This window comes from Sorex araneus, chromosome 4 (assembly GCF_027595985.1).
Source record: "Sorex araneus isolate mSorAra2 chromosome 4, mSorAra2.pri, whole genome shotgun sequence".
NCBI classification, from domain to species: Eukaryota; Metazoa; Chordata; class Mammalia; order Eulipotyphla; family Soricidae; genus Sorex; species Sorex araneus.
Window position 1 is genome coordinate 196842170 of NC_073305.1, and position 69709 is coordinate 196911878.

A 69709-nucleotide genomic window follows, 5' to 3' on the forward strand; every position below is an offset into this window, starting at 1 on the left:
GCCGCAGGAGAGCTGCCCAGAGTCTGGGTGGCTGCTTCCATCACCCAGCACAGAGGAGGAGGTGAGACTGGGGCGTGGGCCCCTCTGTGCAGGTCAGCGCCGGGGTCGGAGGCCCACGACGACGCCCCTCCATGTCTCCTGTTCCTTTTGTGGGGCTATCCGGCCAGTGGGCACTGCTCTGCCCTCCTGTGAGTGAGGGCAGACGGGGCCAGTGAGGGCTGCAGCTGGACGTCCCCCTAGAGGGGCCATGGTGCAAACAGTAAGTGTGACACTGGGAGCAACCATCACAGAGCGCTCAGGAGGACAGCCTGGAGGGGGCGTCGCTGAGAGCCAGGTGCCGTGCTGAGCATCACACAAGCAGGATCCTCCGGAGGGACAGGGCGGGACATCCCTTATTATTATTATTATTACTATTATTATTATTATTGCTGGTGGCAGGTCTCCTCTCAGAGGGCCTGTTTGTTTGATTTTGGGTTTCACCCAAGGTGCTTAGGGCTCCTGACTCTGTGCTCAGGGGTCACTCCTGACTAGGCTCAGGGAGCCATATTGGGTGCTGGGGATTGAAGTTGGGTCGGCCACGTCCAAGGTAAGCTCTCTACCCATTTTAATATTGCTCTGGTCCTGAAACTTTTTATTTTGAGGGGGGAGGGAAATGGCATACTCAGCTGTGCTCAGGATTTGCTTCTGACCCTGTTCTTAGGAATCACTCCTGGTGGGGAGTGGGGGATTGAGCCCAATCAGCTGTGCGCAGGGCAAGCACTCTACCAGCTATGTTATCTCTCCCTCCCCCTCCCTCCTCCCTTCCTTCCTCCCTCCCTCTCACAGGGCTTGGATATTACTCCTGCGGGTCTGGGCCAGCCTAGACAGATGGTTCAGGGCTAGGGTGGTGATGACCGAGTCCTTCAGTGCCAGGGACTGCCAGCACCCCCACAGCCAAACCTGGCAGCCTTTGGCAGTCTCCAGGGCCGTACCTGGCCATGCTCAAGGGGTCACGTGCTGCTGAGGCTCAAACCAGGGTCTGGACCGAGCAAAGCAGGCACCTATCCCTGTGCTCGCTTCAGCCCTTGAACCCATCTTCTCCACCAAGAAACAGGGTCAAAGAGATTGAGCGGCTTACCCAGGACTACATAGCAGTAACATGGAATCTGGCGTGACCAGGTACGGGCAGGACCCCGAAGGATAGAGGTATCTCTGCACGCTTCCTCCAGGGCAGGCCCTGGATCAGTGTGCCTTGGCCTGTGTCCCTTCTCAAACCAGACCCTGGCCTCGCTGGGTGACAGGAGAGGCCCTGAACCCCACTTGGGATCACCGTATCCCGGCCCCAGTGGAGCTGCAATGACCGTGGCTGGGACATAATTTCCAGCGAGACAGGGTCGTTGGGAGAGCCATAAATACACATTCAGATGCACTGATGGATAATAAACTTGGCTCCAACGAGTCACTTGAGCCCCCATAAATCTTGGCTGCGTTTTCTTCCCTGGAGCCTGTAAATCAGGCACTCTCTCTGCCTTCCCGCCGCCGTCCAGGGGGCCCACGTGCCATCCATTCTGCTGCAGGTGGAACCGGCCAACAGCCAGCGCCCCGCTGCCCCGCTGCCCGGTGCCCTGCACGCACCCACCACCCGTGCTGGAGGGCTCCGCGGCGCCTGCGGAACCGCGGGGCTAAGGCGGGGGGGGGGTGTGGGCAGACAGCTGCAGCTTCTCAGAAACGGGTCGGGGTGGGTCTGAGAGCTGGGTCGCCCCCGGGTGCCCCTCCCTGAGACTGCGCCGCACCGGCACAAAGCAAGGCGGAAATGGCTCTGACCCTGGAGATTTCCACCAAGTCCCTTCTCTGGCTTCGGGTTAACACAAGCTAGATGGAGGGGCGCCGACAGGCTGGCTCAGAGGGGGAGAGCGGTGGGTCACTGAGCAAGAAGCCCCGCCCCTCCCGCACACAGCCCCGCCCCATCCTTCTCACATCCCTGCCCCTAAACCCCGCCCCTCCCGCACACAGCCCCGCCCCATCCTTCTCACAGCCCTGCCCCTAAATCCCGCCCCACCGCGCAAGCCACGCCCCTTCATCACACAGCCCCGCCCCTCTCTTACACAGCCCCGCCCCATTCTTCTCACAGCCCTACCCTTCAAGCCCCGCCCTGCCCACAAGCCCCTCCCCTCCCACAGCCCCGCCCCTCGAGCCTCGCCCCGCCCCTCAGAAGCCCCACCCTTCCCCGCCCACAGCCTCGCCCCGCCCCTCACAAGTCTCCCATCACCTCCACAGCCCTGCCCCTCACAGCCGTGCCCCACCCTCCCAAAGCCCCCCTCCTCTCCCACCGCGCCCTGCCCCCTCACATAGCCCCGTCTTTTCTCCCCCCCACCTCTCCCCGCTGCTCCTTACAAATAGCCCCTGTTTGTAAATAGCCCCTCACCTGTTACCCCGTCCTTTCACACGGGGCCCCGCCCCCCCTCCCCCTCACCCCTCACCCCTGCAGATCTGACCTGTCCTCCTTTCTTATCTGCTAGCTTTGTTATCTGGTAAGTGGTGACCCCTCTGCCACTCACCAAGATTGCTGCAGCCCAGAGAAGGGAGCCAGAGGGAGCACGCGGCTAGTAGCTGCTTCCTGGGGGCGTGAGGAAGACCCCCACTCTGCCGTCACCTAACCCTGGATGCAGGCCAAGAAGGCCCAGTGGCGATTCTGTTCCTGCCAATGGGGCATGTGGCTTCTGGTCCGCGACATTTTGTGAGCGAGGACAAGGAAGGTTCTATCAGCAGAGCATCTATCTAGTCAGCACTGGGTGACTAGTGCTTGGACCCAGGTCATAACCGCAGGGGGTGGGCGTGTTCATGGACCCTGGCATGGCGGGGCAGCGCCAGACCACATGCCTGAGAAGTCTCCTTGGGCAGGCCCAGTCCCGGCCCCTGCGGAGGCCCTGGGTGCCCCAAGATCCTGCCCGTGGGTCAGGGTGCAGGCTGAGGTCATGCTGGCGGGCGACAGGCCCATGTCTGCTCGTGACTCACTCTGCACCCTGGGGGAACATGGCCTGCTCAGTTTTCTTCTACGTAAAACAAGGAGAAATGAGGTCACTATGAAAATTTCATGAGGGCTATAAAGGGACCAGAGCTGACATATATACATAGATACATTGCTCAGGAAGTGGGGTTCATCCCGGGGTGCACACCGGCCGGCTCCCGCTGAGTTCTCTCTCCTTCCGTTCTCCCACTCGCCACTCCCTGGCACCAGGCCGCACCCAGGGCCTTTGCCAGCCCTGATATGGCTTCAGCCTCCCTTAGCTCAAGAGATGCACTTTCGGGCTTGTCCCCAAATGGGCCCTTCCTGCAGGAAGCCCTCGGTGATTTGCCTGTTGGGGGAGAGGGCCGCTGCTGGCAGAGCTCTAGACTGAGGCAACGGGGAACTACACTTTTGGGGGCCCTTTGCTCTCACCCCAGGAGGCCAGAGACCCCAGGCCTCTCTCCCTTGCTCAGAGACAGCTGTGCTAGGAACATCCAGCCTAAACCAGGGGGTTTTCATCCTTGCTTGAGGTCAGTTCAGCATGCAGCCTGAAGGATGAATCGTCCATCCTGGCCTCAGTTTGTTCATCTGTCAAATGGGGCCATACAGGTTAGCTACCAAGTACATGAGGGGCCTCGTGGGGGTGTGGCATGGAGGGGCGGGAGCCAGACAGACCCCTTTTTAGGATGTCAGATCCTGCTTGCAGCCAACTCCTGCTTTCCCCCCACCAAGAGGGGTGTCGTTCCCCCACCCCACAAGGGGGAAATCTGCCTGTCCATGGTCATGCTCTCTTTTTCCATCTCCCATCCTCAAAAGCACCCCATAAAGTACCAAAAATAAACACCATGCATGGCTTTCATTTGGGGACAATTTGTCTCTCCCCTTTTATTACTTCTTACCACGCCACCCGGGCCTTTCATCTTCCCTCGCTTGGTGACCTGGAAGGCAGGTCACAGGCTATGTCCGGGCCTCTTGGGTCAAACGAAGGCTTGTTTCTGGAATGTGGGGGTGGAAGGAAGCTGAGAGGGCTGCCTGGGGGAGGTGGCATATGCTGAACAGACGAAGAACACTAAGTCTGAGTTTTGAAGGATGAATAGAAGTTCATCAGATGGGGGAAAAGTGGGGGAAACCATTCCCCGCAGAGGAGCTAGGGTGGGGGGAAGGATGGGAAGTGCGGCCAGGTAGGCTGGCATGGTGCCTGCAGGGGCGGCGGCCGAGTAGGGGGCCCTCTCCTGAGGACTGTGGCAGCCAAGGGCAGGACCCAAGAGGGTGGGGTGATCCTTCTCCTCTCCCCACTCAATTTCCCCAGAGAAGGCCGTCTTGAAAGAATCTAAAAGAAGCTTCCACATAAAATCCCTCTTGAAAAAACGTCCCCATTTCCGTGATGGGGAAGAAATTAACGAGGAACACATGCGTTCCATTTTTCATAAACTGCAGGGATCAAAAGGGAAGGAAAAAGCTCTTAGGCTAAAAGACAATGTGAGTTCCATCCTCCAGCGCGGCAGTCCACTCGCGCCTGGGAGCAGGGGCTGCGGGCGCCACCCCCTTCTCCCACCCTCTCCTCTGCACCCGACTGCTGTGTCCCCAGGCTGGGTGAGGGATGAAGAGGGGAACTGGGGAATCCCAAATCCCAGGTGTGGCAGGTGGGTGGGGGAGCACAGAATCTCTGGCAGTTCCTGGGGAGTGTCTGGGACAGGGGAGAGGAGAGGCAGACAGTTCAAGTCCACAGAGGTGAGAAGAGATGGATGGTGCAGGCCTGCAGGGGTGAGGAGAGACGAGCAGTATGGGCATGCAGGGGTGAGGAGACAGGAGGTGTAAGTAGGTCTGCAAGGGTGAGGAGATACGGGAAGATGGGAGGTGCGGGCCAGCAGGGGTAAGGAGAGACAAGAGATGCAGGCCTGCAGGAGTGAGGAGATGGGAGGTGCAAATAGGACTGCAAGGGCGAGGAGAGATGAGAGGTGCAAATCTGTGGGAAGTGCAGGTCTGCAAGGGTGAGGAGAGACAAGAAGACGTGGGCTTGCAGGGATGAGGAGAGACAAGAGATGTGGGTCTGCAGGGGTGTGAAGAGACAAAAGGTGCAAATAGGACTGCAGGGGTGAGGAGGGATGGGAGGTGTGGGCCTGTCAGGGTGCAAGGTAGAGAGGCTGTGCCCCACTGCAGTTCCCCACAGCCCTGAGAAATCAGGGGGTGAGACCCGAAGCACATAATCAGGGAAATGGGTCTAAGAAGGAAGCTCGCCCCCATGCCCTGGGAACCGAGAGGAGCTGGGGCTGGCAGCCTCCCCACAAGCCAGGGGGTACCCAGACGCCACACTCTGGTCCCGGGGCCACCGTCGGGGGCAGGAGAGGCGAGAAACCAGTCTCCTGGGCCCCGGCCTCACCAGGTCCGGAGGGTGCAAAGCCATGGCTCCCACACAGGAGAGAACCTGGTGTCGGGGGGCTGGGGGTGCCTCTGACACACCCCCGTGCTCCAGGTCCAGGCCGCTGGGGACGCAGATCCTGAGTCCCCGATCCCGGGCTCCCTCCCCCAGCGGCGGAGCAGCACCCAGCCCGCCCGCCCCCGCGTGGGTGCCGTGCCAGCCCCGCCGGCGGGCGGTGAGATAATCCGGCCAGACGGCTGCCATCCTGGCACATCCCGAGGCGCCCGGGGCCGCGGGGAGCTTCAAAAGGAAAATTAATGTCTCTTACCAGCAATTAGAGGAAATTATTTAGATAGAAATCTTGTTTTATATCTCCTCAGCCTTGTTTTTCAATCCCCAGCCTTTGATTTCGTCTTCTTCGGGGATCCTCAGAAAGACTCGGGCAGCCGTGCCCGCGCACCCCGGCCTAATGAGCGCGGCCCGCGCACCTGGCCTGCCGCCGCCAGCCCCGGCCCTCGCCCAGAGCCAGCCTGGGGGTCTTCCCTCCGCGGCGGGCAGTTGTGGGTGGGCCTCTGCGCTGGCTCGCTTTTCCGCCGCCCCAGGGGGGTGTCACTGGGGCCCAGACCTGGCTGAGGTCAGGGCGTCCGCAGTGGCACGCTGCCCGGGCAGGCCGGAAAGGGCTTGAGAGGTGGCTTTTGGAAGGTGCCGGCAGCCCTCCCGTCTCAGCCGGAGACCCCCGGGCCCCTCCCCCGCGCCAGCTCCCTGGCCTGCTCCCCTGGCCTTGCCCCTGCCCTCTGACGCCACCTGTCCTCCGCTGCAGCTGCCCCTGGCTGGCTGGGACCGGGCAGCTACCCAGCCTTGATCTGCGGTCAGTCTCACCGGCTGTGGCCTGGGACAGCTGGTGCCCGATCTTTGCGCCAAGCATCTGTCCCCACCCCGTGGGACTGTCCGTGGCCTGATCCCCCAGGACCAGCTGGGAGCTTTGTTTCAGGGTCCTCAACTCAGGGTGGGCCTCAGTCAGCGTCTGTTTGTGCTGGTCCCTCTGCCACCCAGGAGTTCCTAATGGTGGAGGGACAGGCGAGGGCGGGTGGGAATATACTGGAAAACATGCCAGCAGGGAAGCATCCAGCCCGGGTCTGTGTCCTTTCTTCCCGGAATGTTCTGGGCAAATCAGCTGCATCTTTATACCCCTGGCCCTGGCTTAGCTCTGTAGCTCCAGCCTGGCTTCAGAGCCACGCAGTGGGGAGAGAACTAAGACGCTGAAGATGTTTCACGGTTATTCTGGGAGCTCTGACTGTCTCCCCTCCTCTACCTCCCAGTGATTCATTCGCTCATCCATCCATTCATCCACCTCTAGTCCATTATCCAACCATCCACCCATATACCACTCATTTTCTTACACTCACTCTCATCTATTTACCAATCCAGTTTGTCCACCTGTCCAGCCATCGCCCACCCATACATATGTACATGCACCCATCACCCATCATCTATCCACGCATCAGTCATCCATCCATCCATCCACACATCCACCCATCAGTCATCCATCCATCCATCCATCCATCCATCCACCCATCAGTCATCCATCCACCCACCCATCATCCACCCACCCATCCATCCACCCATCCACCCACCCATCCATCCACCCATCCATCCACCCATCCACCCACCCATCCATCCACCATCCATCTACCATCCATCCACCCATCCATCCATCCATCCATCCACCCATCCATCCACCCATCCATCCACCCATCCACCCACCCATCCATCCACCATCCATCCATCCATCCATCCATCCATCCATCCATCCATCCATCTATCCACCCACCCACCCTCCCTCCCTCCTTCCATCCTGTCCATTTATTTTGCCACTCACTGAGCTCCTGTGTGAAAAGCCTGTTGGGACCCAGAGGACAGAGCTGGATCATGGTGACACCAGCCTCCAGGACCCCCACCCAGAGAGTCACCTTCAGTGGTGCCGGGTGGCACGGGGAGGAGGCAGCTAGGAGGGTGCTGAGCTCATCTTAGGCTAACGCACCCCAAGCCCGCCTCTCCTTCCCACCTCTCCTGCACCCGCCGTGAAGCACCTTCTGGCATGAATCTGGGGTGGTCACCTCACCGTGGCCTCCATTCCTTTCTAAGGCTGACTCCCATCAGCCCTGCATGTCCTCTCACCGCACTGGCTTCCTTGCTACAACGTGTGAGGGCTCTATTTGGGGGAGACAACAGAGATTTAAACAATAGGTAGGGCCAGGGTGACAGCACAGTAGTTAGGGTGCAGGTGGCTGACCCCAGTTCCATCCCCAGCACCACCATGTGCAGCCCAGGAAGCCCCCAGGCATCTCCGGAGTGTCCTGGGTGACCCCCAGTCCTGCACCTCTGTGCTTCCACACTGAACTGGGGTCTGCTGCCTGACTGGCCCAGATTCTCGGGGAGCAGTCCTGGGGCCCCTGATCGCGTGGGAGCTGCTAGGCCAGAGGCGGCTGTGGGGTGTCTGGTGAGAGCGGGGGACCACGAGTGAGGCTTTCTGCCCACGCTCCAGCACACACCTGAACCTGCCCATCTTCTCTCACGGGAGGCTCCCGGAAGTGGGACAGAGCAGAGCCTCCTGGGCAGACGGGCTGCCCAGGGGACTCCCTGGACTTTCACTGCCATCTCTGAGACGATGCAGGAAGTCATGAAGGGCGCCCAGGTCGGGCTACTTCCGGTCTCCTCCAGGGCTCGGACCTGTTAGTGGGAGGAGCTTCTGGCCCCGCCCACCGGGGCGGGGCTTCTCGGTGCCGTTTGCAGGCTCAGCTGGTCATGGTGCTCTGACATCCCTACCCGTACTTGGATTCTGCTGTGCACGTCCTGGACGCCTGCGAACAGTTCGGGCTGTGCCAGTCCCCGGACCCAACTTAATCTGGTGGGCTCCAAGGACCATATGGGGTGCTGGGGATCAAACCTCAGTTGGCCATGTGCAAGGCAAGTGCCCCATCCGCTGTCCCATGGCTCTATCCCCTGAACTCCGGGTTCTTGTCTCAGTTCTGCTCACGGAGCCGGGATGGGAGTGACTCGGGACGAGGACTTCTTGTCCTCCAAGTCATTCTGCTCCTCCCGTATCTCTCAGCTCCATCTGTCCCACCTCTGCCCTAGCACCCCCGGCCACTTCATCCTGGGGGGTTGGGTCCCATGCCTGTGCTTCCTTATCTGGGGGACTGCAGTGCCCTTTCTTCCAGGACCAGGGAGAGACCAGCGCGTCACCTGCCTCTTGAGTCCATCGCAGGTGAGCTGAAAGTTAATGCTACCAGGACCACGTGTCCGCTGCCCCCACAGTCCTTCCCCCACTCGCCGGTCATTTGAAGCTCACTTCAAGCCACCTTGTCCATCCCCCTGTTGCCAGTTTGTGTGTGATGGGCCATCGCGTGCACAGCGTGCCACGGCATGCCGCCCCGTCAAGAGGCATGGCCTTTGCCTGAGAGTCTAGACTGGCCTCCCCTGGGCACTGTCCTCTGGGAAGGACATCCCCACTCCCGTGGAGAGGCCACATTCAGGCTGGCTTTTCAACCCCCAGGCCACGTGCCATGTTAGCTGTCAGTCACAGGAGGTGCCGTGGGGTGGGGCCCTCCGGCTGCAGCCCAGTGGCCACCCACAGGCAGAGACCCCTCCTGCTGGGCACAGCAGCCGCTGCTCTGAGCGGGGGCAGGGTGACCCAAACATGGTGTGTGTTTCTATGAACATTTTCACAGATGATTTTTTTGGGGGGGTTGGGTAACTCGACTATGCTCAGGGCTTACTCTTGGCTCTGTGCTCAGGGATCACTCCTAGTGGGCTCAGGAGCCCCCGTGGGGTGCTGGGGATTGAACCCAGGTCAGCCACATGCAAGGCAAGTGCCTGACCCGCTGTGCTATCTCTCTGGCCCACATTTTATTTATTTTTTGTTTTATCATTAATTTTTTTTATTAGTGAATCACCTTGGGTTACAGTTACAAACTTATGAACTTTAATGTTTGCATTTTGTTTATATCCCTCCACCAGTGCCCAGTCCCCTCCCCCAGTTCTCCCAGTATCCCTCCCACCCTCCCACCCCACCACATTTTTTTTTTAGGGTTACCCATTCAAAATAAGAACAGGAGTCAGAAAGCTATGGGAACAACGGCCAGTGCCTGTTTTCTTGTCAATCTGCAAGAGTATTCTCCCAATGGAAATGGCTGGGAAATGCTGCTTGTGGCGGGAATGTGACAATGAAGAGATTCCTGTTCCGTGTGATTGGCACACGCCTCTGTGTACTGGCCACTGGCCACAGTGCCCTTTCACGAGCAAGGACTTGCAGACCCACGGCAGATGCAGCCCATCTGCAGAGTCTGAAATGCTGCCCCCCCACATCCCCGCCCCCTTCCCCAGCCAGCTGCCCATGCTGTACCGTCCTGTTTGGAACTTAACTCTGCGAACAAGGATCTGAAGTGGTTCCGAGCATGTGTTTTTTTGTAGTTGACTAATTAAAAACAAAAACACTGAGGGGGGGGGAAACACCTGGATTTTAAATTTTTGTTACTGTTGCTTATTTGTTTGTATAGAAGTTTGAAAAGTTGAAGCCTAAAGCACAGGCATTTGTCTAATGAAGGGAAGCAAGCCAAGAGAGCACTCGAGGGCGAGTCATTGAAACTGAGGCTGTGGGAGAGGAGGGCAGGAAGGGGTCCCTCGCACTGTACAGCAGCCTCCTGGCCTTCAGTCCTCTCCCTAAGTCCTGCTGGGGCCTGGGGACCCCCTCCCCCTTTGTCCAGTTTTCACCCCCCACTCCTTTCCTGTCCGCTTCCACCCCTGTCCCCCAGGGCCTGGACGGCCTCCACCCTGCCTTTACCCCCCCTTTCTGCTACACGTCTGGGCTGGCCTAGTACTACCCCCTCCCCTAGCTGCCAGGGCGTCCCTCTCTGACGCCCTCCGCACTGTCCCTGCTCATCTCTGAGCCTCAAAGGCCATGGTGGGACTGGACACCTCTGGGTCCCCGAGTGGTAGGGGGGCAGCGACCTGGGCTGCCCGGTGAAGGGGCCATAGCCCCTGTGGACGGCGTGGCATGGGCAACCAAAACTTGGGGTGCCGAGTGGGCACAGGGTGTTCCCCCTCACCGGGCCGTGTCCTCTGGGACCAAAGCTGCTGGGACCCCCTGGTGCTAAGCGGCCCCCACCCTCGTTCTTGGGCCTCCCCTGCCCAGCCGCGGTCTGGAGAACAAGAGGCGCTTTCAGGGCGCAGGCGGCCGGCCCACTCCAGGTGGATGATGTCACTTGGCCCACACCCAGCTGCCCGCCAGGGGCCCTCGTAAAGTCTTTGATGGCCGATGAGCGGGACATGGGCCCCCAGGGCTGCTCCGTGGACAAAGAGGATGGAGAGGGCTGGGTGGGGAGCTGGAGGGGACAGGGCAGCGAGGCCTGGTGGCTCCCTGGAGCCCCGAGTCCTGCAGACCTGCCCCCCAGGCTCCCCGGGGCACGGCCCCTGGTGGCCATGGCAGCGGGGACACAGAGCAGAGGTGACACTGGCACTCACTCCGCCCTGCCTTGCTGGCCCCTGATGGGTGCTACCGAGACAGACTTTCTTTTTTTTTTTTTTATTAGCTTATTTTTAATTAGAGAGTCATCGTGAGGGTACAGTTACAGATCCATACATCTTTGTGCTCATGTTTGCCCCATAGAAAGTTCGATAACCCATCCCTTCACCAGTGCCCATTCTCCACCACCAGTAAACCCAACATCCCTCCCCCCCTCCCCAGTCCCGTCTCCCCCCACCCCACCCTGCCACTATGGCAGGGAATTCCCTTTTGTTCTCTCTCTCTGACTAGGTGTTGTGGTTTGCAATAAAGGTGTTGAGTGGCCATTGTGTTCAGTCTCTAGTCTGTATTCGCCCGCATCACCCTTCTCCCACATGACCTCCAACCACATTTTACTTGGTGGTCCCTTCCCTGAGTTACCCAGAATGAGAGACCAGCCTCCAAGCCGTGGAAACAATCTCCTGATACTTATTTCTACTATTCTTGGGCGTTAGTCTTATAGTCTATTAATCTATATTCCACAGATGAGTGCAATCTTTCTATGTCGAGACAGACTTTCTTGTGTGACTTTTGGGGTCACTCCTGGAGCTGCTCAGGGGACCACGAAGACCTAAGAAGTGAATCCCGAAGTCTGGTGTTCGAAGCTTGTGTTCAGCCTTCCGCGTAGTTTAGGATTATTTAATAGTCCAGCTGGGCTAAGGGAGGGACCGAAGAGGTAGTACAATGGGGAGGGCGTTTGCCTTGCGTGTGACCGACCTGACTTCAACCCCCGGCAGCCCATATGGCCCCTGAGATCCACCAGGGGTGATCCCTGAGCACAGAACCAGGAGTAAGCCCTGAGCACCCCTGGATGTGGCCTCGAAACAAAGAACAATAACAACAAAGCAAGTCTACTTGAAGTGAGAGATCTCTGCCCGGGGCTGAGGTCGCGGTGAATTCCAAGAGACCGACCCCGGCTCAGGCCCGGCGCATGGCACCTGGGAAATATCCCTTCTCCAGCTCATGCCTCCCTGTCCCTCCGCCCCACGCCCCAGCTTGTCAAACTGTGGGTCATGATGCCAGCTGGGCTCCATCACCCACGCACGTGGCAAGCACGGGGCCACAGGAAGAGGTGTCTGAACACACGGCGACCGAAAACGAATCTTCAGACTCGATGGGAAGCGGGTGCTCCCGGGTGCGAGCTGAACTCCAACGGGCGCCAATCTAGACACGCCTCGCTGGGCCTTTGTCCTGATCCCAGGGCTCAGCCGATTCCCACCCTGAATGCTCTGGGGGGTCCCGAGGAACAGACCAGAGGAGGGCCCAGAGACCCCACCACGGGCAGCGCAAACTCTGGGGGTCTCCCGGCCTCCGGGAAAACCATGTGCAGACGTCGTGGCCTCACTCCGGAGGCTGCTCCCCCTCCCCGAGATGGCACAGGTCCATCGCCCTGAGCCTCGGCACGCAGCCCCTCACCGGATGGCTTGTGCAGAAGTCAGGGTGCCCCAGTGCCCAGAATCCCTCGGCACCCTGCTTGACCCGAGACCCCGCCTGAAGTTGCCTATGCTGAACTGGGGGCTTCTGGGGTACTGCTCCTTTGCACTGTGTTTTGACGTGCTCTTGTGGTCCATGCAGGTGGGGGGAGGGAGGGAGGTCACACAGGTGTGGGGGACAGCTCTCGGGGCTGGGGGCTGGTCCTTGGAGCAGGGGCCACACAGACAAGGACGGGGACCAGCTGCCTCTGCCGGCCCAGCCTTGTGACCCACACCAGGCAGCTGGGGAACTTGCCGAGCCCACTAGCGGGGGTGATGGGTTGAAGCAACACCCCACAGAGGCACCAGGTTCCTTGGTAACCCAACCCCAACACTTGTCTTGCAGAGTGGGGAAGGAAATGGGAGCGATGGCCCCGGCCCTGGTCCCAGGAGTGATGCGAACCAGAAACGGAGGAGGAGCCAGATCTCATGGCGTGGGGTCCCAGGGCAGGGGGTGGTGGCGTTGTCCCCTTTCAGGGCACCCCAGACACCTCAAGGAGAGAAAACTGAGAAGGACTTGGGGATCCCTGTTCCTTTAGCACCCGGCACCCTGTCACAGTCTAGATCGTATGGATGGTCCCGACCATCCCAGGCTCATGGGCCCAGTGGGGCCCAGCAGGACCAAGACGGGACCATGGAAGGCTCCCCGGGCAGATGCTGCGTGTACAGCTTCGTCTCTGTCCTGTCCTCGTGGGGGGGCGCAGGGGGGCAGCCCCGCAGGTAGCACTTCCCGCTGTGTCTCTGCAGGGAGGGCTTGGGCTGTGCAGCCTCACCCTCTCTGGTCGTTTCCCACGGCTTCCGGTCACAGAGAGTGCAGTACCCTGGGCGGGCAGTGCAGGAGGTGATGAGTAAATTTTGCTGCGGAAACCGGCCGCAAAGAGCTGGAAGAGCCTGCCCTGGGGGTCAGCCCTCAGTGGAGGAAGAGGGATTCGACCCCCTCAAAGGAGGAAGCAGGATTGGGACCCCCAAGGGAGGGAGCCCAGAAAAATCACAGCCGGCGGCTGGAGCCGCAGAGCCCTGAAGGCGACAGTAGGTGGCGCTGTGGGGTCAGGCAGCTCCCACTCAGGCAGGCACCAGTGGGGTCCCACCAGGTCTGCCCCGGGAGGGGTCATCGCCCTCTATTGCTGACATAGTCCCCTGCCGGGGGTCATGGAGTGGGGGGCGGGCCACCGCAGAGGCCCCCTGAGTCCAGCCCCACCCATTGCCACCCCACGGCCCCCAGCGGCCACAGCTCCTCTCTGGCGCTTGATGGGAACCAGGCGTCCCCCGTCCACCCCCACAGGGCTGGACATTCCAGCGTGGCGGAAGCCACTGCTTTGAAGTCAGAGCTAATCGAGGATTAGGGCGGCTCCAGGCTGGCCTCTCCCGCCCCGCCAGGCCGTGCCACGGCCCCCCAGAGCACTGTCGTCGTGGCCTGGGGAGAAGCGGGGCGGGAGACGGCCCTGCCGCTCCGGCTGATGCAGCGCCCTGGCACAGGCCGAGGGCCACTCGGAGCCCCTGCCCGCCAACACTCGCACCTCCACCCCCTACCGGGGCACGGGCAAGGACCCAGCTGGAGAAGGGGCCCGTGCGGGATGCTGAGGCTGGGGGCTGAGTTCGCTTGCTCGAACCCGGGGGTTTCACGGTCCTTCGGCTCTGGGGCCCCAACAGGTGCAGGATGGGGACGCCCTTGCGTGCGTCTGCCCCCCCCCGCCCCGCCCCCGGGAGAGGCTGCCTGCTCCGACCCGGCTCATGGGCGCCAGCTCGGCCCCTCCTGTCACCCCATGTCTCTCAGCGCCCATCCCTGGGGGTCCAGCGCCGTCCAAAGGAGCCACGGCTGGACGCTTCCCTGCTGGCGGCCTGCTCAGCCTGGGGGCCCTGCGGCCCCGCCCCCAGTCTCCCCCAATACTTCAGCCCCCTCCCAACACCCAGCCTCCCCAACACCCCAGCCTCCCCCAACACCCCAGCCTCCTAAACATCCCCAGCCTCCCCCAACACCCCAGCCTCCCCCAACACCCAGCCTCCCCCAACACCCAGTCTCCTCCAAATCCCCAGCCTCTCCCAACACCCCCAGCCTCCCTAACATCCCCAGCCTCCCCAACACCCCCAGCCTCCCCACTGCCCTCCCTCGCCTTTCTCTCAGGCTTGCCCTTGACTTAATTCCCAAATCAGGACCACCCCCCCTCACGGCCCCTCCCCGCACTTCTGGCCGAGGCCACACCCCCTCTAAGCCTCGTGATCTCTGCCCCTCCCCCGCGCGGCTCCAGAACATCTGGTGTCCCAGTGCCCAGGTCCAGCAGCCAGAGCAAGCCCAGTGGGGTCCCATCCCCAGAGAGAGAAGGGAGAGAGAGACAGGAGAGAGGGGCTCCCTGACCTGCAGCGTGGGGGCGGGGCGCAAACACATAGGTCCATCAGCCTGTCCGTCAGCCAGCGGCCCCGCCCCCTGAGCCCTAGACTTACTTGCCCAGGGTGCCCCCTCCAGAAAGAGGGAAGGAGCAAACCGGGCCTCCGGGCTCAGGAGCAGCCTCCGACCTTCGACCCTCTCCCTTGCCAGATTTTCCTCCGCTTTCGTCACATGTGAATTCTGTGCGTGAGAGACAGCCGGGAAGAGACCGACACTCACTTGGGGTGTCCCTGGAGAGGGGGACAGCGCTCTGACCGGAGCCGGGGCAGCAGGAACGCAGAGCCTCCCCCCAAAACTGGCCCGGGTCTGGGGTGACCTCGGAACCCACCCCAGGCAGAAATTCCTGGGGGGTGTCTCATTGCCCTGGCATCCGGGTCCCCGCAGCGGGGCCCCTTCCTGGCTGTGGAAAAGTCCAGGGGCCCTCATTTGATGTAGTGTGAGGGTGAAGCCCGGCCCGCGGGTCCCTGGGGCCCCCTCAGGGTCGGCAGAGGCTCCCCAGGGACAGTCCCTGTCCAGCTGGGTTGGGGGGGGGTTGCCCTTCACAGCGCTGGGCTCTGCGGCGGGCGCCAGGAGGCTCTGCCCTCGGGCCGGTTTAACCAGCCACAGGGCTGGAAGGAATTTGCCGTTTCTCTTAACAGCGACCCCCTCGTGATTTATATAGAGGCCACTGTCCGTCCAGTGGAAAAAGCGCTGCTCGAGCCAGCAGCCTGCTGGGTAATTGGCCTCAATGAGGCCCAGCTGGTTGCAGGAGCCGCCGTCCTGCCGTGGGGACACGAAGGCCACTGAGAACTGCAGGATGGCAGCATGTGCAGGAGGGGCCTGGTCTCTGCTCTCCCTAGCGGGGGGTTCTGGGCCTCATCCTGGGGTTCTAGTATCTATTGAGGGGCTTGGGGATCATACAGGGGTATTGGTCAGCAGGAGCCTGTGCAAAGTCCCTGGGGCCATAGGCACTGAGGTTTGTGGCTGCAGCTGTGCTGGGAGGCCTTGACCTTCCTGCATCCCCGAGGTGACCGCTGGCTCCTGAGAGGCCTGCACACTTCTTCCTTGTGCTCTCGGGGGTCTCTGCCTGCACCCAGGATGGGGGCCTCTGTGGATACTCCGGGTGTTCCTGGAGAGCTTGGGAGGTTGTGGGGGCTGGAGGCAGCTGCAGGAAGGGGAGTGAAGACCACCAGGACGTCAGTGGAGGAAGGGCCCATGTGAGGCCTACTGGGGGTTCCAGGGAGACACCGTCTTTCTTCATGAAGCCAGTAGACTATAGCTGCATGACCCCCCGGGGGTCCCCGCGGGGTTCCGGAGGGTCTGCCCGGTGCCACCCTCTGTCCTGACCTGGGTCTGTGCCACAAACAGCCTGGCAGGTTCCGGTGGTGTCTGGTGTCCAGGAAGAAGCTCTGAGCGACCCGAGAGCAAGAAGGAGCCAGGCGGGGTGGGGACCCCCAGCAGCCCGGCACCCACCCTCGTAGACCTTGCCCCTCGAGTCCTGAGCTGCCCCCCCCCGCCAGGGGCACTGAGCCTGGGGCCGCCTCCCGTGCCCATGGCTGTGGGCAGAGCCCAGGCTTCCCTGGGGCCTCCTGCTCCGTCCGTGACATGCCAACACCGGGGCCTTGCTCCTCCTCGTCCGGCCCCCGCCCAGCCCTCCACCCTCCGCCCACCTCTCCCCGGCCGGGCCCCCCAGCTCCGAGGGCTCCAGCTCCTGCTCTCCTCCCTGAGCCTGCTGCCCCGGGACTCCCCAGCATGGCCAGCAAAGCCCACGGTGAGCTCAGACTCCCCCAGCCGGGCACTTTCCAGAGTCCCCCAACCCTGAAGACCCCGCCCCCACCCTTCCCACCCCATCGACCTGCCCCCACCACTGACGAGGCTCTCCTGCCTCCACTGTGCGCCCTCCTCCCCGCCCTCCTCCCTCCTGTCACCCTCCTCATTCTGTCCTTCCTTGCCTCGCTCCTCTCCCCTTCCTTCCTCCTCCTTTCTCTCTCTCTTCCCTCCCTCCACCTTTCTTCCTTTCTTTTCCTTCCTCCTTTCCCTCTCTCCCTCCCTCCTCTCCCTCCACCCTCCTCTCCCCACCGAGATGAACGTCACTGCCTGAGCACCCACCGTCTAGACCAAGACCCGAAGCGCCTGTTTCTCTCTTGGCCCCCCTCTTCCCCAAGATAACCATTATTCAGCCTTCTAACTTCGTGTCTACCACTGGCTTTGAATGCCGTGTAAATGGATCCTGAAGTATGCAATCCAAGGCAGAGAGCTCGGGGGGCTAGAAATAAATGGACACCTGCCTGGTCAGTGATGTTAAGGACTCAGGGAGCAGTGACAGGAGGGAGAACTAGAACAGGAAAAAACAAAAGAAATTAGATCCCTACCTCACACCATATTTGACAGAGAAGCGCTCAGAAAGACTCGAGTCCTGATTTTGAAAATGGAACCCTCCCTCCCTTTAGACATGAGCCCAGGCATTAATCAACATGCTGTGACAGGCAGGCAGTCCGCAGGACAGGAGATGTTGGCGAATGCCAGCTCTAAAACAAGTGTGGGGGCCAGAGCGATAGTGTAGCGGGGAGGGTGTTTGCCTTGCACGTGGCGAACCTGGATTTGATTCCCGGCATCCCATAGCATCCCCTGAGCACTGCCAAGAGTAATTCTTGAGTGCAGAGTCAGGGGTAAGCCTTGAGCATTGCTGGGTGTGACCCAATAATAAGAAAGAAAAGAAGGAAAGAAAGTAGAAAGGAAGGAAGAAAGAAAAACTGCAAGCAAGCAGTTTCTGGGGCCAGCGTAGCAAGGAGGGTGTTCACCTTCCACAAGGGCTGCCCTGAGTTCACTTCCCGGAATCCCACATGGTCCCCTGAGCATTGCCAGGAGTCAGCCCTGAGCACAGTTTTAGAAGTGGGTCCTGAGCACTGTCAGGTGTGGCTCAATACTCCCCACCTCCTCCAGGGGAAAAAAAATAAAAGAAATTCAGGCACAAGATGCGATTGTGTCCCTTGGAAGCATTGTTGTGTCACTGTTGTCCTGCTGTTCATCGATTTGCTCGAGTGGGCACCAGTAACGTCTCCATTGTGAGATTTGTTACTGTTTTTGGCATATCGAATACGCCACAGGGAGCTTGCCAGTCTCTGGTGTGCGGGCAGGATACTCTCGGTAGCTTGCCAGGCTCTCCGAGAGGGACGGAGGAATTGAACCCGGGTCAGCTGTGTGCACAGCAAACGCTCAACCCGCTGTGCTATCAGCCGTCCCTTGGAAATGGAAGGCAAATTCCCAGACGGGAATGGGTGTGGGGACACGACGCAGGAGTGATGAGACACCAGTGAAATCCTTGGGGGCTGCAGAGAACATTCTAGACAGAGCTGACGGGGACACACAGAGCATGTGCCCCGAGGAGGCAGCTCCCTGGGGACAGTCTGGCCTGTGACCAATCCTGATGACATGGTGAAGCAGCTCGGCGGGCGCGCTCTGCGTCCGTCCGGCCCTTCGTGGACCCCCGGGGCCGCCCCTCCTATGAAGTCGCTCCTCCTCGAGTGCCCCCACGGCTCTTTGTCCTGCTGCCGGGCTGGGGACAGAGCTATCCCTGGACGCCAGCTGCCCCCTTCACCCTCCCGGTGCCCAGTAATCCACATGTCCCTGCGGACCGTGCCGTGTGGCCTTTTCCGTGTGAGTTAGGGCAGAGGGTGCCTGAAGGGATGTTCTTTTTCTGTTTCCAGGGGGAATGAGGATCCCAGAAGCTTCCAGAGCTTTCTTCACCACTTCCTCCCAGCTGGCAGCTCCCCAACTCTCAGTTGGGCCGTTTGCTTGTTTTTGTTGTCAGTGGAAAGGATTTTCCCTCCCTGGTTTTGGGGCCACATCCTACAGTGCTCAGGGGTAATTCCTGGCTCTCCGCTCAGGGATCACTCCTGGAGGTGCTCAGGGCGCTGTCTGGGGTGCCCGGGATTGAACCCGGGTCGACTGTGTAAGGCGAGTGCCCTAGGCTGTGTTATCTCTCTGGTCCCTGGGAAGCATTTTTAAGCACGTCCCGAGGAGTGGGAACTTTTGTGTTTGTTTGTTTTACTCCTTTAGGGAGTCGCGCATCACACCAGGTTGGCCACACGCCACCTAGTACTGCAGCCGCTGTGTCCCCACACCCGGCTCCGCCCGGGTCTGCACGGTCACTGCTGGCCCCCCTGTCACGCCGTCTTCACGGCCAGGCCGGAGTGTTTTGTTTTGCTCCCAAACCTCTTTGATGCCCTCCCCCTCCACCGTGCTCCCCCCTGCAGGATGGCCTCAGGCTTGAAGCTCGCTCCTCCTCGGAGACATTGGTTCAGACCCGCAATAGGTGCTCAGTAAAAGTTTCCCGGTGCGGGCCGTGTCCTGGGCCAGCTGGAGCCCGTCCCTGCTGTCAGCTAGTTCCAAGCAGCAGCTCATCCGTCGGGAACATGCGAACCAAGCCAGGGAGGAAAAGCGGTTTTGGAAAAACCAACCGCTGGGGAATGTTCAAGGGCTCCCCGACTCCCGGACAACGCAAATCACAGCCGTCAGAACTCTCCACATGGTTTATTTTGCTGCAGCCCCAGATCTCAGGGCGAGAGGCGCGTCCCGCATCCAGCCCCCACAGGGGGTCCCGCGGGCGCTGCTAGTCCTTCTCCTCGCCGTGCGTGATGATGTAGCACAGGCTCCTGTAGTCCACGTTGCCACACACGTCCGGAGGGAACGCCGCGAACATCTGCTTGATCTGGGGGAGGGGCGGGGTCTCAGCAGGGCCCGGGGGCCACAGCCAGGGCCCCGCTCCCAGGGGCCACAGCCGGGGCCCCTGCTCTGTGCAGCTGGAGGGCAGTGCCCCGTCCTCCAGGCAGGACGCAAGGGGGATCTTTTACTTGGGGGGCCAAGGAGGGCTGGGCAGGCTAAACCCCGGAAGACCCCTGAGAAGTGGCCACTTGCCTCGTCCTCGCTGAAGCGGTCAGCCTGGGTCATGAGCTTCTCCTTGATGCTGTGTGAGAGGGTGCAGGTGGGGGGGTGCAGGTGCTGCCCCCCCCCACTGCCCAGCTGGCTTCCGGGAGCAGCCAGGCCAGAGTCCTGTGCTTCCCTGGCCCCACTGACCCCCAAGAGGGGGAGGGCTGCAGTGGGGGGGCTGCCCCGGGTAGGGTCGGGAGTCTTTCTAGGGGCCCCGTGGGAGCCTCTGGGGGGTGTCTCTCCAGTCCCAGCCGTGCCCTGTGCCAGCTGCCCCAGCCCCCCACCGACCCCGCCACCCTATGTCCAGTGTGGGACCTCCCTGCCCCGCAACTCGGGTCCTGTCAGTGCTTCCTGCGTGCCCCCTGCCCCTGAACCCACCAACCTGCCTGTTGACCTCTGCCCCTGCCATGACCTCCTGGCACTTCAGCTTTTCACCCCCTCCAGGCTGGCCTCCAGGCTGCCGCTGCCTGACCCCTCTCCCAATCTCTCAGCCGCAGGGTAGAAAGGGGCTCCCACTCCATGTCCTGTCCACCTGTCAGCCTCTCCTCCCCTGGGCTCCTGCTCAAATGCTCCCCAGCCACCCGTCGAGGTCTGCTTCCACCCCCCACCTCAGGGCCCCACCCACTCTGTCCCCTGTGGGCCCGACACCCGCTCACGGGGATCCCGAGGCCCAGCGAGGGGGGCGCTCCCGCAGCTGGACGCCAGCACTCACAAGTCAGCCTTGACGAAGCCCTTCCCCTCCGCATCGAAGACCTTGAAGGCGTGGAGGATGGTCTCCTCAGGGTCTGTTCCTGGGGGCACGTGGGGGACAGGCTTGGGGCCACGGCCAGGCACGGCTCTGCTGCCACCAGTGCTCTGGCCCAGACCCCACCCTCACCAAAACGGACTCGGTCTTCCTACAAGCCTCCACCGATAAGGGGGCAGGTCTGAAGCCAAGATTCTGGACCCCCAGAGCTCGCCACTTGTCTGCCACGATCCGGCTCCTCGCTCTGGTCAGGTTCCCCCTCTCCCCCGCCTCCCCCATCAGACTGGAGCAGGCCGTCTGCTGCCCCATAGACTCCTATGTGTCTCCCCCTCCATCAGACTGGTTGGGCCAGCTTGCCTCCCCCATCAGTCTGGATCAGGGCTAGTTAGGACTCCCCCATCAGACTGCATCTGTCAACTGTGTGTTCCTCGTGCGAGATGGGATGGTGCCTGGGTCACCTCACCAGCATCTTACTGCGGACAGGGAGCCGCTGGAGGCTGCCCAGGGGCCGGGGACAGTTGGCCTCCGGGGGTCTCAGAGGCCTGTCGGGGCCGGAAGGAGCAACTGCCCTGCTCTCTGAGGTGCGGGAAACTGCACACCCCCACAGATCCACCTTCGCCCCAGAGATGGTCTGGGGGCAGGGGGGTGCCGTGATGATGGCCGTGTGTCCCCCGCCCGCCCCCCGCCCCCGCGAGGTCTGGGTTCAAGCACTGCATGCCCCTGAAGCTCTGCCAGGTGTGGGTCCCCCATAACCGCGCCGGTGAGGTGAGGTGCCTGGAGCTGGCACAGGCTCCCGGGGGACTGGCTCTGGGCTGGCCGGAACCTCTGTGCCCCACCGCAGGGCCCCCCTCCACCTGCCCTCCAGGGGTCGGGGAGCCCCAAGGCCACGGCCGCCCCCAGGGCGGGAGGCCCTGGCTGGGGTGCTCGTCCAGCCCCTCCCCAGGAGGGTGTTAGGGTTTTCATCAAGCCGAATCCACGCTGTTAGGTGGGATCACCCCAGCATCCCTCGGGGAGCCCCGTCTCCCCTGCATGGGGGGCCTGGTGGATGAAGGGAGGATCCGGGCTAAATCTTCCTGGAGTGCCTGGCAGGGGGTCCCTAAATCCAGGGACAGGCTGGGGAGCCCCCAGCATTGAACGAGGCAAAGAGGGGGTTCTCCTTGTCTCTGAGATCCTGGAGGGAGGCCCCTCGACTGGCAGTTCAGCCCTCCAGACCCTACAAGTTGCTGAATTGGGGTCCTTGGCAGGGGTCCGGGACAGGGCAGCCTGAGGCAGGGCGTGGGGGGGTCCCCCAACCCTCCCCCGGAGCCGTGTCCTGCCCGGACTGGGTCACTGTGGCTTCCAGAACCTTTCTCCTGTGTGTGTGTCTCGGGCCGGTGGGGCAGGGCATGACCACCCCCACGCCCACTCCCCAGGGCCCCGGGCCCCTCACCCTTCAGCTTCTCCCCGAACATGGTCAGGAAGACGGTGAAGTTGATGGGCCCCGGGGCCTCCCTCACCATGGCCTCCAGCTCCTCGTTCTTCACGTTGATGCGGCCTGGGGTGCGTGGGGAGGGACGGTGAGCCAGAGCCCCCCGCCCGCTGCCCACAGTCAGAGGGGCCCGCTGGGCACCAGGGCGCCACCTCCGCCTTCCTGCCTGCCGGGGCCCCCTGGAGCAAGGCCACCCCCACCTCTCCGAAGGCAGCAGAGCAGCTGTGGCCCATAGGGGAAACTGAGGCCAAAGGAGCAGAAGCTGAAGAGCACAGGGAACCTCCAGCACCCCGGGACGGGGTGGACACTGGGGAGACCCTTCCCCGCCCCCGGTTAGTGCGCAGCCCTTCCTGCCGCCACACCCTGCCCCCTGCTCTGCGCCCCACGGTGCACTGGGACAGCCACCTGGCCCGCCACCCACCCAGGGCAGCGAAGGTGTCCCGCAGGTCCTCCTTGTCAATGAAGCCGTCCCGGTTCTGGTCCATGATGGTGAAGGCCTGCGGAGACGGCGCCGAGTGAGACCCCTGGCCGGGCCACGCGCCCACAGATCCCCGGGGACTGGCCGGGGCAGGTGGTCACAGCACAGCGGGACCCCGTGTGCAGTTCATGCTCCCCGGGGCACCCTCTGCCCCAGCCCCCGCCGAGCCGCCCCAGGCTGCCACCTCCTTAAACTCCTGGATCTGGTTCTGGTCGAACATGGAGAAGACGTTGGAGCTGGCGCCGCCCTCCGCGCGCTTCCGGGCCCTTCGGGGAGCCTGGGGGACACATGGGGGGCTTGCCGGGGCCACAGCTCTCCCCGCCCAGCCTTGACCCCTCACCCCCGCGCCCATAACCCCACCCTGTCCTCCCGAGCAGCTCCGGGGGTCCCACCTGCAAAGGCAGCCCTGACCCACCCCCCGAACTTGGAGACCCCCCCCTCCAGCTTGGGCAGCCACACCCCGCAACTCCCTTGGGTGGCAGCAGCTGCGGGGCTCAGGGTGGGGAGTGGGGGTGGCAATAGCTGTGGGGGTCAGAGCAAGCCGCCCCCCCCCCCCCGCCGCAGCCCTTCCTGGGAGCGGCAGCCACTCGGGGTCCCGAGGGTCTCCTGACCCTCCCGTGATGCAGTTCTGCCAGGAAGAGGGGGTCACAGGGAACACTCTGGGGTCACCTCCGGCCCCCTGCAGGAGGGCCCCCCCCCCCCCCGCAACGGGCTGCGGGTGCAGGGAGGGTTCAGCCGTCATGGGTGCCCCTGCCCCCCTTCCTGCCCCCACCCCTGCCCGAGCCCGGCTTCTCCTGCCCCCAGTGCCTGTGTGGTCCCCCTCCCCCGCCTTGCTCACTCCTGTCCCCCCAACTTCCCCCACCCCCGCACCAGCCCCCTCCCGGGCTGGCACCCTGCAGCAGAGGCATCGCTGACTTATAATTAGCTTTCAGTGGGCGCTTTGTCTGCGCTAATCCTTTGAAAGGAGCTGGCAGGGCCGGGCTGGGAGATGCTGTAAAGCCTCTGTAATATTTATAAATCCCCTCAGACATCATAAAGGAGAGAGCCTCCCCGCCGAGTTCATCTCGCGTAATTACATATACATTTCCCGCTGATTAATAAAAATCCCTCACTTCCGTCTGGGGGGCCCTTCGGCTCCTCTCCCCTCAGACCTGCCCTCGGCCTCCGTGCCCCCCACCCAGCCTCGCCCCGTCCTTTAGGTGCTGCTGGTGAGTCGGCGCCTCCCGGCCCCCCTGCCATCCTTCCTGGGCGCCGGCCCCCCAGCACCCGCCGGAGAGGAGGGATTGCTTTCTCCGGCCTTCCAGGGGAAACTGAGGCCCAGTGCCCTGTCATGCATCGGGATGCCTCCGTCCAGCTGCCCTGTGTCGCCCACAGGCCCCACTGTGGGCAGAGGAGACGTCTCACCCCATATTAGCAGGGTCCCCGCTGGGTGCTCCCGGGCTCTGAATCAAGACTGCTCGGAGCCTCAGTGCTCACGTATAAAACTCAAAGTTTCAGAGCCAGTCCCAGGGCCCTGCTGACCTCCAGCCAGGCCATGAGGACCCAGAGCTGAGTCACCCTCCGAGAATGATCGAGAGAGGTGTGTGAGGGAGGGGCAGCATCTGAGACCCCTGCTGCCACTCAGGCAGACTTCCTGGAGGAGGTGCCTCTGAGCTGAGCTGAGCCACCAGGGAAGAGTCCTCAGGCCAATAGGATGGAGGAGGGTGGACACTGATGCATTAGAGCATTGAGGGGCTCCAGAGAGACCTCCGGCAGCCGCCTGGCCAGGAAGGCCCCCAGAGGTCCGAGTGGCTGATGATCCCCAACAAAGCTGGTGGACCCCAGTCCTGGAGTCCCGATCTTGACCCCACACACCCCAATCCTGACCTCACACACCCTGCGGGGTCACACTGCTGTGGCCTCCAAGACTGCGCACCCGCTCCCTGCACCCTGCTTGCCCTCCTTCCGCCAGCTCTTAGCCCCGCGTCCAGAAGACCAGAGACCCCAACCAGGGCCCCCTACCCCCCAAAACCCCTAAACCTGGACCCCCAAACCAGAGCCTCCAAACCAGAACCCCCCAACTAGAGTCTTCAGCCCCCCCAAACCAGGACCTCCAAGCCCTCAAACTAGGGCCCACACAGTTCAACGGGTCACTGGGAAGGGACAGGCCAGGACGGGTCATGAAAGAAGAAGGAAAGGTCAGGGCCACATGGGGTCAAAGTCAAGGATGTCAGCAGAGGAGCGAGGTCAAGGTCAGGGTCGGGGAGGGCATGAGGGTCACAAGGGATGTCGGGTGGGGGGGAGGAGGCCAGGGTGGGGTGGCCCAGCCTACCATGGTCTCTGGGTCCCGTGTCTCTGCAGGCCTGGCCAGCACCGACACGGCCCTTTAAATAGTGCCGGGGGGCCCGACAGCTCACGAAGTGACAAAGGACAGGCTGGCGTCACTGCCGGACACCTGTGGGCCAAGCCCACGGTCCAGCGGCAGCCAAGTGCCAGTCTCTCCCACGCCGGGCCAGGCAGGTCCCGGTGGCCAGGGCCCGGCAGGAGGGACCCGGGCTGAGTGCAGGGAGAGGCGCCCCGCGGGGAGAGCTGGCAGGAGAGCCCCTGACCTCGGCCCGCCCAGGCCTGACACCCTCTCTCTGCCCACAGGTGGCCCAGGGGGAGAGAGGAGTGGGCAGGGAACGTTTGGAGCAGAACTTTCTAGAAACTTCCTCTGGAGCTGGGAGCCGGAGCGTGTTTGCACTTCTTCACCTGGAGGACGGGGGTGGGTGGGGGCTGAGGACACGCACAGGGCACCCAGAACAGCCCGGTGGGCTTTAGGAACAAGCCACTGTGCTCCAGCCCCCGCAGGCCGGGCCCACCCCTGCAGGGGCCCTGGCAGGGGTGAATCGGGGCAGGGGCGCAGGAGACAGGGCTGAGCCACTCTGGCCCGGCTCCACCATCCCCGGAGACGCCTGAACCCCCCCCCCCCACCGCCCCCGGCCTGGCCCGGCCCCCACATTCCCAGGAGGCGCCCTCGGCTGAGCCCGCACCTGCCATGTGCCCCCGTGTGTCCGGGCAGGCCGGCGGCCCTGCCAAGTCAGCTCCCGTGGGGGCCGCCAGGGCCGGCAGCGCTGAGCCCAGCCACTGCCCACCCTGTCCGGGTGCCCGGCAGCTTAACTGTCCCCGCTGCTGACCTCGGGCCCCCGGTACAGCTCATCCCTGCCTGGGGGAGGCCAAGCCAGGCCGGAGGGGCCGAGAGGAGAGCTGACCTTTCCCAAACACAGATGTCCTAGAGCTGGAGGCCGGGGCCAGTGTTCCAGAATACTCTTCTCAGAGTACATTCGAGCCGCCACGGTCCAGATGAAGAAACCGAGGCACACACAGGTCAAGGCACTCCCCAGAGACTGATAGTTAATCGAACCAGGAAGGGAGCCTTCTCTTCCTCATATTTCCAGAAGGACGCTTCTAGAATCTTCTACAAGTTTCTGCCCATCCAAATGCTCCCCTCTCCTGTCCCTCCCCAAGGGAAGGCTCCCTCCAGGCACTCTGGACAGCCTGCCTGGCGCCTCCCCTGACTCCAGGGTTGGTCCCTGCTGTCCTTCGGGCTGAAGCCCCAGACAGGGACCCCAGCGGGCGGGGGGAGGTATGACTCTGCAGGGCCTGAAGCCCACCTGCTGCTGGACTGGGTCGTGTGAGGGTGGCGGGGCCTGTCCCTGGGGGTCCGTCATGCCTCTGGGACAATCACTCCCACTTGCTTCCCACCTGCAGCCGCTCACCCAGCCGAGCACCCAAGCTCCCCACCCAGCACACAACAGCGTTAAGACCCCAGCCAGCCTGCGATGGGGGGGCGTGAGCACAGTTCCCGTAGGGTGTTTTTATTTGTTGTTTTTTTTTTTTTTTGCTTTTTGGGTCACACCCGCTGATGCTCAGGGGTTACTCCTGGCTCTGCACTCAGGAATTAGCCCTGGTGGTGCTCAGGGGACCATATGGGATGCTGGGAATTGAATGCGGGTCGGCCGTGTGCAAGGCAAACGCCCTCCCCACTGTGCTATTGCTCCAGCCCCAGCACAGTTCCCCTAGGGATGCAGGTGCCCCCAAAGTCCCGGCGCTCTGCAAATCCGTGTCCTGCTCTCCTCCTGCCCCTCCCCCATGTCCTGGAAGCAGGTCAGGGCAGGAACAGGGGGTCAACCTCCAGCACTGCCGGGAGTGACCCCTGAGCACCAGACAGGGAGTAGCCCCCCCCACCCAGTACTGCTTGGTGAAACCCCAAAGTGAAAGTAAACATCAGGAGCGGAAGCCGCGGGCTGACCTCTGCTGAGCCCCCGGGACCTGGGAGGAATCTCTCATCTCGGGCCGGGCCGGGGCACTGGCGCGAGCCCATCCCTTGCTCTCTGCTGCGCTGGCTCCGTTTCCCGCCTGAGAACGGGCCGACAAGACTCGCAGCCCTGTCCTGTGAAGAGCGGTGGGCTCTGGGGTTACCAGCGCCAGGTCGGGGTGCGGGGCCCAGCGAAGACAGTTCCCATGGGCCCGACGGGGGCAGGGAGGGGGCCCGGCTCTGGGTCACCCGGTTTGGTCCACTGAGACCTCAGTCAGCCCTGGGCGACAGAGGTCTCTCTCAGAGCTCCGGCTGGCCTGACTCAGAGGAGCACTTACCCCACGGGAAGGGGGCCCCCCTCCGTCCAGCGGGAAACCCGGGTGCCAGAGGGAGTAGAGAGGGGACAGGGGGGCCTCACGGCCACTCCAGAGCAGGCTGGGCCAGGCGCTACTGCCACCCTCACCCCAAGCTTTAGCCCCTGTCCCCTCCCCCGGCGCCACCTCTGACCTCCAACCCGAGGCTTCCAGCCACGGCCTTTGTCCCTTTACCCCAACTCCCAGCTTCCCTTCCCTCCCCCCTGGAGAATTGGCCTTTCCTTGGCCCGAGGGGTTCACCAGTGGCCTCTGCCCCGCCCCCCCCACCCCCCCCCCCGCAGCCTGCCCACCGCCAGTGGCCCTTGGCGAAGAGAACTCCTCTGCTGTCTGCTGCGGCCCTGTGCCGGGCGTCCAGGCCCGAGAGCCCCTCCCTGGCTCTGAGAGCAGAGGTGAGCGCACGGGGAAGGACCCAGGCGAGACAGACGAGGGGTGGGGTCTCTGCACAGGGAGAGGCGTGGGGGTGGGCTCCCGGCAGCCCAGAGAGAGGGTCTGGGGTCAGGCGGGAGAGGGCAGAGGGCACGAGGCCACTTGAGGGGCAGCAGGAGCAACCAGGGGCTGAGCAGGCCCCGGTGGGGGGGCACCACACCTGCCTCGGGGTCCCTGTCCCCCCAGACGCCTGGACACTCCGTCTACCCGGGCGGCCGCCGAGTCTTGGCGAAGCTGCCCAGGCCCACGTCCACCCGGGGGCAGCCCGGCTGGGAGCCAGGACGCCGCCCCCTTCCCGAGACCCTGGGCTTTCTCTGGAGCTTCCCCGTGTGTCTCCCCTAAGCCCCGGCGGGTGCAGGAGGAGCCGGGGGCGGCCCTGCACTGTGATCTCGGCATTCCTGGGGCGATTAGTCTGGGCCGGGAAAGGGACCCCGCGGGGCTGACGGGGCTTGACTCCCGTTCTGGGGGCAGCTGCCCGGGCCCTGCCCGGGCCTGGGCCTGGCCACCGGGGAGCCCAGCCACCCTGGACAGGCCGCCTGGGCTTTCCTGCCCCCAGGAGTGGGCGTGCGGCTGCTGCCTCTGGGCTCGCGAGGTGCCAGCAGGCCAGATTTCCGGGGGGGATTTGGGTGGGGTGGGTGGTCCCCGGGCGCGCCCCTCCCTGCTCTCAGCAGCCTGATTATTAGGGGCCTCCTGCAGTGTGGGGGACAGGCTGGGCGCCCCCACCGCCAAGCTCCATCTGGGGGGACCCAGGAGAACCTGGTGCCTGCTCAGGCCCCGGGGCTGAGTTGGGGGGAGGCGGGGGCACTCGGGCGCAGATGGGCTCCCCCCCAACCCGTCCCCGGGAAGTGACGAGGCCACAGAGCAGGCCAGGCCTGGCACTGAGCGTGTGTGACTTCCAGGGTCTCCAGCAGCCCAGGCGCCCCCTTGGCGTGAGGCCCACTCTCAGCTGCACCGGGAAAGGTCCTATCAACAGAGGTCGGGGGCTCTACCCAGGGAGGGGAGAGTGCAAGCCCCGGCAGGTTCTCCACAAACCAGACCTGGGCTGACAGCACACACTTCAGGGCCAGAGTCCCCCTCACCTGGGGTGGCGGGGCCGAGGCCTGGGGCCTCTGTGAAGCCCAGACCCGTGTGCCCACAGTCTCAGCACTGGGAACCGGGGTGACCCCGGGTCCTCCGAGCTGGGCTTCCTGGGGCCTCCGCTGGCCCGACCCCAGCCCTGGCTCTGTGCAGCTGTGCAGAGTTCCCACCCAAACCTGCCACCCCCCATTCGCCTCGCGGGACCCCATGCTCCTCTTCACGGGGGTGCCATGTGGTGGGCTGCCGGCTCCCCACACTGGCCACCCCCGGGTCCAACCCTAACCTGGGGCACTTAAGGCCCAGCAAGCAGTGCCCTGTGCTCAGAGGGGCGGGAAGAAGGGGCTGAGGCACTGTTGGCTGTGGGAGCAACGAAGCCCACCCAGTAGCAGGAGGGGGCACGGAGGAGGGGCGCCGGCCCACCACACAGTTTGGGACTCACCGGGCAGTGCTCTGCCCAGCCCAGGAGGCACCCTGGGGGCTCTGCCCAGACTGCTGGGAGTGCTGGGGCCTGGAGGGGGCCACGGGAGTGGGAGATGGGTCCCACACCCCGGGGCAGCCTGGGGGGTCCCCCACGCCTGTCAGTGTCGCTGACCCCCAGCCTAAGGCAGGGGCGGCTGGCGGGGCGACGGTTGTGAGGTGACTTCGCGTTAGGGCTGAGGCAAGGCTTGGGGGCTAGTGCTCTGGCTGTGAGCTGAGGTCGAGGCTAAAAGCTTAGGAGGGGGTCTGAGAGCAGGACAGCGGCGGGTGGGGGGGCGCTGGCCTTGCACGCAGCTGACTCCAGTTCCATCCCACACCCTGCAAGGTCCCCCCAAGCCCCACCAGGAGGGACCTCTGAGTCAGCCCTGAGCACCGCCGGGTGGGGCCCCCAAACCCACCAAACTAACCAAAAGTTTTCCGGTAAGATCAAAACAATGAGTTCAGAGAAAAGTGTGGGCAAGAGCAGTGATGTCTACGGGGCCAGGGAGCTAGGACAGCGGGGAGGGCCTTCTCCTGGCACGCAGCTGACCCGGGTCCAATCCCCAGCATCCCGAACGGTCCTCTGAGCCTCCCAGGAGTGATTCCGGAAAGCAGAGCCGGAAGTTACCCTTGAGCACTGACGGGTGTGACCCCCAAGTAAACAAACACAGAAGAGTTGAGGGTATTTCCTTAAGGGTCACCTTCATGCTTTTGCTTGGGAGAAGGCAACGTTTAAGGTCACATGCTACAGGGGCTGGAGTGGTAGCACAGTGGGGAGGGCATTTGCCTTGCATGCAGCTGACCCAGGTTCAATTCCCGGCAACTCATATGGTCCCCTGAGTACTGCCAGGAGTGATTCCTGAGTGCTTGAGCCAGGAGTAACCCCTGTGCATCGCTGGGTGTGACTCAAAAAGAAAAAACAAAGGTCACATGCTACAGTGAAGGGTTAAGGTTAATTTACATTTTATAGTTAAGTTTTAAGATGGTGGTTAAGATTATATTTATGGTTAAAGTAAAAGCTGATATTAAGGGTTAATATTAAGGTGACGGGGGCCGAGATCTCCAAGGCTGCTCAGATCAGGACTGAGACGTGCCCCCCCACCCCACACGTGTAATTCCATCAAGGCCAACATCCAGAGACTATAAAACCAAGCTCCCAGAAGCACGCGGCTGTATTGTGGCCACATTGTGACCGTGCAACATGGAATAGCCTAGTTCTCCCTCTTGGAGAAGCCTGACAAGCTACTGAGAGTCTATTGCCCACTTGGGAGAGCCTGGCAAGCTCCCCGTGACGTATTTATATCCAAAATACAGTAAGAGATAGATATATACCTCTCAGAGAGCCCGGCAAGCTACCCAGATTATCCCGCCCCCACAGCAGAGCCTGGCAAGCTACCCGTGGCATATTTGATATGCCCAAAACAGTAACAATGGGTCTCATTCCCCTGACCCTGAAAGAGCCTCCAATCATTGGGAAACAAGAGTAAGGAGAGGCTGCTAAAATCTCAGGGCTGAGTGTAATAGGGACGTTACTGGTGCCCGCTCGAGTAAATCAACGAATAATGGAATGACAGTGATACAGTGATACAGTGATTAAGGGTTAAGATTAAGGTTCAGGGTTAAGGGCTGGTTAAGGTTGCATTAAGTTGGAGGGTTTGTTAAGGATAAGTTGAAGGTTATGTATGGGTTAAGTTTAAAATTAAGGGGTTGGATTGGGGCCAGGGCAATGGTCCAGTGACCACGGCACCTGCTTGCATGCTGCCAAGCCTATTTTGAGCCCTGGAACCCCATATGGTCCCTGAGCACAGAGCCAGGAGAGACCCCTGAGCACTGCTACTTGTGACCCCCACATAAAAATAAGTGAAGCTAGGGGGCTGGTGTGATAGCACAGCAGGCAGTGTGTTTGCCTTGAATGTGGCCGACCTGGGTTCAATTACCTGCATCCCGTATGGTCCCCCAAGCACTGTCAGGAGTAATTCCTGAGTGTAGAGTCAGTAATAACCCCTGTGCATCGCTGGGTGTGACCCCAAAAGCAACAACTAACTAACTAACTAACTAACTAAATAAATAAATGAAGCTAAGAAATGTGTTTGTTCTTGAGCCACAGTCTATGGTGCTCAGGTTTACCACGCTGTGGGGCCGCATGGATCCAAGCAGATGAAATCTGGGGTGCAAGGAATCCAGGGGGCCATCCTGGAGGAGGAGGAACAAACAGGATCATGGTGCCTGGTGGGGCCAGGCCCCAGTTTACCGAACATGTCCAGGACAGCCAGGAGGTGGAGGGAGGGCTGCCCAGGTCCCCGGAGACTGACAGGTGCCAGGGAGACACGCCCAGGGCTCCCTCCCCTGAGACTCGGGTCCCCTCAGCAGACGCCGTCCCACATGTGCTGGGCCTGGGGGCCACCCAGGCCCCTGCACTGATGTGCGCTTTCTGTTGCCCGCCGCAGCTGGCCGTGAGCACCCCATCTGGCTCAGGGGTGCGTTCGCTCGGACGCTGCGATGGCCAGGGGACCCCTCTCACACTGCACCCCGACATAAGCTGCCTTCTGTGATTCCAACGTATCAGCCCCGTGGGGAGGGCCCGGCCCCCCGGGCTCCCCAGCCTCCCCCTCCCTCCCGGTTTGTAGGACTCGGCTGTGGGTCAGGGGTCAGGGGTCAGGCCTGAGTTGTCCTCCAGGACCCAAACCCGGTTGGCAGCATGCCAGCAGTGCCCTCGCCCTGGGCCACTGCCCTGGCCCCCGTCCACCCCTCAGTCCTAAACTTAAGCCATAACCTCAACTTGTCCTTAGCAGAAACCTTGACCAGCCCTAACCCTGGACCGCAAACCTTCACCTTCACTTTGACAGACAGCCCTGCGCTGTCCTCTGGACACACTGGCCACCCCACAGCCCTGCCTGGTCTCGGTAGCCCCCACTCAGTAGCAGGTCCGTCCTTCCTGCCCGCCCGCCGCAGGCCTCCCTCCCTCCTTCCCTTCTTCCCTCCTTCCCTCCCTCCCTCCCTCCCTCCCTCCCTTCCTCCCTCCCTCCCTTCCTTCCTTCCTTCCTTCCTTCCTTCCTTCCTTCCTTCCTTCCTTCCTTCCTTCCTTCCTTCCTTCCATCCTTTCTCTTTCCCTCCCTTCCTCCCTCCCTCCCTCCCTCCCTCCCTCCCTCCCTCCCTTCCTTCCTTCCTTCCTTCCTTCCTTCCTTCCTTCCTTCCTTCCTTCCTTCCTTCCATCCTTCCTCTTTCCCTCCCTTCCTCCCTCCCTCCCTCCCTCCCTCCCTCCCTCCCTCCCTCCCTTCCTTCCTTCCTTCCTTCCTTCCTTCCTTCCTTCCTTCCTTCCTTCCTTCCTTCCTCCCTCCCTCCCATCCTTCCTCCCTCCCTCCCTCCCTTCCTCCCTCCTTCCCTTCTTCCTCCCTCCCTCCCTCCCTTCCTTCCTTCCTTCCTTCCTTCCTTCCTTCCTTCCTTCCTTCCTTCCTTCCTTCCTTCCTTCCTGTCTTCCTCCATCCCTCCCTCCTTCCTCCCTCCCTTCCTTCCTTCCTTCCTTCCTTCCTTCCTTCCTTCCTTCCTTCCTTCCTTCCTTCCTTCCTTCCTTCCTCCCTCCCTCCATCCCTTTCCTCCTTCCTTCCTTCCTCCCTCCCTCCCTCCCTCCTTCCTTCCTTCATTCCTTCCTCCCTCCCTCCATCCCTTTCCTCCTTCCTTCCTTCCTTCCTTCCTTCCTTCCTTCCTTCCTTCCTTCCTTCCTTCCTTCCTTCCTTCCTTCCTTCCTTCCTTCCTCCCTCCCTTCCTTCCTTCCTCCCTCCCTCCCTCCCTCCCTCCCTTCCTTCCTTCCTTCCTTCCTTCCTTCCTTCCTTCCTTCCTTCCTTCCTTCCTTCCTTCCTTCCTTCCTTCCTCCCTTCCTCTCTCCCTCCCTTCCTCCCACCCTCCCTTCCTCCCACCCTCCCTCCCTCCCTCCCTCCCTTCTTCCCTTCCTGCCTTCCTGCCTTCCTTCTGTTGTTCTTTCATTTTGCCATTGCTCAGGGCCCCCTCCTGGCCCTGCCCTCAGGAATCCCTGCTGGCCGTGCTCCTGCGCCCTCCGCCCCGCCGGGGTGCTGAGGATGGGGCAGCTGACTGTGCAGGGCCAGCGCCCTCCCCCGCCCACTGTGGCTCCAGCTCCGACAGTTGCAGTTTCTCACCAGCCCTGGAGTCTGGCGCATTCTCACTGTCGGCAGATCTCTCTGGCCCCTGACCACGGGCCCTGGACCCCGCTGTGCTCCCCTGGCCCCTCCGTGCTCTGCCAGAGCTGTGGGTGCCCGCAGGGCCTGCCAGCACCCGTGGGCTCTGCTCTGGCCAGCCCTTCTGCAGATGCGGCCCCGCCGGGCTGGATCCGCACCCACCTTCGTCCCGGGTTTGTCCCAGTTGTGTGGGAGCTGCCGGTCAGCCCTTCCGGCCAGAGAAAGGGGGGTGGGCACAGGGCAGTGGGGGCCCGAGGGTCAGTCCACACACGTGCATGCTCTGAGTGCGTGCATGTGTTTGTGCATGTGTGCATGCGTGTGTGCATGGTGTGTGGGTGCAAAGGTGTGTGCCTGTGCACGTGCGTGTGTGGTTTCATGTGTGCATGCATGTCTGGGTGCATGTGTGGGTGCGTGTGTGAATGTATATGTGCGTGATGTGTGTTCATGTGTGAGTGCGTGTGTGCATGCATATGTGTGTGACGCATGTGGTGTGTGTATGGTATATGTCCTATGTGGAATGTGCGTGGTAAATCTTGGGGAATGTGTTGTGTAACATGGATGGGGTGTGTGTGTTTGGTGTGTCTGTGGTATGTGTGGAATGTGTGTGCTGTGTGAAGTGCAGATGTGGTGAGTGCTGTGTCTATGGTGTGTTTGTGGTGTGTGTGAGAGCTATGTCTCTGTGTGTTTGTAATGTGTATCTGTGGTGTGTGTGTGGTATGTCTGTGGTATGTCTGTGATGTGTGTCTGTGGTGTGTCTGTGATGTATGTGTAGGGGGTGTCTGTGGGGTTTGTGTGAATGCTGTGTCTGTGCTGTGTGTGCTATGTGTATGCACAGGTGTGCTGAGTACTGTGTCTGTGCTGTGTGTGGTGTGTGTGTGCTGTGTGTGTGCTATGTGAATATGTGGGTGTGCTGAGTGTGTGTGTGGTGTGTGTGTGCTGTGTGAATGCACAGGTATGCTGAGTGTTGTGTGTGGTATGTGTGTGGTGTGTATGCTATGTGTGTGCTGTGTGAATATGCAGGTGTGCTGTGTGTGTGGTGTGTCTGTGTGCTGTGTGGATGCACACTGTGTGTGTGTGCGTCTAGAGACCCCCATACCCTCCCCAGGGCCCCTTGCCCCGCCAGCCTGGGAGCACAGTGCTGCCGCCAGCACCTCCAGCCGGGCAGGTGTGATTCTGCCCGGGGCAGTTTTGAACCATTGAGTGTCCCTGGGCCTGCAGGTGTCGCGCCGTGGCCCTGGGCCAGGACCACGGGGGGGGGGGGGGGGGGGGGGGAGGGCCGAGGTGCCCTTGGGATCTGTCAGCCGCCTCCAGCCGCCGAGACTCGGGACTTGCAGGTAGTGGTGTGGAGGGCCAGTGTGCGCCCCGCAGCCTAACAGCACACCTGGGGCGGGGCCAGAAGGGGCCTGAGGCCGACCCAGAGCCTCACTGGAAGTGACACACATGTCCCCCCCCCCACAAAGGCATGTCAGATTCTGCCCTGCGCCCAGTCCCTGAGGCGGGGACAGTCCCTGAAGGCGTGGCTTCGCCGAGGCCCGCAGGGTGAAGTGACAAGGGGCGGCGGGACCCGATCGTGGGCTGTCAGTGTGCCGCCACCTTCGCAGCGGGAAGCGGGTATGGAGACAGCGGCCAGGGACACGTGTCCAGCCTGGAGCTGGCTCACCTGCTGCCCAGTGGGACCAGAGCACCCAGGACTGTCCAGCTCCGCAGCCAAGCCAGGCTGCTCGGACACCCACGACTCTCTTGAATCTGGCCCGTATTCTCCCACCTCATGTCCCCCGGGGCCTCAGGATGACACAGTTCAGGGGTCGGCTCGGCCGGCCGTGGCCCCCTGGGAGTGGAGGAAATGCAGACCCAGGGCTTCCGGGAAACGTGAGCGCAGTGGCCGTACCCTGGAGCTTCCCACAAAGCAGATGGCACTTCAACAGGCGGTGGGCCGTGTCCAGGCAGGGGACGGCCCTGGTTGGATAAGGAGTGACCTCTGACTCCCCGGAGCAGGACTGTCTCCGGGGGGTGGCCTTGGGGGTCCTCTTGGCCCCACCCACTGGCCTAAGTACAGATTTTGTACTGACCTGTCTTATCAGCTTGGAAAAATAAGCCTGTCTGTGTGTGTCTATCTCTCTGTGTCTCTGTCTCTCTGTGTGTCTCTGTCTCTAACTGTCCCTTTACCTCTCTCTGTCCTTCTGTCTCTCACTGCCTCTATCTCTCTCTGTCTCTGTCTCTGTCTGTCTCTCCCCAGACACGGCCGCCGCCTGTTGAGGTGCCATCTGCTTTTGTGCGAAGCTTCCAGCTCTCACGTCTCTGTCTCTCCCACTGTCTCTGTCTTTGTCTCTGCCTTTCTCGGGCAGTTGTGGGGATCCAGAGCTGCTCGTGTGGGAGCCTGCGGGGCTTGTGGAGCTCAGTGCGTCCACCCCCCACCCCTGAGTGTGAGCTGGGCAGGGCCCCCACCCCGGACCCGCCTCCCTGTGGACCAGAGGACAGACAGACAGACAGACAGACAGACAGACAGACAGACAGACGGGCCTTCTCCCTGCCCCGCCCCTGAGGGCCCCGGCAAGGCTGGGCTCCTGGGGTTCCCAGTGGCCTCCCCAGCTGCACCCGGGCCGGAGGTGCTGCAGACGCTGACCCGGGCCTCGCCGTGGGGAGCCGGAGCGGCGCCCCTTAACCGGGGCGGCTTTGAAGCCGCGCCGCCTTCTAAGGATCCGGCTAATGAGCGGCGCGAGGCCGCGTGAGGGGAGGAGGCGGAGGGGTCACCAATTAGGGCCATTAGGGCGGTTCTTCGAAACAGGAAGGTCTGGGAGGCCTCCTGGGTGGGCCCGTGGCCCGAGGCCAGCCTGAGTCAGAGCCGGGCCAAGTGGGGTCTGTGCTCCTGCCCCCAGCCCCGGGGGGAGAGGCTGCCCATGGCCCTCGCCTGGCGGGGTGAAGGGGGGGGAGCAGAGAGCCGTTGGGGCCCCTGGCTCGGAGGGGCACCCCGACACGCCCTGCACCGGGGCCCCCTGGAGGCGGCTGCCCGGGGGCTCCCTCCCACTTTCCACGACACAGGTTACCTTGGGGATTCCTGGGGTACGGCCGTGCGCCAGGCAGTGTCTGCCCGGGACTCTCCTGTGCTGGCAGCAGGTGTCACTTGGGGTTCCCGTGTGAGTCCCAGGTGGCCTAAGGGGACAGAACCCCCATCTCAGAATCAGGGGGTCCCTGCACCCCCAGAACCCTGGCGTCGGCCCTGGAGGGAGATGGGGCCCTCAGGGGTCCATTTCTCACCTGCACCCTCCGGGGCCTTTCCCGAGCCCCCCACATCCAGCCGGGGAGCCAGGCGCCCCGGCAGACGCCCACACCCCTGCGTGTGCAGCCGGCAAGCTGGGGCCCGTTTGGACCTGGCGTAGCGGCGCCTCCTGCTCTGGGAGGGCCCATGGGAAACGGGGGGCTGTGGAGAGACACCGGCCTCTTCTTGCTGCGCCCGTGCCGGTGCCGGTCCGCTCAGGCACCCCCGGGCCTGAGAGAACGGAGGGACACGCAGAGGGGGCGGAGCCTCCCCTCTCACCGTGGGGTCCTGAGGGTGCAGCCTGGGCAGAGGGTCTCATCAGATCCTCTTCTGTCCCGGCGAGGACCTCGGGCCCCAGGATGGAAGTGGGGGTGTCTGCTTGCAAGGCCGCCTTCTCCCGGGTGCCCAGAGCTGTCTGTGGCTGCCACAAGTGCGTCCATGGCCGACGACGGGCCCTCCGGTCACAGGTGACACCGTCCCTGGGGTGGGACCACACAAATGTGGACAGCAGGAGGCAGAAGCCCTGCGGCCCCTCCGGACCACCTGTCCCTTTTCTGTCAGAAGGAGGAGCCCAATGGGGTGGCCCTGGTCAGGCCCTGAGAGGCCGAGACTGGGTTGTGGGGAGCCAGGCCTCAATGGGGCCACACCTGGGAAGGGAAGGGGAAGCAAGGTGGGGAGACTCACGCCCTGCCCAGGACTGACAGACAGGATTGGCACCAGGGGGACCCGAGCACAGCCTGCAGGTGTGTGAGGCACCGGGCGCTCGGTCATCCTGCGTGGTTGATGCCAGACACACTCACACTCACACTCCCCCTCACTCACACACACTCACACACATATACTCACACACACTCACACACACTCACTCAACATACACTCACATTCCAGACACTCACACACTCACACACACTCACACACATACACTCACACGCACTCACACACATACATTCACACACTCACACTCACACTACTCACATACATACACTCACACGCTCACACTCTCACAGTCACTCAACATACACTCACACCCACATGCTCACACTCACACTCCCCACACACGCTCACATACTCACACATTTATACACACACTTGCACACTCACACACTTGCACACATTCACACAAGCTCACAATTGCAAGTCACACACTCACACACATAACCCCACACTCACACATTTACACACTCATGCACTCACACACAATCACCCCCACACTCACACACACTTATACACACTCACACACACTAACATTCACACATGCACTCACACATTCACATGTAATTACACACTATCACACACTCATATACACTCATGCACTCACAAACATATGCTCATGTACTCATACACACATACTCAAACTCATACATTCACATACTACACACTCATACACATATGCACTCACGCACATTCATGCACTTACATAGCCACATGCATATTTACACACTCACATACATGTTCACGCGGTCACACATAGGTTCACACACATTTTCATGCATTCACATTTACACACTCACGCACTCACACAAACTCACACTGACCCAAAATCAGACACACATTCACAAGTCCTCATGCATGCAGGCACACTCACCATTTTGCACACGTTCTCACAAACAACTCACACATCTCCATGCACACTCACACACCCACACTCGTGCATGTGCGCAAACACACTGGTGCACTCACGTGTGCCCACACTCTCTCACCCCTGCAGCCCCTCTGGGTCCTGGGCCGGGTCCGAGTGCAGCTCCCACTCTGGCCCTCAGCGTGGAAGCTCCCACTTTGCACTCAAACCCAATTCTGATGCCGCAGTGAGACTGGAGACTCCTGTATCCCCAACCCACCCCCTGCTTCTCTGGGGGAAAAAGAGGCCCAAGGAGAAGAATTTGCCTCTGTTTCCCCCTGCTTCTCCTTTCCCTCCTGGCAACTACACAGAACTCTTCCCACCCAGGGCTCTGCCACACAGGAGCACAGCCAGATCTCCCCATGACGTGGGACAGGCACCGGGAGCCTTTCTAGGAATGACTCAAAGGGATTTTGCACTTTTTCATCCTTCTGCACATCCCTCTTCCATTGTTGTGCCACTGCCAAGGATGTGGATGTGATGGCTGGAGCTGTTGCAGCTACCCCGAGGCCAGGAGAGAAGTCTGAAAATAGAAGGCCTGCCCCAAGCATGGAGAAAAGAAACCAGAGGCAAGGGGGAAACACCCCAGAGCTCTACTACCACAATGCACTTCCATTAGTCATGTGCTGGACCCCTAGTTTCTTTGCTCCGTGTTTGGGAGAGAGGGTCCATTACTCTCAGTCCCTAGGAGACACACGGTGCTCTTGGGAAGAGGTGATGGCTGAACTTCATCCCCAAGAACAAGGCCTCCGGGCAGCCTGCAGCTGGGCGCTCAGCACCCGTCCAGGCGCTGGTAGCTTCTCATCTGTGGACTCTGGCAACGCCCCTGCCCACCCAGTGGGGAGCAGGATGGGTGAGCTTGGCTAGCAGGCACCCTGGGGGCCAGGGCTTTTTCTGTCCCCAGCCTTCCTGCCTCACCCCGCCCCAGCAGGGAGCCTGGGCCACCACCGCATCCCCCAGGACTGCGCAGCCTCCAGCCGCACCCCTCGCCAGGCCCAGGGAGTTGGGGCGCCGTTTCCCAGCAAGCACACTTCCACGGTGTTTACAGTTGTTGAACTATTTTCATCAAATTAATTAAGTACACGCTAACTCCTCTCCGATGTGTCGTGTGATAACTTCGAGACGCGGAGGCTGTGAATGAAATGCACAAAAACCTGTTGATTCCGCCGCGCGAGGCGGTTCTGTGGGATCCGGCTCACCTGGGGCTTCCGGACTCCGCGTCCCCGAGGGGGTGCCGGGAACCTGGGAGGCCACGGCGGCTCCTTGGGGTGTGGGCAGGAGGCTCAGTGCGAAGGGACGGGTCCCGGTCCCTGAGGAAGACACGGGGAAGAGGCTGGAGGCGGCCGGGGCCCCTTTGTCCCGAGGGGCGAAGAGAGGCCAGTGCATAGCCGAGAGCACACAGCAGGGTGTGGCCCAGCGTCCAGGCTGGGCCTCGTGGTGCACACGGGGTCCCGACCAGCTCTGGCCACTGTGCCAGCCACACCCCCAAGCCAGACCTCAGCCCCTTTCTCTCTGGGGCGGGGACTTGCCACACTGCCCCCCACCCCAGGCACATCCCAGGGCTGCTCCCCCCACCCAGGGCCACCAGCAGCTGCTGGTGGAGTGAGGGCAGCCAGGGAAACTGAGGCACGAGAACTCTCTCATGGTCAGTCTCTTTCCCAAATATGTGGATACAGATACCTGAGCAGCTGTGACGGTCACCCGCTTCTGGTGGGGGGACGGAGGCTCCGAGAAAAAAGGGATGAGCCCAGTGCAGGCCAGGAGGTCTCTCGGAGTTGTGGGCTATGGGCAGGGCGGCTGCGGGGGTGGGGAGGCACTGTTAGCCGACACACAGAGGGTGCCCGTCCCTTCCTACCTGCCTCCTCTGGCCTGCGCCGGGCTGGGCAGGGAGTCCACTGGGCTGGGGCCTGGGAGCCCAAAGGCAGATAAGGGAGCAAGTGCGCAGAGGACATTGTTGCTGAGGTTTTGCAGGGCGAGTAGAAGTTCGAAGACCTAGGGGAGGGCCATTCAGACAGCCTGGGTGCTTCCCTCTCTTGGGTCACAGGACCTCACCACAGACCCCGGCTTGGCATGGGGACACACAGTGCAGTTAGAACAGGGGGATGGCGGAGATTTGCTGCCACTGAGGCTCTGACTCGCAGTGAAGTGCTCGCCTTGCAGGTGAGATCCCAGCCCCACACACCAATGGGCTAAGCCTGCAGACATGGCGGGTAGCAGGGCAGGCACCGGGCAGGGGCCTGTGCCCAGGGGAGAGCCTTGGCCCTCCTTAGAACTGGAACCCGGGGAGGGGGGGTGAGGGGGGGTGGAGAGAAACAGTGAAGTGGTCAGCAGCCCAGAGCTGGACAACAGGGAGGAGGCCAGCGGACAGGGTGGAGAGTCTGAGGATGGCTGGGGAGGGGGAGGTGAGGTGGGAATAGGGGTAGGGTGGGGAGGGGCTGTGGTAGGGCGGGGCGGGGCTGGGGCGGGGCTGGGAAGGGGCGGTGGGAAAAGAGGGCAGTGGTAGGGCAGGGGCGGGGCTATGACGGGGGCGGGGCTGCGTTGGGAGGGGCGGGGCTATGGCGGGGCGGGGCTGCGTTGGGGAGGGGGCGGGGCTGGGGCAGGACTGTAGCTGGGTGGGTTGTGGCTGGGGCTGGGCGTGGCTGGGAGCTAGGCTGGGGGCGGGGCTGGGAGTTGGGGAGGGGCTCCGGCCCAGGTGGGAGGCTTTGGCGGCTGGGTGGGTGCCCTGTGATCTGGAATGGGAGGTTGGATCAGAGGCCGAGGCCCAGCTTTCAGCCTTGGGGAGCGTCAGGGAGGAAGGGGTCGTGGAGAGAGACGTGGTGGGGCCCCCAGGACTGTCGCTAGCTGGCCCTGTGGCGCTGAAGCCAGGAGGCCAGGCTGTCCGGGGTGCAGTCCTGTCCTCTGTGACTCACAGCCAGTGCTCGAGAGGCCAGAGGTGGCCGTGGGTCACAGAGGTTTGAGGGGAAACTGAGGCAGCATGGGATAGGGTTCAGGACATGGGCACACAGAGGGGCCATCGCGGGCCGCCCAGAGTGTGGGCACTGCTGTGTCTGAGCCCCTCAGCACCCGGATATCTGAGCCCTCCCGAAGAGGGCTTCTAGGGGGCAGGCCAGCCCACTTCACACACGGGACTGTCCCAGGCAGGGCGTGTCTCTGTGTGGGTGTCCAGGGGGACCTGCAGATCAGTGGCTTCCCACACGCATTCCCAGGGGGGTCGGGGCGCTGGGAGGAGGGGTCGTCCTTCTCTAACCGCCCCCCACCAGAACTTCTCTTAGAGCCGGGGATGGGGTACAGGGGTGCACTGCCGCCGGCTGGCCTGGGGGAGCTTGTCCCCAGTTCTGTGGCCGAATCCCCCTGGTGGGCTGGGCACCATCTCTGCGAGAAGAGCTGCCGCTGCCCAAGGTGATGGGGCCGCTCCCCAGGCCGGGCCGGGCCCCAGAGGGTGCGGGGGTGGGTGGGGGGTGGGGAGAGCCGGTTCAGGTGGAGCTGAGCGCCCGGCCCAGGAGGTGTGCAGACAGAGGCAGGTGAGCGGAAGTGTCCGGTGGCGGGTCAGCTGCTGGGCTGTGACCTGAGCTGACCTCTGGGACTGGAGACGGGGGTTCCCCCACCCCCAGACTGCCCCTCCCTCTCTCCCTGCTCACTTCTTTGGGAACCGGTCTTCGGTATTCAGAAGATTAATTTCATGTTTGTGCAAAGCAGGGGATTAGGCAGGGAGGGGACTGGAGTTCTCGGTAGGTTGTTAAGAAAACATCGTCTAAAAAAAGCTCCTGGCAGAATCCTTCAGGATCCGAGGTGCCGCTGAAGTCCCCGGCTTCCACTCTGTCATTTGCTGCTTTCCGAGCCAACCCCCGGGGCTCTGAGTGGGGTGTTGGGGGGGCAGCCGCCCTGCCCAGCTCTCAGCGCTCCGGGGGACACTGAAGCCCAGAGGGGGCAGGTGCCGCCCACCCCCCACCCCGGCTCCAGTCCTCGGCTTTCTCCAGACACCCGTGAGCGCTTCCTCAGCTCTGGGCTTTTCCTGGAGCTGCAACAGAGACACCCCTCGACCTTCGATGGCGTCTGTCACCCCAAGGGAAACGGCGCTGCGGGCCGGCACCCTCCCTCTGCCTGCCGCCTCCACCCAGAACCTGGCAAGCCCGAGTCGGCTGTCGGCCTCTGGCCATGCCGGGTCTGGGCGTTTCCTAGAAAGCTGCTCTGGGCCGCGCGGGGCTCATCACGCCACCCAGGCCCAGAGTGGCTCCTGTCGGGGTCACAAGGCCACCCAGGGCCAGAGCGGCTCCTGTCGGGGTCCCGGGGCCACCCAGGGCCAGAGCGGCTCCTGTCGGGGTCCCGGGGCCACCCAGGGCCAGAGCGGCTCCTGTCGGGGTCATGGGGTCACCCAGGGCCAGAGCTGCTCCTGTTGGGGTCACGGGGCCACCCAGGGCCAGAGCGGCTCCTGTCGGGGTCACGGGGCCACCCAGGGCCAGAGCAGCTCCTGTCGGGGTCACGGGGCCCCACTGCGCGGATAGACCTGGTTCCCTTTGTCCGCTCTTCTGCCGCCCTCCGTGTCCTCGTGCTCTGCTCTGAAGCAGGTGTCTCCTGTTTCTGGTGGCCGTCGAGTTTCTCGAGGGGGCTGGGGGCCACGGCCAGCAGGGCAGGTGGCTGGCAGAGGGCAGAAATCACCAGGCTTTAAGGCTTGTGGGCTTGAGAGATGCGCAGTGAATGGGACCCAGGGCACTCCCGGGCGAGGGGCGGCCTGAGGGAGGGTGCCGGGCAGGATGGGTGGGGGGAATGCACCGAGCCCTCCACAGCCTTGGCCCAGACTGGGGGAGCCAGGGGTGCTCTCCAGGTGGGGGTCCTGGACCAAAAGGTCAGTGGCTCTCCCTGGCCTGTAGAACTGCAGTGCTGGTCACAGAACCCCGAAAGGAAATAAGCCCCAACTTTTGTTCTAGGTACAATCAAATTCTCCCTCAAACCTGACCACATCAGGTTTGGTTGGGTTGGGTTGGGGGGGGTCATACCCTACGCACTACTCCTGGCTTAGTGCTCAGAGGTGGTTCCTGGCTTTGCTGGGGACCAGGCGATGCTGAGGGTCAAACCTGGGGCTCCCGTGTGCACATGTGTGCTCCAGCCTTGGAGGCATCTCTCTTGGCCGTCTGGTTTGTTTCCAGATGTGCAATGCCTTGGAGGAGCTTTCCTCTCTCCACCCCACCCCTACACACACACACACACACACACACACACACACACACACCCCTGTGTACACATGCACACACATACATGTACACACATTCGTGCGCACACACTTGTGTACACATGCACACACATACATGTACACACATACATGCACACATACACATGCATATGCCATAGCCATAGGAGAAATGTAATTAAACCAAGAAAGAGAGAGCAAAGGGCTGCAGGCATGGTTGGTTTCAGCCGTGGGGCCCGAAGAGGGGTGCCATCCCCAAAGGAGCAGAGGAGGGGTGAATAGGGTGAGAAAGCCTCAGGAGAAGTGGGGAACCCCACAGATTTGACAATAACTCCACCTTGGAACGCCAGCAAACCTACAGATCCAACCGACGCTGTAATGAATAGCGTGGAGAGACTCGCACGGAAATAAAGGCCGACAGACGCCTGCAGATGCAAGGAGGCTCGGGGGCTGGGGGGCACGCAGACTGCGGGGGCTCCATCGTCCACACAGTCTGCCGGCCAGCAAAGCGGGGGGGATCTCCGTCCCCTTGCTGGAGCTGAGGATCGGCCACGGAGCCCAGTGCCCGCAGTGGAGGCGTCTGCTCCGGGTCAGAGAATGCCAGCGTGTGTGAGGGGGTGCAGGGGACACAGCGACGGGAAGGGGTGATGCTGGCTGCGGGGTTTGACCGAGGCCCCCACGAGCAGCGACTCGGCAGACAGTGCGTCTGTCTCGGAGGAGCAGGCTGGCAGGCACAGGCGGGTGCCAGCTAGAGGGCCCGGCCAACGCCGTTGGCTCTGGAGCATCTCTGCTCTGCACAGTGGGATAAAGGGCTGGCCCGGGTCACGCTCACCACGGACTTCACACCCAAGACCCAGCCCTCCTCCATGGGGTAAGAGAGCCTCAGAAGCCCCTCGTGTGACCCTGGGGGTCAGCACTGATCCCAACTTGGGGTTAATCACAAGCTGCGTCTTTTTTTTTTTTTTTTGGCCTTTTTGGGTCACACGAGCGATGCTCAGGGCCTGGCTCCGCACTCAGGAATTACTCCTGCTGGTGCTCAGGGTACCCAGTGGGATTCCAGGGATTGAACCCGGGTCAGGTGCATGCAAGGTAAGCGCCCTCCTGTCTATACAATTGTTCAAGCCCCCACAAGTTTTTTCTTTCAAATCACCCACATAGTGGGGCTGAAGTGATAGCACAGCAGGTAGGGCATTTGCCTTGCACGCAGCCGACCCGGGTTCAAATCCCAGCATCCCATATGGTCCCCTGAGCACCGCCAGGAGTAATTCCTGAGTGCATGAGCCAGGAGTAACCCCTGTGCAACGCTGGGTGTGACCCCCCCAAAAAAAAGCAAAAAAAAAATCACCCACATAGAGCCCAGGATAGTACACGGCTTCATTCTGTCTGTCTGAGACCCCCAGGTCGGTTCAGACCCCCAGGTCGGTGCGTTCAGACCTCAGATGTTCTCTGCTCGCCTCCTTCACTGCGGCTCGGCCAGGCCTGTGCCAAGCTATTTTGCTGATAGTCAGTGTTGTATGACATAATTCACGATACACGTAGAGCGAACTTCCCCCTCTCTGATTTTACTCGTCCCACTTTCCAGTCTCCAGTGAGAATATTCAGCCAGCCTGAGGAATAGGAATGTTTTGGGACAGACTTGGGGACCGAGATATCGTTTGATTTTCTGATTCCTCCCCTTTGCTGTTGGTCCTAGTGCTGTTTTGGCGACCTGGGGTCACATGGGTAAAGACATTCAGACACAGGCACCCTGGGGATCGCACATCTTTTGTTGCTCTGTCCGTGGGGGCTGCACAATTGTATTATGGGGCTCATGCACATCTGGCTGTGTGGCTTGGGGAGGGGGGTCTCAGACAGATAAGCAACACATGGGGCATTTGCAAGGTAAGTACCTTAGCCCACTGCTGCCGTCCCTGGGTCCCAGATGGACAAGTTCATTTGTTTGTTGTTTATATGTTTGCTTTTGGGGTCACACCTGGTGTGATATTCAGGGGTTACTCCTGGCTCTGCACTCAGGAATTATTCCTGGCTGAACTTGGGGGACCATATGGGATGCTGGGGATTGAACCTGGGTTGGTCACATGCAAGGCAAACGTCCTTCCCCCTGTGTTATGGCTCAGGCCCCTGGGCAAGTCTGTTTAAAATTTCCAGATGCATTTTATGTTTCTAGCTCTCAGTAAAGTCAAAATTTCTAGCCAATTCCAAAGCATTATTGGCTTTTAAATTAACATTCTTCTGGGTGGAGAAAGGAGAGTTAGGAAACAAGTCCTTTGAAATGTATTGAAGTGAGCATGAGAATGGATGCATGGCTCCTTTTCCATATAAATGTTCATGTGGGGGCTGGAGCGATAGCACAGCAGGTAGGATGTTTGCCTTGCATGTGGCCAACCCGGGTTCGATTCCCAGCATCCCATATGTCCCCTGAGCATCACCAGGAATAATTCCTGAGTGCAGAGCCAGGAGTAATCCCTGTGCATTGCCGGGTGTGACCCAAAAAGCAATAAATAAATAAATAAATAAATAAATAAATAAATAAATAAAGTTCATGCATCCTTTGGGAAAAAAAAAACTTTCTTTTTGACAATGTTCTCTGCTCCTCTCACCAAGTTGCAGCAAGTATCTTAGCTTGTCGGTGCTTCCTCACTTATGTCTACTTGCTTTAGAAAGAACAAGAGCCGTTCACTTATTCGTCCAATATTCTTCCTTTTGGCTGGTTAATTTTGTATGCTTTTTCTTGAAAGGGGGTTACATCTGGCAATGCTCAGGGATTATTCCTGGTTCTGCACTCAGGGATCGCTCCTGGTGGTGATCGGTGATATAGGATGCCAGGGATCAAGCCCAGGCCGACCGAGTGCAAGGCAAAGGCCCGCCCTGCTGTCACATCTTTCTGGCACTGACCAGTTAATTTTTTTGAAGAGCTGAAGCCGCATTTGAAATAAAATTTATTCTGCTTCAGGGGCTCTAATTTCAAGGAATGCTTTCAGCCTTCAAGTGATTTTAATACCTGCCCCCCACAGTCCCCAGGATTAATTCATCCATTCTTTCTCTTTTTCTTCTTAAAACTGTTTTTAGAATGGATGCTGCCACTCTTCCAGTCTTCAGGGGTCTCCTGGCTTGTGCTGTGGTCAGTTTTGCCTGCTGCTTTGAGGGTGGGGGCAGTTAGGTCCATCAAATGTGCTTGGGGAGGCTGGAGCGATAGCACAGCGGTAGGGCGTTTGCCTTGCACGCGGCCGACCCGGGTTCGATTCCCAGCATTCCACATGGTCCCCTGAGCACCGCCAGGAGTAACTCCTGAGTGCAGAGCCAGGAGTAACCCCTGTGCATTGCCAGGTGTGACCCAAAAAGGAAAAAAAAATGTGCTTGGGGGAAACTTGTGACTCTGTGCTCAGGAGTCACTCCCAAGGGTGCTCGGAGAATCCTTCAGCAGCTTCTGGCTGTGCCAGGTCGGGCGTTTCCTATTCCTAGACAGCGTCTCTGGGCTCATCTGCCACATGGGGCCCAGAGCGGGTCCTCCCCGGAGACTGGGCCATTGAAAGGCTCATCTGCCTTTTGTGAACCGCACTTGGTCGGGTTTGATGCGGAGGTTCTGCAGTCTCTGCCTTTTAACTAAGATTCTGGTCCGTTTACGTTTCAGTCCCACGCGGCCACTCAGAAGCTCTTCCTGCCAGCCCAGCGTGCTTCCTCCCTTCTCCTGCCCTGCTGCTCCTGCCTCCCCCCCGCCCCCTTCCTTCTTCCTCCTTTTGATCTGTGTGCTAATTAGATATTACTGCGATACTGTGGCAGAACAGACGACTCCCAAGCCCCATGACTAACAACAACGTGCTTCTCCCCCGGCCCTGCCTTAGTGACCGTTGCCAGACCCCTCTTCATTCCGCGGGTGGGCTGCTGCCACGGATTTTCTCATGGGGACCAGTTAGAAGCTGCAGAGGTCGGGGGCCGGGGGTGCCCACAGGGCAGAGCTGGCGAGACACTGAGAGCTGGTCTCAGTCTATTGGCCACAGCAAGTCACACAATCAGGCTAGCCAGCAGCAGGGGGACAGGACGATACCCTCCCTGGAGGTGGGGGTTTCTCGGAGGACCCCTCCAAGAGTTTTTTAAGGTTTTAAGTTTCGGGGTTGGAGGCAGTGGCTCTCTTTTCTTTTCATCTATTCCCATAAAATAAGTCTGTGCTTATTTTATGGGCCTCTGTGTTTGTCATTAGGTGCTTTTCCTGCCCTAATCAATTCTAATTTCATTTCTTCCTCCTGACACGTAGAGAATCCTAGAACTTTTTCACTTAAATTACTCCTTCCAATTGACATGCTGCTTTTTATTTTTTATTTATTTATCTATTTGTTTAGCCTCATCAGGTAGTGCTCAGGGATTATGCTTGGCTCTGTGATTAGGAATCATTCCTGGTGAGGCCCAGGGGACCATATGGGGTGCCGGGAATCGAACCAGGATTGGCCACATGCAAGGCAAAAGCCCTCCCCCGGCCTCTGACCTGCAACTTTTTTTTTTAAATTTATTTATTGAATCACCATGAGAGCAGTTACAAAGCTTTCGGGTTTAAGACTCGGTCATACAATAATGAAACAGCCGTCCCTTCACCATTGCACATTTCCTACCACCAACAACCCCAGTATAGCCCCCATCCCACACCCTCCCCCTACCTGTGTGGCCAATGATGTCCACATTACTCTCTCTCTACTTTGATTATATTCAATATTTCGACACCGGGCCCACCGATGTTATTTGAGATTTTTCTCTAACACTTAGATCTGCCGAAAAGGCAACATTAGACATTTTGCTTTCTATTGCTGGTTATGAATAGCGTAATCTGACCCACTACATTTTTTTAGTTTTTATTTTTTATTGAATCACCATGTGGAAAATTACAATGCTTTCAGGCTTAAGTCTCAGTTATACAATGCTGAAACAACCATCCCTTCACCAGTGCCCATATCCCACCACCAAAAAAAAAAAAAAAACACAGTGCACCTCCCATCCCGCCCCCCTTAACCCCGCCCCGACTTGTAACTGATAAATTTCACTTTACTTTCTCTTTACTTTGGTTACATGGAATATTTCAACACAAACCTCACTATTATTGTTAGGAGTACCCCACTAGAGTCAGACCTATTGTGAAGAGATATGAGGTTTTGGATTTCTGTACTTTAGCAACTAAGTCCAGGGAGATTTCTTCCAGGTATTGGATCATTGCAAGCTTGTAAACCCCATCTGTGATCGTCATAATATGGTGGTCACCACGCCCTTCACCCCCGGCAAGGAAGAGGCGAGAGAGAGAGAAATACCTTTCCCCTCCTGGGCGGGCATGGGGCCTCAGCTTAGTTCTCAGTCTGGAGACATTCTGTGAGGAGCTGCCCATGCCGAAAAATTTAGCTGGTGTCTTTAGTCACGCTCGTGCAGCTGTGGAGAGGCCGCACACACGTGCAACCCCCAGGATCACATCTTGGTGGCAGGTGGAGTGACCTACTACTTTTGACCAGAGTTTTAGTGGCCAACTCTCCCCCCATACGTTGTTACCTTAGACAGCATTATCCCCCAGTGGCAGTCAAGATCAGCTTGACCTGAACCTTCCCCATCATTCTTGCTTCTCGTGCCATTTGCGTTTCAGTCTCTGCCCCAGCAAGCATCTTCTTCATCCCCGAGTGCAACCAGATTTCTTTTCACAAAGATCAACTTTCTTTGGCTTATCTTTTAAAAAATGTCAGTTTCTGGGGGCTGGAGCGATAGCACAGCGGGTAGGGCGTTTGCCTTACACGCGGCCGACCCGGGTTCAAATCCCAGCATCCCATATGGTCCCCTGAGCACCGCCAGGAGTAATTCCTGAGTGTAGAACCAGGAGTAACCCCTGTGCATCGCCGGGTGTGACCCAAAAAGCAAAAAAAAAAAATGTCAGTTTCTCACCCACACCACATATAAAATGGATTCGAACTAGTGTGTGTTGAATCGATATTTATGTGGGGACCTATGAGGTGCTAGGAACCATTCTATCACTTGTATCACTTGTCATCTCGTTGATCTTCAATTTGCTCGAGTGGGCGCCAGTAACGTCTCCATTCGTCCCTGTCGCATGCTAGTGTAGCCCAATGGTATCTGCTCGCTCCAGGAATAGGAAGAGCCTCAAACCCTTCATTCAGGGTTTTGACAAAGAAGTCTGACCATCTCGTAGGTGGGCGGCCATGCAGTCTTTTGACATCCCATGGAATCCAGTCAGTAACAGTTCTAGTCCAACGGTCATCTCTGAATCGCATTATGTGTCGAGTCCATCTGATTTTTGACGCCTTGGGAAATGAGACAGCAACCCTGATTCTTGATTGTCGACGGAGGTGGGAACTCCAGATTCCTTCTCTCACCTGAGTGAAACGTGATACTCCAAGCATAGCTCTTTCGATTCCTCTTTGGGATACCCATTCTAAACACTTTGAATATTTCAGTGAAGAAAACGGCCTTGACACCCGCAGGTGGAGGGACGGTGCAAGGAGAGGGAGCAGCTCTGTGACCCGTGGCTGAGCCCCCATGTCGAGGCAGGGCGCAGGCAGGAAGACACGTCTGGGCGAGGGACACATGAGAGGCAGAGAAGCTGGACCGGCGGAGCCAAGATGAGCCCCACAAGCACGAGGGGACGTGCAGGGGTGAGTCTCTCCGGGGGGTTAAGGTCGGGTGCAGGACTGTGGATGAAATACGGGTGACACCGAGGAAGCCGGCAGGGACAGAGTGTGGAGGGAAAGAACAGAAGCAGAGGTGGGGGCAGCCCGAGACCCCGTGCAAGAACCTGGGGCAAAATCAAGAGTGACACCAGCTCCCAGGCAGGAGGCTCCGGGGTCACCCTCATTGTTTCGTCTTGGCTTCCTGAGTCTTTATTACCCCCGGCCCTGGCTTCCGCTACTGCCCGGGAGATGCCAGCTGCTGCCTGCTGACCACTCTCCATTTGGGGACACTCGGTCTTTGCCCGCTGTCATTGGGGGCCTGCAGCTCTCTCCTTCTCATCCTTTGATGTCCTAGAATGTGTCCAAGTGAAAATTTCCAGGCGTTGTTCTTGCTTACAGCTCCCTCAAAATCCCGGACACCTGCAGGTTGGAGTCTCGTGAGTTGGCAAAGATGCCTCCCTCTCCCTGAGAGTCCCCGGCTCCCCGGCCTCCTCCTCCCAGAACACTCCTGACTCTGGCTATGCAGGCGCTGTCCTCTTTAGATTTTCGTCCCTCTTTGGCCCCTTGCAGTGTACTCTGAATACTTTCTTTCACCAGCTCGCCCAGCTTGTGCTTCTTTTTCTTTTCAGCTGTACCTAGTCCCTTCTCATTTATGAACACAGATTTGCCTTATTTTGAATCGTGATGATTTTCTCTGGGGAGGGGGTGCACACCTGCTCTCTGTTCAGGGGCTGGATTCAAACCCAGGGCCAAGCCACAGCCACATTCGGGGCAAGTGCCTTAACTTTCTCCCATCTCTCTGGCCTGGTGGTGGTGACACTCCATTATGTACTATCACCCCATGATAGTACAGTGGGGAGGGCGCTTGTGCCCAGACACACACACTCAGATACACAGATACACACAGACACACACACTCAGATGCACGGGCACCACACAGACACACATATAGTCATACATACACAGAAACACACATAGACTTACAGAGGCACACACAGACACACACAGACACACAGATGTACAGACACACACAGAGATACACACTCAGTTACATAAGCACACACTCAGACACACATAGACACAAAGACACACACAGATACACAGAGACACACATAGACACACACGCACAGACATTCACACACACAGATACAACTCAGTTACATAACAGATACTCAGACACATATCAGTTATATAATATAGGGACTCAGACACATATGTGCACACTCAGATACACACCAATGCACACTCAGACACATAGACACACAGACACACAGACACACACAGATACACACAGAAACGCTCATACACAGACACAAACACATACACACATAGATGCATAAGGCACACACAGACACTCAACAATACACAAACCTCACATTATAACTTTGCTTTGTTTTGTTGGGGGTCACACCCCATGATGCTCAGGGCTTCCTCCTGGCTCTGCACTCAGGCATCACTCGTGGCGGTGCTCAGGCACCCCATGGGATGCCGGGGTTGAACCCAGGTTGGCCTCCCCGCTGTCCTATCGCTCCGTCCCTCCAATGACGGAAGCCACCCGGGCCTTGTCCTAGTGGGCACTGAAGACCGGGGACCGAGGGCAGCCCGGGCCTCTCCCGCACTGACCTGACCCTCACGCCTCACCCCGAGAAGGAAGGGGGAGGGGCCCACAGTCCTGGCCCTGCAGTGGCCTCCTGGAATGAGTCTGGGGTGGGCAAAGGTGGCTGAGACCGGAAGGAGACATAGAAGGGCCTAGAACATGGGGTCACGGGTGAGCTGGCCGGGGGCCTCGTAGCCGGGCTCCCCCTCTGTCCTGCCTGCGAGCGCCCACCTCTGCGTGAACTTGCCTCTGTGCCACCCCCGGCCTCGCTGCTCTGCCTGGACACCCCTTATGAGCAGCTGGAAAGTGGGGGCCCCAGCCCCCATTCCCAGGGGCTGAGAGAGGCTGCAACCGGCAATTCATCATTGTCCTCCCCTCCTCCAGCCCCACCACCAGGTAATTCCATTGTTAATTAAAATCCCGCCGTCTTTAATAACACGGCTTGTAATTGCTGTTTTCACCAGCCCAGGCGGCTGTGGGGGCCTTGGGGGGCCTTGGGGGGCCTTGGGGGACCGACCAGGCTTGTGTTTCCTGGGTTTGGTTCTGACAAAGCTCTCCCTCGCCCTCAGCTCAGGGCTCGGCCCCCCAGCACCCCAGGAGGGGGCAGAGGCCCAGAGCCCGGGTGGGGCGTCCCTACACGCATGGTCATGTGTGACAATGACTCGCATGACAGTGGTCTGTTCCGCGTGGTCCAGATCACCCCTGACGTCCTCCCATGGGGCAAGCTTGCAATTGGGGGGGCCTGTATCGGGGTCACGTGGCCACGGTGACAGAGCTGCAGCGGGTCCACGCCACTGGCTGGACCCCCGCTCTCTCCCTACCACCCCTCGCCTGCTCCTCAACTGGGCCTATGGGTGCCACGGGAGAGGGGGAGGGTGGGCACTGGGGCAGGGCCAGGGAGCCTGAAGGGCAGCGTCCCAGGGCCACCCAAAGCTCCCCTAAGGTCCACAGGGTCACCTGCCCCCTTCTCTCCCCTCCGCTGCTGCGGAGAGCCCGAGTCCCCCAAGAGCCAGGTGTGAGCGCTGACGGCTTGCTCTCCTCCCCCGGCAGCCCCCTCCCCCCTCCCCTGCACTCGCTCTCACCAGCCCAGCTCTCCAGGACCCTCTAGAACCTTCCCTCCCTTAGGATTCCACAGTTCTACCTCCGTCCTGAGCCCCAGGCCCTCTGCACTCCCTCTACTCCCACCCTGGCTTCTCCCATGTGAGCATGGCACCCCGCCCCAAGGAGCCCCGGGCATGTCATGCAAGGCGGCCGTGCCACCCACTCTAGGGGGAGGTGTCTGCTCCCCCCCAGGGCCTGAGACCCCCAGACCCTCTCTCCCGGGCGGAAACTAACTCATGATGCAAGGGCAGCCTCTGGGAATGACGGGTGCGCTCACCGACTCAGTCACTCAGCCCCACGCTCATTCATTCATTCATTCATTCACTCACTTCTCTCACTCGTTCATTCATTCCCTCCCTCATTTACTCATTCATTCATTCTCTCCCTCATTCACTCACTCATTCGTTCATTCCCTTCCTCATTCACTCATTCATTCATTCCCTCCCTCATTCACTCACTCATTTGTTCATTCCCTCCCTCATTCACTCACTCATTTGTTCATTCCCTCCCTCATTCACTCACTCATTTGTTCATTCCCTTCCTCATTCACTCATTCATTCCCTTTCTTATTCACTCACTCATTCACTCATTCCCTTCCTCATTCACTCATTCGTTCATTCCCTCCCTCAATCTTCATTCCTGCCCTAAATTACTCACTCGGCAAAGAAGCTATGAGCACCCACCTTGGCCCCCGCACCACATGGTGAACAGGAGCACAGTGGTGAGGGGCAGAGTCCTGTCCCCAGGAAACTGGCACCCTCTGGCACCCTCTGACACTCACTGGCGCTTTCTGACACCCTTTGGTATTCACTGGTACTCCCTGGCACCTCTGGGACTCACTGGCACTCACTGAAACTCCCTGGCGCTCTGGCACCTCCTGGCACTGCCTGACAGGAGGCGTATGACAGGATGGGCCTGGCAGCCCGTGGCAGGTGATGTGCTGAGTGCTGAGGAAGGGGCGCGGACCAGGCTCAGGCGGGTGAGCTGGGGGGGTGGGGTGAGTACCCAGGGGAGTCGGAGGGGGCAGGGCCACCAGGAACTCAGACTGCTGGGCAGATCTGCGCAGAGGACCTGCCTCTAGGGGTCCTGGGGGAGGGGGCTGCGGGGTCCCACACCCGAAGGCGAGGGGGGGAGGTGCCCACTGGAGCCCAGCCCGCCCGGCTCGCCCTGCTGGGTGGCCTGCCCGGCCCTGGCCGCGGGGCCTCCTGGGAAGGGAAGTGCCCGCGGCTCTTGGCTAGGCCTGCTGGCAGCCGCCCGCCCCACATGAAGGGGCGCCCCACGGCCGTGCCCCCAGCAGATTCCTGTGGGCCTGACTCCTTGGCTCCCCGCCTCCCGCCAGGCCCCAGGGAGCTCCCAGCACTGTCCTCCTGGGAACCCCGCTGGCAGACCTCCTGCCGTGAACCAGAACTCTGGGCTCTTCTCTGCGGGGGGAGGGGCCCCGAGGTGGGAGGGGGAGCAGAAGCTGATCAGGAGAGACAAACCGCCGGGCGAGAGAAGGGGGGCCGCGCCTAGGGGCCCAGGACGTGAGGGCGAGGGCTGAGGGTCTTGGCGGGGAGAGCTGCGCCCCTGGGAGTGGCCCTGTCCCCCTTCTCATCCCTGAGGAAGTCGGGGTTCCCAGAGGTGAGGGTACCTGGTGGGGGTGTCCAACCTGCCTCACCCGCTCTGGGGGTGCCCCCAGGAGACAGATGCCCTCAGCAGCCCCAGGGACCCCCACAGCGCCCTGGACAGGCCTGTCCCGAGACGGCAGAGCTCGAGCCACAGGGCCCTGACTCCTCTCTAGGTGCCCTAAACACACACACACACATGCACACACACACACACACACACACACACATACACACCCATACACCTATACACACATACACACATGCACACATACACACATACACTCATACACACATACACGCATACACATACATATACACACATATACACATACACACATGCACATATGCACACACATACACACTTGCATACATATATGCCTCCCCCCACACACACACATACTCCAAGGCTGCCCAGGTGCCAGCAGGAGAGAGCCTGGAGCCGACAGGTCTGACAGTGAGCGCCAGTGCTGTGCCTTCTGGTCAAGTTCCTCAGTCTCTCTGATCACGGTGGCTACACGTCTCACCTGGGGGTTCTGGACTCTGGCGGGCCCTCACTGGGCCCGTAAGTGCCCCTTCCCTTCTGGGTGTTCCCAGGGGAATGTTGTCCATGCGCCATGCCCCCCCATCCCAGCTCCCTCCCTGGCCCACGCTCCGTGGCAGCCCTGGGGGAGTGTCAGGCTGCGGTGCTGGCCTTCTGGCCTCCCGTGCCCGGAGGACCCTGTGCCAACATCGCGGCTGCCGCGCCCCCACTGACACTCCGGAGTGAAGACACGAGCTGGGCAGGGCTGCAGGGGGCAAGAGGGGCCCCGGTCCAGCTCCCACCCTGGGGGGACTCTGAGCTCGCCCCGGGGCACTGCGGGTGGGGCTGGGGGCGCACATGGAGGGGCCCTGGTTTATCGGGGTGCCTGCGGACCTCAGGATGTCAGATGGGCCATGGACCTGAAAACCTGTTTCGGGGAAACACAGGCCCACCCACAGCCTCTCCCATGGCTGCCGGGACCACGGGCACACGCAGGGCTGGCAGGGAGCACGAGGGGGCCTGGAGTGGGCGGGACCAGGCAATGTCGCCTCAAGGTAGTTCCCCAAAGGAGAGAAAACACGAAAGGGACACAGCGGCGGCCACCCAGGGGCAAAGAGAGAGCCCGAGGGCCCCTAGACACACACCCTGCACAGAGGGGACACACAGAGGCGGCCGCGGGGCCTGGCACTCATGGCCTCGAGCAGCTGGGGGCAGGGGGGAGCGGAGAAGGGGGCTCTCTGGGCTCAAAGAGCCTGTTTGGGGTGTCCTGTGGGAGAGAAGGGGCTCTGGGAACCTCCACATCTGCCCAGCCCAGTGACCCCACAGCACAACGTCCTGCTCTCCCAGCCAGAACAGCTTCCCGTCTGTGCCGATGGGGCTTCACGGAGACAACCAGGTTCCACTACGGTGGTCTGGCCCGGACTGGGTCCTGCCGAGTGGGTAGGTACAGCCGGATGGCGCCCAGACTCAGAAGGCTGGGCTGCCGGGACGATCTCCTCCACTCACATGTTGGCCGTCTCTGCTCTAGTTGCTGTGCCGCTAAGGCTGGGCCCTGGGGCTTCTCCCTGCACCCCCGACTTGGCTGTGAGGCTGCCTTGGGCTTTCTATAACACGGTGTGTTGGGGCTGGTGCTGTAGCTCAGCAGGAAGGAGTTTGCTTTTCATGTGGCCCACCCAGGTTCAATCCGGGTACCCTACACGGTCCTGTGCACCTGCCAGGAATGATTCCTGAGCATGGAGAAATAAGCCCTGGGTACCGCAGAGTGTGGCCCCAAACAGAACAAAAACAAAGTATAGTGGCATTGGTTAGTTGATTCTATTCAGCAATATTTGGTGGGGGGGGGGATGGTTTTGGGGATTGGCCTGGAGACAGATCGGCTCATACATGTGAGTGGAAAGGTCAAGTCCACTGTAGCAGCTGGCATCCCCCAAAGCTGGTAGCCCCAGACCCCAGCGCCAGGGCAGGCAGCGGGGCCTGCAAAGGCAGCTTCTGTGGTGAACTCGGAAGCCACACAGCTATGCCCTGTATTGACGCCACAGAGCCAGCCCATGTTCAAGAGGAGCAGGCATATAAGGATATGCGTGCCAGGCAGCACGGCTCCCGGCAAGCCTCCTCACAGACTTTCTTCCAGAAGGGGCTTCCTAGAGGCGAGGAAGAACACGGCTGGAGAGAGTGGATAGTTGAGTGTTCCCTCCAGCTCAGGATCCAGCTGGACCTTTTTCCAGGAAAGCTATCTTTCACTGATGTCACAGGGTTCCCTGTCTCCTGGCACGGATGACTCAGCCCAGCCCTGCCCTTGGGTGCCCATTCACCTGCTCTTAGAACTACCTTCCCAGAGCTCCCTTCTGCCTGCAGGAAGTTGTTCTTCCTGGTGGAGAAACAGTGACATTCTGCCCTGGATCACCGACTGCATATTTGTCTTTCTCTACAGCTCACCTGTCCATCACGGCCTCAGGATAATGTGCTCACGAGGGCGGTCGCCAAGGGACCAAGGGACCTGGATGCCTCCCCATGCACTGCATCTGATCAAGCGCCTCCACTGCCAGTTCTTGGGCCTCTTCTGCGAGAAGAGGGCTTACAGGACAGAGATGAGGCGGACCAGATGGCGGGCGGGGGCAGGGGAGGGAAGATGTGGTTGACCAGATGGCCAGACTTCAAGAACCATCTTCTTGCCAGTGAGTTCCAATGACATCTGTGCCCTTGGGTAAGACTCTGCATATGTCAGGCTCTCAGTCTCCCCCACCTGAAACTCGGGGAGCACGACAAGAGGACTCTCGGGGTGCTCTCAGCCCAATTCTCCTCCCGCTCCTCAGACACCTACCTGGTCCATTTTGGTGGTCCGAGATGACGGTTCCGCCATCTCTATCCCGCACACCTTGTTATCCTCACATCTAAGCCTCCTGGCTTGCCCAGCCACGCAGACAGCCTGGCGTGGCTCCAGGCCCTGGTTCCCCGCTACAGCTGATCGGAGGCCCGGCCTGCAGTCTGGGCGAGGTGTGGGGTAGAAACAACTGAGCTGCAGAATCTGCCAGGCTGGTCGGACTCCAGGCTTTCCTGCTAGGTTGGGGTCCAGGCTGGAGACCTCCTCAGCCTCTCTGAGTCCCTGTTTCCCCAGCTGTGAGATGCAGTGCGGTGTGTGTGTGTAGAGGGGGGGCGAGGCTCCCGGACAGGCCTGGGGATTCAAGGTCATACCCAAGAAGAAGAATGGCGTCTTGCTCGCTGGTCTGGTCTGCAACACGTGCTTGGGGAAGTAGGGCCGAGTCCCAGGCACGGTCCACACAACCTCCGCCCCCACGGCCAGCCTTTCCCGAGCGCCTGAAGGACCCTGGGTTCAGGGGCACCCCTCCCCGCGGGCAGTGGGATAAATGGGCCCCGCGGCACGGCTGGAAGGGCTCTCTGGCACGCCGAGCTAAAAAATGACTCCAAGGAAAAAAGTAAGCAGACACTCTGGGCCATAAATATTTCAGCGTGAAATGAACGTCCCTTCCCCAGCACCAACTCACCGTATATATTATTCATAAAACCATAACTTGAGTTGAAAGGTAGTCATTGAAAGGATAGACAGTGCCCCCCGGTTTCTCTCCATGCTGGGAAAAACAATCTCTAGGAGGAGAAATTGCAGCTCCCCGGGCTAGATGAGGTCACCAGGGGTCATCTGGGCCTGCCCCTCGGCTCCGGCCTGGCCCCCGGGGAGTCTGGCCGGAAGGACGGCCCAGGCCAGGGGGGAGAGGCCCAGGACACCGGCAAGAGCCCAGATTCCCAACACCCGGGACCCCCCAGCTTTGCAGGAAGCGTCCCCTGAATCACAAGCAGAGTAGACGCGTTTAAAGCTCCCGTCTGTGCCCGGCCTGTGCCACAGGGCTCGGGATGCAGCGGGAGAGAATGCCCACGTGTGGGAAGGGCCACCCCCCCACTTTCCTCTGCCAGGGTGAATGTCTGACACTGTCTTTGTTTTGTTTGGGGCCACACCCAGCGGTGCTCAGGGCTTACTCCTGGCTCTGTGCTCAGGAATCACTCCTGGCGGGGCTCAAGGGGCCATATGGAGTGCCAGGGATCAAATCAGGGTGGGCCTCACGCAAGGCCACTGCCCTCCCAGCTGTACTATGACTCCGGCCCCCCTTGGCCACTCTTAACCCTTTCCTGCCTCTGGGGGGCTGCAGAAGGAGCTACGGTTAGATGGTGAGTTGATCACCCCACAGGGCCAGGGAGTGTGGAGTCCCTCCAGTGATGAGGTCTCCCCCCAAATCCCGCACCCCACACTTCAGCCACAGACCCCCCCTCCCACGCACCCACCTCCAGGCCAGAGCAGAAATGCCGAGGAGTGTATCAGTGTCCACCCCCGAAACCACTTCCGGGTCCAGGGAGGGGGGAGAGGGTGCCAGGCCCGGGCAGGCTCTGCACGAGGAGATGCGGGTCCCACCCCAGCAAGCATCACCGCTGTGTCCCTGCCCGACCCCCGCCCCCCCCCCCGCCAGTGGCTGAGTGATTTGGGGTCCAGTCCCCAGCACCCGCTCAGAGTGAAGTCAGAGCGACAGGCATGACGAGAAGCTTAAGGGGAAGTAAGGGTGACGCGCAGGTCACCCGCGAGGCAGAGGGAGCGAGTCACCCTTGGGGTGGGCGTGTGTGTGTGTGTGTGTGTGTGTGTGTGCGCGTGTGTGTGCGTGCACGTGCGTTTGCGGCCTGCACAGCCTCGGGCTACTCCCGCTCTCAGGAGTGCACACAGGCAGGAGGGACCTTCGTCATTTGTCATTTGTGCGTCTCACTGTCCAGAAACCGGGGACCCAGCTCCCAGCTCGGGGAGACGCTCGACCAGGAGGGCCCGGGGCCGAGGGGCCGCAGCAGGGATGGGACCTCAGGGTGTAGGGGAGGTGGAGGGTCCGGAGACCCCTGAGAAACTTGGTGTGGGGGCTGGGGGCGGATGGGGGTCAGCAGGGCTGGGCGAAGGGTGGAGCACTGTCCCCATACCCACCCTTGCAGGGACACGGGGACCAGCTTGGGGAATCAGGGTGGCCTGAGCCTCTCCAGCCACTTTGGAGCTGCCTGGGCCGTGCCTGGACCCAGAGGCCCGCCCTGGACAGGGGCCACTGTGTCGTAGGGAGGTGCCTGCTTGTATGGCGTGGGGTGACCACAGTCCGACGTGCCCACAGGGTTGGCCTATGCAGGGCCTGCAGGCAGCCTCTGCCCCACACTGGCTGTGCTCCAAACCTCAGTGTGTCCGTACTGAGAATGGACATACAGGCCGAGAACTTTGGGAAGAGCAGGTGAGGCGCGGCTGGGAACTGCGGGGCAGGTGGCCCTGGGCTCGAAGTTGGAACCGTCCCTCTGCACCTACCTATTCCCAGGGACAGAGGGGCCACCGTCCCCAAACCTCTGCAGCATCTGGAGGTGCCCCACGTGGCACATTGTCCCCCTCTGAGACCACCAGGACAGAGACCCCTGTCTGGGAGGGACCCTCACTGAGAAGGTCCGTCCTGACCCCGGGGCTGCTCCCGACCTCTGTGGAGCCCCACTGTCTCCCAGGCTCTGGGAAGAGGCTGGGCACCCCAGGCCCCCGATCCCTCCTGCCCCGCACCCCGGTGCAGACCTGAATCCTCCTGGGGGCGCACAGCCCCTCAGCCAGGACCCCTTCGTCCCCTGCAGGCAAGTCCTTCGCAGTGACCACATATCAGCACCCCGCACCCCAGGTCGGGAACTCTTGGGAGCTGGGGTGGGAGGGTGCAAGGCCTGGGAACATTCTGGAAGGTTTCTCTCTTTTTTTGGTTTTCGTTTTAGTTTTTGTCTTAGAGCCACACGTGGCGATGCTCGGGGGTTACTCCTGGCGCTGCACTCAGGGATCACTGGCAAGGCAGGGGATATCTATAGGGTGCTGGGGACTGAACGTGGGTCAGCCGCATACAAGGCAAGTGCCCTACCCATTGGACTCTCTCTCCAGACCCAATCAGGGAAAACAAAACCTGAAACATCAGAGAGAAATAGCCTGATGCCCCCGCAAAAGAAGAGGTCCCCCAAGGCGTAGCTCGACGGAACACACATCCTCTGAAGAAACCCCTTTGGGGAGGGCACAAAGAGGGGAGCAGGGTTCCCCCCCCCCCAGCCCAGGGGCCGTGCCAGCCCCCACTGAGGGGCAGACAGGGCCGGGGGTGGGGGGAGAGACGAAATGCCGGGAGTCAGCAAGAGTCCTGGCTGTATCTCACACACATGCCAGAAGGAACATTCCAGAAGACGCCTCCCAGAAAAGGGACAGAGTTCAGGGACACTCGCTGTCCTGCTCAGGGGGCCTGTCGGGCTCTCGGGGTTGGGGTTGCAGGAAAGGGGATGGGTGGGCAGTGAGGTTCTGGGGGCTCCTAGGTCCCCGCAGGAACCTGAGTCCAGTCACCCCAGGAGGGGCCCTGCCAGACCCCCGCCCCCGCCCAGCAGCCCTCCCACCCCTTACGCCCCCACCCCCCCATTTAAAATAAAAAATAAAGAGAAGGAAAGAGACGGGGTGAGTTAATTCGCTAAAATGGAGCAGAGCGCAATAACTGATTACATTTTTCCCCCAAAGGAAACTGGAGTTAATTTGGCCGCTGACTCATGTGTCGGGCTGCCAGTTACAACACACCGTCCCAGACAGCCTCCCCGTGGCCCCGCGGGCGGCCCCTGCGCCTGCAGCCGCCGCTCTCCCGGGAGGATGGGGGGGCGGGGGGGGCGCTGGGGATAAAGAGCTGTTTGAAGAGCCTCTGAAAGTCACGCACACACGCACACACGCAGTTGGGACATGACAACAAAGCCGGCTGGCAGGGATGACTCGGTTAGTCAGGACCCGTCCGCATTCCAGTCCTGGGAAAACCCCCTCACAGTGCTCCTGTCTCCCCAGCCCCCTCTCCAGCCAGCACCCACCAGACGCGCTTGGTCCACCTGGGGTGAAGGGAACACTGGGGACCCCACGCCTGGCCACACTTCCCTGGCCTGACTGAGCAGGAGCCCACAAGGGGGGGGCCCAGAGTCAGGGGCTTCATCGGGCCCAGTTTTGTCAGGTTGGCACTGTGTGACTTTGAACTGGACCTGCACCCTCTCTGGGCCTGTCTGTCTGTCTGTTGTGCTGATGAAATATCTTTGTCATCTACACGATCACATGAACGCGTTGAATGCCGCTGAGCCATAAGCTTACAGTGGGAGATATAAATTTTTATGTCTCCTTTAGCACAACTGACTGTTCTCAGGGCTCACGCCTGGCTCAGCGCTCAAGAATCACTCTTGTTGGTGCTCAGAGGACCATATACAGTGCCAGGGATCTAACTGGGGTTGGCCACGGGCAAAGCAGGGGACTTAATGCCCGTGCTATCTCTCCGTCTCCAGTCACCACAATTTTGTTTAATTAGAAAAAAAAAAGCCAAGATTTCTTTTCTCCTCTTGCCACTGGTGGGATGCAGAACTAATGGCAGGAGACTGAGCAGCCTCTTTGGACTCAGAGGTTAAAATCATCTGGACACGCACGGGATAAAGAGCAGAATGTCGAGGCAGGCAGAAATACTTCTGATGATGTGGAGTTGTAGCCTGAGACAGGGTCATGTCTGGCCATCAGATCAGTCTGTCACGTGGGAGAGAAGCAAACTTGCTGCTGTTTTCTTTCAAAGCGTCAGATTTCACACCTGGAGAACATGAAGGCCATTTGGAAGGCATCACTGGGACCAGGAGGAAAGGGGGTCATTAGAACCCAAACTCAGTTACCCCAGCAAGGGGGTAGCCTAGGGTCTGGGTCCTGGTGCGACTCACTCTCAGATTCACATTTTCCTCCCAGGCCTCAGTTTCCCTTCCTGTCTCTTCACGCTAATGCTCTCAGCCTTCATTTTTTCATTCTGGTTTACAAGGGACCCAGGCTGGGGAAAGCATGTGGTCAAGAGCAGAGTGGAGGATATCGGGGTCCCCCTCCATGGGGAGGGGCTGGTGCTCCTGGCCCCCTGCTGAGCCCATTGCCCAAGAGGAAAATTGGGGGGAGGGGCATGCAAGGCTACTAGGGAGGGTTAGGGTTACAGGCTCGGGGTTCCAGCTTCCCCAGCTCAGTCTTTGAGGCCCAAATGACAAGATAGGCAAAGTGCACCCCGAGTTCAGGCCAGTGTGCCCTGGAGGCACCAGGTAAGTCCAGAGGGCGGGATTGCTGGGCTCCAGCCCCTCGTACCCTGAGCCCGTGCCAGGGAGGAAGCTGAGTCCTCTGACCCCAGACAGCCCTGGAAATGGGTTGGCCCAAAGGCAAAGTCCTACCCCAGTTCCTGCCTCTTGTGGGGGCCCAGCGCCCAGGCCCAGGTTAATGGCCACCTCGACCTCTTCCGGCCCTGGGGCTCATTCTGACACACCTGGGGCCCCCCAGGCCTGCTTTTGGGGTGTACCTGCCAAGGGCACCTGCAGAGCCTGAGGACCCCAGCCCCAAGCCGCGTCCAGTCACCAGCAGCAGGTTTGAGACCCCCAACACCCACCCCTCCATGTGGCCCTGGGGCCTGCCTGGACACTGGCAGGAGTCAGAGGCGGCTGCCCCGAGGACCCCCCCCAGCCACTCTTGGGTTTGTGCAGCAGGTTCTGAGTCCGGGAGGAACCTGAGTTCCCGCAATCCCTCAAGGTGCTGGCCAGGGGCAGCGGGTGACCTCACAGTGCCCACTGGACCCCTCGGGGGCCTATCGCTCGGGTGGCCCAACTCCAGTGCAAGGGGTGCCCTGGGGAGGGACGGGGGCTGGGGAGAACGAGGGGTGCCCTGGGGCAGAGGAGGGCAGGGAACTAGAGCCACCCCCAAGTGTACCCCAGAGACTGCCTGGTGCACGGAGACACATACACACATACATACATACACACACGGACACACAGAGACAGACACAGACTCACAGGTACAAAGACACACACAAAGACACACAGACACACACAGGCTCACAGAAACACACACACAGACAGACAGACTCACACAGACACAGACACAGACTCAGAAGCACACATGAAGATACACACAAGCACACACAAAGACGCTCACAGACACACAGACTTACAGAGTCACAAACACACACAGAGTCACAAACTCTCACACGCGCGGAGGCCTAGACGCACTTTACACCTCACACAGGCCCGTGCACACGTTTCCCGCACATGGCACACAGACACGGCCACACTAACTCCCACCCGACCAGAGCCTTATCCTCACAGGATCCCAGCCTGGCCCACAGGTGCCCCAGAGATACGCGAGAACCCCCCACCCCGAAACAGAAACTTGGGGGTCCGTCACCATCCCTGGGCCCAGAGCCCCCAGCCCCCCGCCCAGAGCCTGGGGAAGGAAGGGGCGTCTGCCTCGTTGAGGAAATCATGGTGTCTGGCCTCTCGGAGGTGGAAGGCCAGTGGGTAGGAGGGGAGCGGAGGGTTAGACCCCCGCCTCCCTCCCTCCGGGGCACCCAGGCCCCTCCCCACTGCACTCCCGCCTCTGCAACTCCCCGCACGCCCCTCGCCACAGGGTCCAGTCACAGCCACGGCCAGAGGCAGAGCGGAACCTGGCAACGGCCCAGTTGGCCTACTGGCCTCCCTCCAGCCTCTGCCTCTGCCCATCCTCCCCTTCCGTGCCAGGTGTCACCTCCTGCCCCTGCTGCTCCCTCTGCTTGCCTGTCTGGGTGGCCAGAAAGGGGGCGACGCGCACCCACCAGCGGGGTCCAGGTCGCGCTGCACTTCCCCTGCATGCCGCTAGGTGGCGCTGCGCTAACGAGGATCGGCCGGAGCGGCCGGACCTTCCTGCGGGGCTGCGGGTCCAGGGCACCAAGGCCTTGGCCATGCAACTCCACTGGGCTCCGCACACGGGGACCCGCCGCCAGGCCCAACACGGTCCAGATCGCGGGGTGCAGTGAGAGGTGGTCAGCTGCACAGGGGCCAGGCAGGCAGCCCGCAGCTCTCCGTCCCTGCCCAGGGTCCAGGCCTCCTTGGGAGGGTCTCAGCACCCGGCTGGGATGAGGTGGGCAGGAGTTGAGCATGGGTGGAAAGATGGAGACAGAGACACAGGGAGAGACAGAGACACAGGGAGAGAGAGACTGGCAGAGAGGGACAGAGATACAGGGAGAGACAAAGACAGAAACAGTGAGAGAGAGTGACAGACAAACAGAGACAAACACAGGGAGAGACAGAGACAGAGACATCAGAGAGATAGAGACAGAGAGAGACACATGAAGAAACAGAGAGACAGAGACACAGGGAGAGAGACAGAGAGACAGGGAGAGACAGAGATACAGGGAGAGACTCCCGACAGCCGGAGCTGGGCAGCCCCACCCTGCGTCACACCCTGGGGAGCAGCACTCGGGCTCCTCCTCCCTTTCTCTGCCAGAACCCCCTGTCTGAGTCCTTCACCTTCAGGCCTGGGGGTCCCCTTCCCCTCCCCCATGCCCACCGGCTCACGCCGCTCTGCATGGCCCTGACCACCTGGCCAGGAAGGCGTCACAGGGAGAGCAGGGTGGGGGTTGTGAGAAGGGGACGCCCGCTTGGGGGGTCCCCGTGGGACTCTCTGAAGCCACTCTCAGGGCTCCGCGGTCACAAAGCCCCGTGGGAGCAGGACCGTGGGGGCCCTCCAGCACTTTGGGGACACCGCCTAACGTGTGGACCCTCCTCCATGCCGCAGAGCCACGAGGCTCCTCCCGGGCCCGGCGTGTCCCCCAGCACGCGGCTTGGGTCGGTGCCACGGAGGTCCTGGCCGTGTGCTCTGGGCTTCCCCCCCACCCCTGCACCTGAGCTCGAGCACTGGCACCCACCCTCCAGACGAGCTCATGGAAGTTTGTAGGACTCGCCCAGGAGCCCCCCTCCTGCTTCCTCGCAGGAAGCCCCCCGCTTCCTCTGGGCCTGGGCCTCGCCTCCTCTTGCTGCCTGCACACGCCTCTGGAGTGCAGGAAACCCCGTTCCGAGCCAGGTGGTGCCACCAGCCAAACCCACAAAGCCCCCCCCCCCCCGCAGCTGAGTCAGGCCCTGAATTAAAGGTGGGGTGTCGGGCCCAGAGAGGACTCCCGGGAGCTCCCAGCTGCTCAGGCAAACTCACCCCAGCAGGCCTGGCCTGCTCGGCTCAAGCGCAGAACCTCGGGGACAGGGCTCGGGAGCAAGCTGGGGCCTCGTTGAGTCCAGACCCAGGCCCAAGACCTTGACTGACAGGTGGGGGCGGAGGGATGGGACTGGACAATCTCCCTGGCCTCTAGGAACTGCCAGGAGCGCAGTCTCCCTCCTGGGCCCCCGAGTTGCACGGCACCCCCCTCTCCCACCTTGGCAGCCTGAACAGCCAAGCTCCGGCTCTCCACCTCGACCTCAGCCACCCCGTGGCCACCAAGCCCCCCTTCCTCGAAGCTGTCCCCAGCCCGCGACCCCTGGGATCAGCACAGCCTCGTGCCCCTTCCCCCAAGTAAGAGTCAAAGGAGGAAGAGGCTTTCCCAGACAGACAGACAGACAGACAGACAGACAGACAGATATACACGGTCAGACGGGTGGGCGTCACTCAGGAGAGGGGGACCAGGGGGTCCTGAATTGTGATGAGGAGGGGGAGCAGCTGCAGAGAAGCAAAATGAAGTCAGGGCCGTGCCCCGGGGGGCCTTGGCACCATGACCCCTCCATGGCATCCACCGAGCTGCTCTCTGCAGAGGGCGCCCGGCGGGCTGGGCGCGGGGGAGCGGCCGGTTACTGCGCCGTTTCTCTTAAGCCCGTGATCAGCTCTTCTATTAGACTGGAGATCTCATCACATAAAAGAGATTTGTGGACCCGCAGCCAGGAGAGCGAGTTCTCCAGCGGCGAGAGGGGCTCGGCCCCCCTTCCTCCAGCCGCCGACTGTCAGGCTGTGAATTTTTCACCCAAATGTCGCCACTAAAGATGTCACAGACCTCTCTCCCCTGGAGGGTTCGCGCCTTGGGAGAAGGGGCCTGTGTCCTGGAGCCACGAAGCAGACTCGGACATCGGGAGGCACGGGCGGAGGGACCGAGGCCAGAGTCTGGGTTCTAGAAGGTTGACCCCCCCCCCCAGCTGTGTTCTCGGAGCAGGAACCATGCGCCTCCCTACCCCATCCAACTGCCTGGGAGATTCTGAGAGGCTGAGGGACTTGTCCCTGGCAACGGAGCTCATTAGAGCAGCCAGCCACGGAGCCACAAAGCCACGGAGCCACAGAGCCACCGAGATAGAGACAAAATCACAGAGTCCCAAAGCCACAGGACCACAGAGCCGTGAAGCCACACGCAAGTCATACGCCCTGTTCTCTGTGCTCTCTCTCCAGCCCCCGACCACTTCTTGACCTAGATGACCAAGAAACGTGTGGGGGGGGCTGGAGCAATAGCACAGCGGGTAGGGCGTTTGCCTTGCACGCGGCCGACCCAGGTTCGGTTCCCAGCATCCCATATGGTCCCCCGAGCACCGCCAGGAGTAATTCCTGAGTGCATGAGCTAGGAGTAACCCCTGTGCATTGCCAGGTGTGACCCAAAACGCAAAAGCAAAAAAAAAAAAAAAAAAAAAAAGAAACGTGTGTGGAAACGGGGCAGCTCCTTCCCGCGTCTGGCCATACTCTGGGCTTTGACAAGGCGAGTCTCCTCAGGGCCCGGCGCCTTCTGAGTCCCAGGTGCTCGTCTTGGTTCGCAGCCCGAGCATGAGCTTCATGATTCCGACTCACTGCATGAGGCTTTCGCCTTGAGCCCCTGGTCCCTCCGCTCAGGGAAGGGGGAGAAGGAGGGCCCCCAGCCCCTCTCTCCTCCCACTGCTCTGTCCCAGGGATCTGCCCCGCCATGGGCCTGTGGCGGCGGAAACCCTAGTTCCTGGGCTCCACACTTGCTCCTGGCCCAGTGCTCCCTGAGTGCCTCCCAGCCGTGTGCAGCCTCTCAGGCCATCCCTGGCGGAGAATCTGCTCCTCCCGCCGCCTTCTGATGGATGGGGTCTGAGGAAGCTCTTTCTGCACTGGGTCTGCGGGTACTTACTGCCTGGGGTCCCTGGGGTCCCGCATGGCGGGAGTCCCTCGCTTCCTGGGTGCTATGCTAAGTAGTTACCCACCAGCAGATCCGTCCTATCCAGGGATGTACCCCCGATGTCAGGGGTTAGCGGGCAGGAGAAAAGGCTGTTTTTCCACTCTGTGGCCTTGACCTAGAGCCAGAGAGAGGCCTCGCCGGGCTGGACAGAGAGCACGGAGGGAAGGCCCAGATTGGCCCCGCCAGGGGACCGCTGAGCACAGAGCCAGGAGTAAGTCCTGAGCGCCGCAGGGTGTGTCCCCCCTGCAAGCCTTCATCCCTCTCCATGGATTAGACCACGGGCAACTGTCCTGACGTATCTGCCCTGCCCCACAGTTCCTGTGGGGGGCGGGGGGCCTGCCCGAGGTCCCAAGTTGACTCCCCGATGTTGATCAAGCATCTCCCAGGCCACTTCCGGCTCAGTGCCCCACCATGGCCAGAGTGGGCAAGGCCCGGAAGCAGCAGCCAGAGGCCCAGGAGGGGCACGTGTGGGGTACTCGGGGGAGGCGGGCGAGAGGGCTGGGTGGGCCCCTCAGGCCCCTCAGCAGAGGCCACGGGAGCCACACTCAGTGGCTGTGCCCAAGATGTCTCAGGTATCAGACACGAATATGAAGCAGGGAGCTACACCTCCCCCTCTACAGCCCCGGCCCAACTCTGCCGTCAGGAATGGGGGCGGCTTGTCCCCTGGGCCACGGGGCACAGTTGGGGGGTGGGTAAAAAAAAAAAAGAGTCTTAAAAGCAACAAACATCGGGGCCGGAGCAATAGTACAGCGGGAGGCGCTTCCCTTGCACACAAGTGACGTGGGTTTGATCCCCAGCATCCCATACTGGCCCAAAGCGGTTCCTGAGTGCAGAGCCAGGAGCAAGCCCTGAGCACAGCTGGGAGCAACTGCCCCTCAAAGGCAAACAAACCTGGGGGAAAGACACCCCCACACACACCCACACACACTGGTGCCTGTTCCTTCCCTCCCGGTGCAGGGAAACCTCTGACCTTCGCTTCCTGCTTGGATGGGGAACTGACCGCCTCCTTGTTACCTCGGTCAGGCACCTGAAGGGGCGGGGCCTGGAGCTACACCCGGCAGTGTGCGCCATGCTCAGGGATCACCTGAGGGTCTCGGGGGACCCTATGGAGTGCCGGGGATTGAGCCAGGGCCAGCAGGAGGCAAGGTCAGCGCCCTCCCCTCTCTGCTCTCTCTCCAGCCCCCATTGTCCAGTTCTGGACAGTAGAGCCTCCCCAGGACTCTGCTGTACCCCCCAAGACTTCCCGGGGACCCCACCCTGAGGTCCTGCAAGGGTCCAGCCCAGGCGAGGCGGAACCTTCTCATCACGCTCTCCCCAGACCTGGGAAATCACAGGAGACCCAGGGGGTCCCGAGTGGGGAGCAGGACTTTTGCACAGCCCAGCTGGCCGCAGGCTCTGTTCTTCACCCCTTTCTGTCAGGAGGAAGGAAGAAGGGGAGCCCGGCCCTCTGCGCCCCCCCCCCCCCACACACACACACGCTGACAGCCCGGCACAGCAGGTGCCTTTGTCTTAGCCGCCTCTGCGAAGCCCTTTGTGACCTGGAGTCCATCAGCCGCGAGGGCTGGGGTGGGGGTGGGGGTGGGGAGACTGGACCTCAGAACCCTGGGATGGTCCCGGGACAGCTTTGGTGGTCCCCGTGGGTCAGAAGGAGCGGGGGCCCAGCCCTCATCTGCCGCTGGGGCCTGCCCTCTCTCCAGGGGGCACACAGGTCCCTGGGGCAGGAGCAGGGGGAGGGAAGAGGCGACAAATCCCCCCCTGGAGGGAACTGTGGATGCCCACAGGTTGATTGGCACTTTACAAGCCCGGCACAGCACGTGGCACTCCGAGCTGCAGACCGTGATTGCCCCATAAATGAGTAAGAGCCTGTCACTGGTTGCCCATGAGGAGGGATGAGGCCCAGACAAGTACCCGGGTGAGGGTGACGCAGCCTCATAACTCTATCAGGGGCCTGGGGAGAAAAACGGAATCGAAGATGGCAAAGCAGTGACCAACGGCCTAGGATCAGGGAGCAGCGAGGAAGACTTCCTGGAGGAGGGGGCCACTCAGCTACTGACTATTAGAGAGAGGCCCAGGGGCTGCGGTGCTGAAGGCAGAGAAGAAGGGGAGGGGGTATATAGGGGTACCTTGCTCAGAATCTCTTTAGAGTTTTGCAGTTTATCTCCAAAATCACGCCAATATAGCAGTCTGCCCTACCAGAGATGTGTACACTAACATTGTACAGAAAAACAAACTTGCAAATGACCAAACTCTGGAGTAGGCAGTTCCATAGGAAGAAGCCGAGCCCAGACACCCCCAAACTCATGGGAATTTAATGCCGGGAGTGGTCCCCTCTCATAGCTGGGAGTAAACAAGAAAATCACAGCCAAAGGTGCCAACAAGAAATTCACCTGGAAACCAGGAACACGAACTCTACCCTCCCTGCCCCCAGGACTCCTGGACCGATTCCCAACAAGGCCATCTTGAGAGGTAGACATCAAAACCAGCACTGAGGGGCTGGGGAGGTGGTTTAATCGGGGGTGGGGGGGGCCGCTTGCCTTGCAC

The 69709-nt window shown here is 60.8% G+C and overlaps 1 protein-coding gene across 1 annotated transcript; it reads right to left on the bottom strand.

Annotated features, from left to right (window-relative positions):
- Window positions 1-19354: 19354 nt before the first annotated feature.
- MYL10 (myosin light chain 10) lies at window positions 19355-22674 on the bottom strand. The gene is made up of 6 exons (XM_055136634.1): window positions 22547-22674; window positions 22306-22381; window positions 21846-21950; window positions 20384-20462; window positions 19660-19708; window positions 19355-19453 (listed from the first exon to the last, which is right to left on the bottom strand). Exons 1-6 carry the CDS (start codon window positions 22580-22582, stop codon window positions 19355-19357), a joined length of 444 nt encoding a protein of 147 aa, XP_054992609.1. The 5' UTR covers window positions 22583-22674.
- Window positions 22675-69709: the final 47035 nt, after the last annotated feature.

Bases quoted from the DNA above. Each gene is read 5' to 3' on its own strand.
- MYL10 (XM_055136634.1), bottom strand. From the start codon at position 22,582: ATGTTCGACCAGAACCAGATCCAGGAGTTTAAGGAG. The intron at 20,463-21,845 runs GTGAGGGGCCCG...ACGTGCCCCCAG, and splicing joins GTTCGGGGAGAAGCTGAAGG to GAACAGACCCTGAGGAGACC. The intron at 19,709-20,383 runs GTGAGTGCTGGC...CCTCTCACACAG, and splicing joins GGCTTCGTCAAGGCTGACTT to CATCAAGGAGAAGCTCATGA.